General features: G+C 36.0%; 1 protein-coding gene across 1 annotated transcript; it reads left to right on the forward strand.

The window, feature by feature from the left end:
• Positions 1 to 9,877: 9,877 nt before the first annotated feature.
• On the forward strand, positions 9,878 to 59,155 carry LOC109090935 (cAMP-dependent protein kinase catalytic subunit PRKX-like). Its single transcript, XM_042716432.1, is given in 8 exon segments — positions 9,878 to 10,586; positions 34,109 to 34,279; positions 35,092 to 35,356; positions 39,198 to 39,317; positions 50,542 to 50,637; positions 54,132 to 54,189; positions 55,486 to 55,563; positions 56,246 to 59,155. Coding segments are annotated over 8 exon segments (1,077 nt in total). The 5' UTR covers positions 9,878 to 10,423; the 3' UTR covers positions 56,372 to 59,155.
• The last annotated feature ends 1,793 nt before the right edge of the window (positions 59,156 to 60,948 follow it).

The following is a 60,948-nucleotide window of genomic DNA, read 5'->3' on the forward strand; positions in this document are numbered from 1 at the left end:
CGCCAATCAAAATGAAAATTTTCCTTTTGACCAATACAACATGTTATTGTGATAAAAAGAACAGACCAATATGGATTATTAACTTAGCAAGAGAATTTTAGCAAAAGAGATTTTGTTTGGACGAAAACTGTTACAGAAATCTTATCCTTCACAGTTACAGAAAAACCCAAGGTATATTTTCTCAGTGTGACAATCTGTCTGTTTGACCAACCAAACACTTTACTTGACATTGTATTTCACCATTAGTGTCCATCACAACCCTGACTACAGTTTGTGTCTGCGAAAAAAAAAAAAAAAAAAGGTTTATGTGTGTGTACATGTGAATGGGACGGCGTAAGCTGGAGGCTCATAGGGCAAACTGCTGTGACGTTTTGAAAATTGAGTTTCTCCTGGCAGTGAGACAGTCGAACCAGGACTGAATCCAGTTGTCCCTTTCTTGTCAGTAGTGTAATGCAAGGAGCAGAGGTGCAGCCTTCCCACACACAGGCAGTATGAATTAAAGCAAACGAAGCAGGGAGGGAGAGATAGACACACGCAGTGAGAAAGGGAGGCTTTCATAGAGGTGTTCAGTGGGAGGGAAAGGAAAATGGCAGCTTTCATACAGTACAGAAAATAAAATGGTCACTGCAATCTCTGCACTATGGGAGGCACTGCTGCCTTGCACTTTACATCTATAGCGTGCTTCTAACAACGGCCTCTGTCCCTGATTGCCTCCACTCCATCAACAACAGAGTGACACAATCTGTACGCTCATAAATCCTGCTCACTATCAGTGATGAAAGGGGGGTTATTTCTAATCATGCCTGTGAGAGATGTCTTTAATTTCTCTATCTCTCTCTCTCTCTCTCTCTCTCTCTCTCTCTCTCTCTCTCTCTCAGGGTGGTGCTCCCTCTCTCTCTGGTTGGTCTCTTGGTATTCCCATCGCTGACTGACAGAGTGAGTGCCTATAAAACATGCAGAATGCCATCTGTGACTTTTCCCTTTGGGCATGACTTCTAATCAACAGCAGTCACAGAGCTTTGTTCATTTCTTTTGTTCTATTGATGCACACAGCATCACAACATCCAAGCCCTTCAGTTCAGTTCACCGCTGATAATTGGATTGCATGAACAGTTTTGTGCACGTCTATGTTTGTGCAGATTTATAAATATCTTATTCTCTGGTTCACAATATGCAGTATGCTATGTTTGTGTCAAGTGAAGTGAGTGGAGTTTTTACTAGCGTGACTGATATTTTTTTTATTTATTTTTTTCTGCAAGCTGTCTCAGTTTGGAGAGGACATTTTTAGTTAGCATCAAACACTTGTATGTTCAGATCAGAATATATATATATATATATATATATATATATATATATATATATATATATATATATATATATATATATATATATATATCTATCTTCAGTGAAGTCTAAAGTACTTGGAGAAACTACCTGCCTTTCATCACAAAAACAGTTGGTAGACTGGTGCATCTTTGCTTATGTTTTTGTTGTTGTTGTCATTTGTTTGTTTGTTTGTTTGTTTTCCTGAGCCCAAAAAATATCACTAATTACTGTGATGTCACAAGAAAATGATGTCATCTGACAATGCTGATTGGCTGTTTTTGAAAAGATAATCCTTTGAGCAATTGAGCAATTTCTTATTTATTATATGATATACTCTTGTGAAAAAAGTACACTTTAGCATACTTTAAAAAAGAGCACTTCTTACTGAAATATATTTTTTTAAAGAATATACTTAAGTGCAAACTAATTGCATGTTAATTGCAGTTAACTCAAAATCTATTATAGTTTAAATTTGTACTGGACATTATCCAGTATTATCATGAACATTTCCCTTAACCCTAAAACAGAACACAAATGAAATGCAAAATTTATTTAAAAAAAAAAAAAACTCATGTTCAAAATAAATATTTTTGTCATTTTGGTTGAAAATTGTAAGCCAAGGTGAGGCAAGGCAAGTTTATTTATATTGCACATCTCATACATGATGGTAATTCAAAGTGCTTTACATAAAAGGAAGTAAAATAATCATAAAAAAATCACAACAATAAAACAAGGAATTTAAAAACTGAAATTGAATAAAAAACTGATTTAAAACAGTTAAAAATAGGAAATTATTATATTTGAAATACAGTGTAGCACAGTGCATATTCAGCTAAACAGATACGTTTTGAGTCTAGATTTAAATGTGGCTAATGTTTTAGCATATCTGATCTCTTCTGGAAGCTGTCGGAAACCAGACTGAAAATTATCCATTTGAGTTTAAGTAGTAGTTCAGCTGATTAAAAACTACATTTTCAATAATCTTGCCTATAAAAAGAATATTTGATATTGGTTTATAGTTGTTCAATATGGTGTTATCAAGATTGCTCTTTTTCAGAAGGGGCTTAAAATCTGCAGTTTTCAGAGATTTTGAAAAAGTCCCGGAAAGAAGTGAGGCGTTCACCACTTCTGTGTACTTGAACATGTCTGTAATTATACATTTTTATTGTTCTATTTTTTGCATATTTGTCACACTTGAATGATTCAGATCATCAAACTAATTTTAATATTACACAAAGATAACCCGACTAAATACAAATAATGATTTCATTTATTGTTATTGATATTTGTCACACTTGAATGATTCAAAAAAATTTTAATGTCCACAGAAACCTGCCTGGCACCACGTGAAAAAGTAATTGCCCCCTCAATCTAAAACTGGTTGTGCCACCCTTCGAAGCAATAACTGCAATCAAGAGTTTGCAGTAACTGACAATGAGTCATTCACATCGCTGTGGAGGAATTCTGGCCCATTCTTCTTTGCAGGACTGTTTTAATTCAGCCACATCTGAGGGTTTTCGAGCATGAATGGACTGTTTAAGGTCATGCCACAGCATCTCAATCAGATTTAAGTCCAGACTCTGATTTGTCCACTCCAAAACCTTAATTTTGTTTTTCTTGAGGCATTCAGAGGTCGAGTGTTGCTGTGTTTGGGATCATTGTCCTGCTGCATAACCCAAGTGCGTTTAAGCTTGAGGTCAAAAACTGACAGCCGGACATTCTCCTTCAGGATTTTCTGATAGAGTGCAGAAGTCATGGTTCCATCAATTATGGCAAGTTGCAGACCAGCCCCAGACCATCACACTACCACCACCATATTTGACTGTTGGTATGATGTTCTTTTTATGAAATTTATTAAATGGGTTGGTTTTACACCAGATGTAACAGGACACACACTCCAAAAAGTTAAACTTTTGTCACATCAGTCCACAGAATATTTGTCCAAAAGTCTTGGGGATAATTAAGATATTTTTTGGCAAATGTGAGACGAGCCTTTGTGTTCTTTTTGGTCAGCAATGGCTTTTGCCTTGGAACTCTCCCATGGATGCCTCAGTCTCTTTCTTATTGTTGAATCATGAACACTGACCTTAACTGAGGCAAGTGAGGCCTGCAGTTCTTTAGATGTTGTTCTGGTTTCTTTTATGACCTCATGGATGAGTCCTCATTGCGCTCTTGGAGTAATTTTGGTAGGCCGGCCACTGCTGGGAAGGTTCACCACTGTTCCAAGTTTTCTCCATTTGTGGATAATGGCTCTGACCGTGGTTTGCTGGAGTCCAAAAGCCATAGAAATGGCTTTATAACCCTTTCCAGACTGATACATGTCAACTATTTTGTTTCTCATCTGTTCTTGAAATTCTTTAGATCGCGGCATGATGTGTTGCTCTTTAAGTAAGCTTCATTTTGTCAGGCAGGTTCTATTTAAGTGAGTTCTTGATAAAACAGGTCTGGAAGTAATCAGGACTGGGTGTTGGTAGTAAAATTTAACTCAGCTTTCTAAAATAATGTGGTTAATCACAGTTCTTTCATGATTTAACAGGAGGGGGGCCATTAATTTTTCACTTAGGGCCAGGTAGGTTTGGACAGCTTTTTCCCTTAATAAATGAAATCATCATTTAAAAACTGCATTTTGTATTTACTTGCATTATCTTTGTGTAATATTAAAATTTTATTGATGATCTGAATCTTTAAAGTGTGACAAATATGCAATAAATAAATAAATAAATAACAGGAAGGGGGCAAAAACCTTTCCACAGCACTGTATACATACACACAACAGTTTTCATCCTGTATGTTTATTTTTTATTTTATTTTTTTATGGTAATGTGGGATGACATGGAGCATCATCCAGTGTGACATCCAGTGTAACATCTGACATGATGATGTGAATTCACGCTTTTAAGATATAAATAAATAATTATTCAGTGATAAAACATCTACAGTAATATAATTTTATATGTTTAAATATGTTTATATTTTTAAATATATATAAAATAACATCTTCTTCATCTTCATTCTCTTCTTCTTCTTCTTCTTCTTCTTCTGCTTTTAGCCAGCATAACTGTGTAGTTATGACACCTACCAGTAAGGGCTTAGCATCTCTTTTTTTTAAGCATCCGATTTTGCACTTTTTATTTTCACTTGGCAATTTATCAATTTCTACACTTACTTATTTCCTTCTGTCATCAGATTTTCATTCTTCTCTGTTTCTCTCCCTTCACAGACTGAGGGCAAAATGGAAAACATAAACATAAAACATCTTACTGCAGTAACACAAACACAAGCTAGGGGGCAACAGTAACCACCTAACAGATGTTCAGGACAAGAGACACGTCAACACAGGGATATGTAGACACACTTCCACCCTTCTTGCAGGTCCCTAAATGAGATATTACACACTCAGTGATCTGAGTGATGAGTAACCGAAGCAGATGCCTGAAGAATCTGGGCCGTACATATAAGCTGAAGTGTTTGCATGTGGATTTAACACAGTCAATCATGATATGCAGAGGACTGTTGCACAAAATAAACTTTGTTGTTGTTGTTGTACAGTATAGTACAATTTTCCCAGTTCTAGTTGACTTTGATTCCTACAACTGTAAAATCCTCTATGAATAAATGAATCCATCAATTACTCAGTCAATGCACAGCCATCTTTTTAACATGACTCCTGATGTGCTGCCTGCCACTTCTGTTCTTGATTAATTAAGAGCAATAAACACAGAATCTGAGTGGTTACTCTATAAAAAGCAAGCAAAGTTTCTGAATCACCTGTTCCTACAGATGGGATCCAGCTGCTGAGGAGTTGGAGAAGGAAGTCTGCTGTGGATCTCTCCATTGGGATGACAGCCGTAGGATTTGTCCATATGGATGGTGATTACATACTTGTATACATCTAAAGCAAACATTTCTGTCTGAAAATAGAAATTTCTGACAGTGAATGAGAGCATACTTTAAAACGGTGCATTTAGAAATGAAGGGTAAACAAATGTAATGAAATTTTCCCAGAACTTCTGCATATAATCTCCCTCGTCCCACTGCAGTAGGAGCAGCTGGTCATCTTCAGCAAATGTTGCCATGCTATAAATGGCAACCCAGACAGCTGAATTATGGCGTAACCCACTTCTTTTTCTGCAATATAGTCTTTTTATAAGACTAGCGATCATAGCTTGGTTCACAAACAGGAAATGCATACAGGGTTTTTGTCTTGCTCTGCTTATCCATTTCACTGATTAATGTTTTGCCTCTTTATGAACTAACAATGTATTTTGCAGTACACTGTAAAATGCAGTTGATTTATTTAAAGGACTTCTCGTTTGTCTCCATAACTGAATTCAGCATTTATATGTGATTACATAAAAATGAAAAGTAGTCTTGGAATTATTTGAATGTTCTGGGTTCAGCCTTCTTATCATTTCCAATTTATTGTTGCAGAAAAGAATGCATTACATGCTAAAGATGTCAAATTTACATTCTTTAACATTTCTTCAAGGGTGAGTGAATTAATTTTTTTTTTTTTAAGATTGTTTTGTCTTATTTTCAATCATTTTATGTCCTCTTGAGGCACCCTTGGAAGTTTCTGAGTCCCTATGGTTCAGAACCACTCTACTATCTCTGGTGCATGACCGGTGCTGCTCAGCCAATGAAATGAGAGAATAATGGAATTCTGCCTCATCCACGTCACCCATTGATTATATAATTCCTCTGATACACTATGACCATGCTAAATAAGATGTTGTAGACCCTTTGTTCCAGAGCAGTTTGTTTCTATCAGACTAAAAAGGTTAGGTGATGTAGAATTGATTCATGTTCAACAAAGGCTATGCCAGTTTCTGTCAACATGAACATGTCAGATTACCAGCCATACATGTTGCAGCAGTGTTTCAGAATGCTACACAATCTAAATGTTAGAGCTGACATTGTGCGTGCACTGTAGCTGACTCCAACACTCAGAAACGCAGTGTTCCAAGGGCATTGGTGGCGGCAGCGGCTGTTACCCTGTCAGTGAATATGATATGTACTCAGACTGACAGCCTCTGAAAGGCTTAATGGAATTCTGCAAGCTAACCATGCAAGCCAACAGTCTATTTCCTCCCCCAATGACGGCTGAATGATATGACATTGCATTACTTGCTACACAGAAAAGACTCAATCATCGTTAGGTTACAAAATACATACATCAGAAAGACTGAGAAATACTCTTAGTAGCTTATGAGCCTAAGCTGAAGACGTGCTCCACTTTGATCTGGAGAGGAATGGTGTAACAGCTTTCACAGAAACCATCTATAATAAAAACACACTGAGCTGGTTGGAGCTTCTCTGCTTGAGAGAGAATAAAAGGCACTTTCCATAGGGTGATATTATATAAGTAAAATCTGTTTTATGTACTATATTTTTTTTCTTCACATACTTCAAATAAATGATGTGTTTGAACTTGTTGAATGTTAAGCTGAACACATCACAACAATTTATGTAAGATTATTTAAGTAATTATTTATTTAAGGCTCACATAATGTTATTTCTTTAGTGCCACGATTTTAAGGAATTGTATTTAAATTAAATAAAAATAATCATCTTAATTTTAAGTTTTTTTTTGTTTGTTTGTTTGTTTGTTTTTACAAGATGCTTTAACAAACCTACCTGTAGAGCTACAGTACTGTTTAAAGTTCTAGGCACTTGAGGATGCTGTCAAAAATAATGTAATAGATAAATAGATTTTTTTTAAGAATTTCCTTAAAGCAGCTTTTGGCCTAGGTGCACTTGTGCATAGTTTTTCAGGTAGGTATTTTGAAGCATCTTCATGTTGTTCCAGACAGACTGGATGATGATGGTGAGATCAGATCTCTGTTTGGGCTGTTGTCAGACTCCTTGTGCAAAATGTCACTGGATTATTACATTTAATGGCAAAATTAATGTTTGGAAATGTTTTGGATTTCCTATTGACACGCTACAGCAAAACATAGAAATAAGACTTAAAACCATTTTATCTGGTGAAAATACTAGTGATCTAATATTTTTGACCACCAATGTAAATATTATTGTTTTGGTAATTAAAACTAATTTATTTTTACTCAAATTTATTTAAAATATTTTTTTTAAGTTTTTCATTTTTGGTGTATTTTATTCTTAAGTTTAAGTTTATTCAAATGCTTTGAGTTTTGAACAGCCCATTATTACAGTTTTTCTCATTCGCTTTGATGCATTTCTCGAATCATATTTGCAAAGAAGTATGTGCCTTTCTCAAAACAATTCGTACAAACAGCATCACACAATGGATTACCTGCAAAAGCCTGTAACTTACTCAAAATCTTTAGTTCATCTCTCAAAAGTAAGTATTTATGTCAGTCAACATATCAGTGCCATCAGAATGAAAAGTCCTTGAGTCATTGTTCAGATAGTCAAAATGCTTGGTCATGTTGTCAATATTGTCTCTGTCTCTGATTCTTTGTGTTGTTCTGCATCCACAAAACCAATTCAAAGAGGTCTTTTTTACTCTATGTTGATGTATTGGAAAAAGCATCAACACCTGGCTATTCCTCCAACTGAGACTGGAATAAGCTATTTCTAAATATTTTAGTAATCTGTTACTTAAAAATGCTTCTCAGTTGTTGCAATATTTTATATAGATATATTTTTTCAATACTTTTGAGTTGCTGTTGTTGCAGACATAGAGGCTTTACACTATATTTAAAGTTTGGAACATTAGGTCTTCATTTCTGTCATGCTGTGTTTAAGCATTTGTAAAAAAAGATTAGAAAGATCTATGATTTTGGTAGGGGGTAAGCTTACTGTATGTGAAAAGAAAAATTAAGCATTTTAGAAACGTGTTAATTTACTGAATATTGTGTGAAAACAACATGAATTGTGTTAAAGGTATGGTTACAACAGACTGATGTTGTGCTAATTGTGCATAGCGTTTTGAAAATGTGACTACAGATTGGACAAACAGATGTTAGCAATTGAAAAAAACTGTAAGCAATTTCAGAGAACTGGTTTATCATTAGCTGATCTACATTCTCTTCATTAGTGAAAGTCAAGATTCACCTGCACAATTTATGACAAATTTACAAAAACTAATAGAAATGTGTAGAAAATGTGCTTGACAGTTTATGACAACTAGATCAACCATTTTGCATTTTTAATGATTTTTATACGATGAACTAATGCCTAGATGTTTTGAGGGGTAAGACTGTTGCACAGAGAACTATATAATACATTCTGAGCAACATGACATTAGCAACTGATAATGTAAGAATACGCAGACAAATAAACATGATCAATTGCATGAATGTACCAAAGCCATCGCAACTTGTTCAAAAGAATGAAAAAGTGGTTTTAGGATGTGTATAAATAACTAGACGATGTGGAAGTTCAACAAGTAGTTTTGAGAATTTCATTTCTGAAATGAGAAATGCATCAAAGTGACTGAGAAAAACTGTAAAAGCTTAAGAAGAAAATTGATAATGGCACCTGTAAACTAGTTTAGGTTTAGATCACTTCCCCATGGCTGGTCAGAGAGTACAGTGCATAAATAGACTGACACTTAAGTTTTACACATGGGTCAGTGAGTCTATAACAGTAAGTGTGTGAGCCGGTCTGGCCATGTGTGTGGGCTGCAAATTTTGTCTGTATGGGGTCTTGAGCAGCTGTCCTAAATTAGTAATTTAAAAGAGTGTGCTTCAGAAATTCAAATACAAATTCCCATTCACATTTCCTCCATTTTCAATGAAAATTGTGCCTATAACCTCCATCATATACATTCCAAATAAATAGGCCTAAACTAGTGTAGTTATACTGCAGATATACTACCCCCCGTGCAGAATCTGCAAAATCAATCAATAAATAAATAAATAATACAATTGCTTTTATTTAGCATATGAATAAGCCATAAATAAGTATTTTCACATAACAGATATTTACATATAGTCCATATGACAAAATAATAACTAAATGAACATAGCAACCCATCCTTGCCTTCTGCAAGTCTTGGGTTTTTAATAATTTATGAACTTGCCATTACTGCTTTAAACACAAAGCTCCAGTGGAGGACTGTAACTATCAGCTCTCTACTCTGTGTTGTACAATTTTGTTCAGTATTATGTTAAGTATTATTTGGACACATTGACCTAGTTGACTGAGAATTATTATATATATACCATAGTATATTAGATAGGCTATGTTTTTGATTATGGTCAAGAAAAAAAAATAGGCCTATATAATTATTTATTTATTTATTTATTTATTTATAAACAGTCTACATCTTAGTAAAATTTAATTTATAAATAGCCTACATCTTGTCTGAAATATGAAAATTCTCCTGTCAGAAAGACTCACGCTACAACGTGTCTTCCTCCCCCGAAATAGCATCCAGTACCCAAGGCGTGGTGATGTCTACGTTTTCTACATGTGCTACAAACCACAGGGAAAATACGTACACTCAAGCTGTCAGTCAGGAAAGGCTCCGCCTTTTCAGACGTTCGATTGGACATTGCAGATAGCGCGCTGCCTATGATTGGTCGACGCCGCTGTCTGTCAGTTTTCAAGAGTTTCTCTGCTTCCTTGCCGCTGAGCGATGTTTTGAAGGGGAAATGGGTTCAGATTTCTTTGATGGGGACGGAAGGGGGAAGTAAATAATCGAAAAGTCTCTAATATCGGGCAATATACATAAGCGACTATCAACCAGCGTCCATGCCGTTTCCTTGCTCCTGAAAAAATTCAACTGGATAACCTCCTGGATTCGTAAGACTTAAGTTTGAATTCTGTCCACTCCTGTCTTTGTTAACGTACGGTAACGTAAGTCGTACAGGCAACGTCTGTAATAAAGTACAGAATAAATTACAGTACCATTGGCATGAATAGCTTAACATTTTAATGACTTTATGTTTACTAGGCTTTACTGTTCTGATACATTTCTGGCTACCAGGCGATGGAAAGCAGAGGATCACAGTCTGGATTGTGCGAACAAAGGATATGTTAACTTGACCGAAACGGATCAATGAGTATATTATCAATAGCGCGTTTTCCAAAAGCGGAAATACTGGACTTGATATCTAGAAGTTGCCATTAATGTGGCTAGAGTTAGAAAATTACACGGAAGAAGATGGCAGCAACTAAAGGCAAAGCTGGACTAAATAATGAAAGCAGTTCTGGTCGGGATAGTGGCAGGACAGACGCAGGAAGTCCCACGTTATCCGCAGGGGCCGCATCCCTGACCATCAGCAGGACCTACACACTAGATGACCTGGACACCATTGCCACTGTTGGTAAGTTAGCCCTTATGCATCAAATTAAAACACGTTTTTGTCAACAAATATTTCCTAAAACGTTTTCATATTCTCAGTTGTGTACACCCATGTTTGTCCCACCAAGTGGCTTTTTAGTATCATTTCAAGGTTCAGTTTTTAATCCTAAGCTTATCATTTAGACTACCCAACTATACAAAGAGACAAGCTAGATCTGTATAGCAGCATATTAATTTGCCCTGGGAATTCCCTTGGGGATGACTCCAGTAATGAATGGTTAGAGAGTCAATGGGGGGAGTCGTGGCCTAATGGTTAGAGAGTCGGACTCCCAATCGAAGGGTTGTGAGTTCGAGTCCCGGGCCGGCAGGAATTGTGGGGTGGGGGGAGTGCTGTACAGTTCTCTCTCCACCTTCAATACCACGACTTAGGTGCCCTTGAGCAAGGCATCGAACCCCCAACTGCTCCCTGGGCGCCGCAGCATAAAATGGCTGCCCACTGCTCCGGGTGTGTGTTCACAGTGTGTGTGTGTGTTCACTGCTCTGTGTGTGTGCACTTCGGATGGGTTAAAATGCAGAGCACTAATTCTGAGTATGGGTCACAATAGGCTGTCAAGTGCACCTGCATGCTTGCTTTACCAGAGCAAGATAATGGGCTGTCAAGTGCACCTGCATGCTTGCTTTACCAGAGCAAGACCTAAATATAGTTCAAAGTTATGCATTGTTGCTTGTTACCAGTAGAATTTAGTCACACTTACAGTACGCTTATTTTATATTTAATTGAGGCCATTCATGGAAACTAACATTTCAACTGGCATTTGCTGAGCATTTGCTGAGCAAACTATTACATTTATCAGGAGTGTCTCCGATCATATGTATTTGGAAAGGGTGAATGGTGTTACTGTTAACTTTTCACAAATGAAAATAACTGTGAGGGAAGGTCTAATTTTCAGAACACCAGGAGGTTTTTTGGAAAAATGTATTTTCGCAGTTGCATCAGCTGACTGCTCAACACCCAGGTACACAACAGTACAACCTTTTGAACAGTTTTCATTTACAATGAGCATGTTTACATGCATACCAATAAGCTGTTAACTCAAAAATATCAGCTTATTAAAATAACCAGTTTTCCCCGTTTACATGCACATCAGTAACATGACAACGCAAGTAAGCTGCGTTTAAATGACTTCATTAATAAATCAGGTTATTTCCCTGTAGTGACGTCAAAATATAATCATTTGCGTATCTGACTCATTTGTCAGTTGTGATGTTAAATTAAGCTTGCAACATGTCGGGAAACGTACAGCTCGTATATTATCCTCTCATGCAGTTATAAACGCAGCATTGTGACTGAACCACTTCTACTTAAGCTGCACGAGATGAGAACACCTTTTTTTTTTTTTGATTCGATGAGAACAAATTTTTCTGAGTCATGAAAAAGTCTTTACTGGAAGATGTTTGCTTGGTGTAGATGCACTTAAATCTGCGCTAACGATGCGTTCCTGTCACATATCACACATCTGCGCTTCAATAAGCCGACAGAAAATGGGCTATTGTGTTTACATTCTGTGCGAAACTGGAGTAAGAGGCAAAAAAACCTACCTGTTGTTGCGACAGTTTTATACTTACGCCGTTTATGACCTTACTTTGACAAAAGAAAACGGGTTACCGCGTTTACATGATCAAATGCGTTTTCGGCTTATTAAAGGGGTCATATGATGTTGATAAAAAGAAAATTATTTGGTGTAATGAAATGTGTTTATGCTCTTTAAGTTTCGATAAACAAATTATTTTCCACATACTGTACATTATTGTTTCTTCTCTATGCCCCGCCTTTCTGAAACACATTGATTTTTACAAAGCTCATCAGTCTGAAAAGCGAGGTGTGCTGTGATTGGCCAGCTATCCAGTGCGTTGTGATTGGCTGAAAACTTCAAGCGGGTGACGTAAATGTTACGTCCCTTATCATACTGTGATGGAGCGACGAGACAAAACATAAAAAAAAAAAAAAAAACATTATAAACGAGGCATTTGTTGCATCCAGTGGGGACATAATTACTGATTATAATGACTTTGTCTTTATAAATACTGTCTTTATAAATACTGTCTTTATAAATACTGTCTTTCTACACGTTGTGTTGCATTGCGGGCTTGCGGCAACCACATGTGACGACCCCGGGCTGGACTCCCCTTCGTCCATGGTGAAAGCCGATCTGGCAATCCACAGCGTGAAGTTATGTATTTCCTCAGCGATTAGCACGGATCAACTCTAGGCATGACAAAATGGATATCGTCCTCTTTTGAAAGGCCAAACAAAGTAGTTTCGCTTTCACCATGAAACACAGTGTCTCCACAACATGTCGGTGGTGGCGGCAACAACAATACTACAGTGAGAATCAAAGTTATGCCTTATTTCTTTGCGGGAACATACTATGTTCATACTATCGCTCACTGACTATGTTTTGAATACAGCTCTTTTATGATGAACATGTTTTTATGATCTCTGTAATCAGATTCAAATTTATATTTTGGGGGGCATGGTCACAAATATCAGCATGATATAATTGTCATAATAAAGAAAAAAAGCCTAACTGAAGCATAAAGCAAATAAATTAATACATTTATTAGTCAAGAACGCATTGAAGTAAAAGGTTACAGTGAAGGCATTTATAATTTTACTGTTCTTTGAACTTTGTATTCATCAAAAAAATCTTGTATCTTGTTTTCCACAAAAATGTTAGTAAGCACAACTGGTTTTAACACTGATATTAATGTTTCTTGAACAGCAAATTAGCATTTTAGAATTAATGGTCGACCAATATTGTTTTTTTGACAGCCGATGCCGATATATTGAAATGCAGTGGGGGGGCGATATAAAGCCGATATAATTAAAAAAAAAAATTGTAATTAATATTTAGATTAAAAAATAAATGTGTAAAATAAACATACTTATAAACATACTTATACTTTAGATGATCTTTAGATGATAAAGTATTTTTCAAAATAAATAAATATTTAATAAAAATATAATTAAAAAGGAAGTAAACACTGTAACCAACAGGGCACTCAGTATCCTGGGAAGTTTGTGTGCATTGGGAATAATATTTTTCAAATAAAGCCAGGGTAACACTCATTTCACATACAGCACACAGAGAAAATTACATGAATATGACAGTGGGCAAATGCAAAAAGCACAGCATTATTTGAAATCACGAGTTTAAAGTTTAAAGCATTCAGTTAACATGGACCGACCGACCGTCAGGCAGAAAACACACGATCATGCTGGATAAAAATGCACACTTCATACATACTTATACTTTAGATGAAATAAGTTTGTATAAATTAAAATATGAAAAATACTGAAAACATATAAAAATATATTTAAATTATATAAATGTGTATTTGCTAAATGCTGACCGCAAACGAGAAAGTATTATAATATTTGCCTATTACTAATAATATAATAGCAATCTGTGTGCTCAGGTGCTGCCACTCCCACTGTCAAAATAAAAGTCCTGCCTCGAACACATCGGGCAAGCAGAAAAAAACTTATCGGCCGTTGCCGATATTTGCAAAATGCCAAATATTGGCCGATATATCGGTCGACCACTAATTAGAATAATTTCTGAAGAATCATCTGACACTGAGGACTGCAGTGATGGATGCTGAAAATAAATGACAAATATATCAAATTAGGAAACAATTATTTTAAATTGTAATAATATTTCACAGTATTACTATTTCTGGTGTGCCTTTGAAAGTCCACCGACTCAGCAACTGAAATCCTTTTTTAAAATCCAACTCATAATGTTTCTCTCATCTACATTTTATAGATCAGTGTGCAGAACTGCGTATGGCAAATTTACTACTTCTAATTTATGGTTGTTCTTTTCTTGTCTTTAAAATCTAAGCCAATAAGAAAACTGAATATCATGTATTTTTGTTCTTCACGTTCCTTACGCCCCTGAAGACCTCTCTATCTTAGTTCACTCACACCTCAAACACATTTTAATTAGTTTCATTACACACCTTCTCTTCTGCTTTAAATACATATGTGCCGTGCAATCAGATGGAACAAGGCCCGTCTGACAAGGAGTAAATCTCATGTGACTGAATTGTATCTGTTTATAAAATGCTCAGTTTCTAAACAAGCCCCTATATTTATATTGAACTACATGGCTACAACATGTTACCTCCTTTCTGAGCACCAAGTGATTTCAGGCAAAAGCTGACAGGATTATTATTACTCAAGCCATAGAACAAACATCATGACTAAGAGGACAACCTGCATCATTCTAGTTTGCACTAGCTCCACCATTTATGTTTAACCATAGATGACAGTCATGTCACTTACATCTTGAACACTGCTAATATTAGTCCTGCTATTCTTTTTAAGGCCTCCTGTCTAAGTTATTAATAGTTTTGGTGATATCTACATCTTGTAGCTGGACTGTAGGACAGCTCATTGTTTTAGGGCCTCAGGGTGAGGAGGAGAGCAGTTCATGTCTGGGAAAAAAAACTGGTCAGTTCAGAATGTGTACTACACAGGCATTTTGCACATGTGTCAGCATGTTTTGGTTTTGGTTTTCTGGTGTTAGTTGTTGTCTAGGGTTGGGAACCCAGAAAAAGAATCGGAACCATAAGCAATTTCTAAGTTTCGGTACCGAAAACGGTTCTGGTGCGACATGTGACCAAGCGCTGTAAGCAGCCTTGCACTGGTGTTCTGACGATTTGGTGTTTCCCGTAAAGGATGTCACAAACCAAATAACAGAAATGCCACCCTGCCTCTTTAATTACTGAGCATATTGTTTCCAGTGACGTGCATTCCACAGACACGCGGCGTCTTTAACTGCCGAACACATCGTTTCTCACGACTGTATGTGCCCCATCTCCTCTGACAGCACATCAACTCACATCGTCCGAATCAACACCCACCAACAAATCGTAGCACCTCCCACCAATAAATTACATTATATTTATCCCATATTGTCATTAATATACATACTGACTTCAACTTGGACCACTAAATAAACAGACTGCTATTGTTATGTAAGTATGAGGGTTAGATTATTTAGTGTTCAAGTCATTTCAAGAGTGATAAACAAAGTGATAGAAAATATTATTTTTCATGCATTTTAAATGTTTAAAAATGTGGAAACCACTCATTGCATCTCACCATCTCCTGACTGCATTATTATTTGTAAAATAGAGGCTTTATGGAGTGTGTGTATACATGGTTATAAGTATAACAGTTTATATTTTATTAATTTAGGGAAATGAACAAGGGACTATTTGGCCAACCAGCATATTCCTGCTTGAAAAAAAGCAAAATGTTATTGATAGTGTAAAAAAAACATCAACTTTGAAGTAGGGCTGGGCGATATATCTAACGATATAATCATGCGCATCTAGTCAGTAAAGCCGGTTCCCTGATTAGCGCTAAATCGCCATCAACTGCTTTCAAATGGAGCGGCATTTAATAGACAGAGCCGTAGATCACTGACAAGCTACGCAATATCGCGTTCATTATCGCAGATGTATCGCCTTCGATAATGAACGCGATATTGCGTAGCTTGTCAGTGATCTACGGCTCTGTCTAAATGCCGGTCCATTTGAAAGCAAGTGATGGCGATTTAGCGCTAATCAGGGAACCGGCTTTACTGACTAGATGCGCATGATTATATCGTTAGATATATCGCCCAGCCCTACTTTGAAGCACATGCTGATTGATGGACTAGCATTACTCAACATTACTTACTACCTTCCAGTAACACTACATTCAATGAAGGTAAAATGGAAAAAAACATAATAATAGTTTTTGATTGGAACCGGAATCGGAAAATTTCTAACAATACCCAACCCTACTAATGAAGATCCGTATACTATAATATATGTTGACTTTTGACATTGCCAAACTTTAAATTAAGTTGACAGTAAGTAATAAACAGTATTGAGCATTGAGAAGTTGCGTATTGTGCATTTTTCCTTACCACTATTTTTTAATAGTTATTTAATGATTTTAATGGAACCGGAACCGGAACTGTTAGGCGGAACCGGAACCAGAAAATTTCTAACGATTCCCAACCATATTGTTGTAACACTGTATTTTGATGACAGTTGGTTAAGATTCCCCTTGTTCCTTTTTTACTCCCATCAACACTCAGTTGCACAGTCACATTCAAAAAAAGGATAAGCTACAACAGTTACACATGTCAACTGTAAAGACAGCTGGAGGAACTTCGGCGTGACCAAAGCTGATGCTACAATAGCAGTATGTAAATTTGTTCAGCTGAAATATGTAGAAACATTTCAATGCATCACTCATTTTTCCTCTGAATTAAAAAAAAGTGAGCTAATTGCAACTTTGAATCTCATTGTTTCTCACAAATTTCTCGTAATTACATATTTTGTCTAGTAGTTGCAACATTGTCACACTGTCACTTTGTCATGTTTTAAACTCACACCTCACATTTACCTTTTCATTTATTTGTTTTATTCCAAAACAGAAACTGTCTTCCATACTGTACACTGTAAATAGTATGTTGAAACTCCATCCATGTAGCTCAACCTTGTAAGGTTTTAGTTTCTCGAGAATAAGCCTGTCATGCTGGATTCCTGTTGGAAGCCTATAGCAAGCCAGTGCAGGGTTAGCTGGGCTCTGTATGCCGCATTGAAGCCTTTCTTGCTTTAGTTTTACACTGTAAAAAAATCAGAAGGTGAGAGAACTCTGTGAGACAAGCAGATTCAACTTTAAGTATGCACAACGCATAAATTACTGTGGGAAGTAGGGGTACTGAGGGGGCTGCAGCACCCCCTGTCTTGTAGCCCCAAAAAAAAATGGGGGTGCTGGGGGTGCGGTGTTGACAATAAGTAAATAAAACTTTTATAACAATAAATAAATAAAATAAATTTTATTAATTTGTATATTCTTTAAAATTCATTGAAAAATGTAGCCTAAACCTATGACAGAAGCAAGAGTTAAGTTGAGCTAAGATAAATCAAATTGACTGTGAAAGTCATTTCAACTTATCAAACTGACTTAAAAAAATAATTTGTTGCCGTGACTTTGAGCATATTATTACCTGTAACATCTGTGCCGTACCCACATTAAGATTAACGACCATTTCTACAACCATTGCAAAGAGACAGCAGAGGAAGAGCGACAGCAGCAAGCAATCCCACTTTCTGAGAATGGTAGATTATTTTGGTGTTTAATGCTTTCTTATTCTTGTAACAAAATGAATGCTTAAGGTTGTAACAAAAAAAAAAAAAAAAAAAACTTTGGGGGATTTTCCTCTTAATTCAAATGAATGCTTAGTTTGTGGCTCATTAGGCTATAATTAATAAAAAAAAAAATTAACAAACAAAAACAAAACATAGACTATACAATAAAATAATAGCTACAATGACATTCTCTTATATTAAACTTTGAACTTTTATTAACCTAACAAAATGAATAAGGATAATATGTTTTACCCTGCACAGGCCTCCAATCTAGGTCCTAGCCCGGCCCTTGCACGACAGCTTATCAGAATTCTCGGCCCAAATCCGATTGGAGCCCGTGTCTTTTTTTTTTCTCTTCCACATTATACACAGCTGCTGTTGCTGCCATTAAAATAGTTCCATTTTGTTTTTAATGGCAAAATCTCATTTGTTTCTTTGTGAAGTTAATTTAGGAACTTTTTTTGTTTGTAAAGTTTAGTTTGTGTATATATATATATAATGACCAAGCGGCCAGCGGCAGACAGTGAGTTGATCATAGCCTGTTTGTTCAATTTAGCCTTCTCAAAACATCACGGCTTGAAATAAAATAAAATCTGTAGATATAAAACACTTCAAGAATATTACAATGTTAGTTTAAAAGTTTAACATAGTTAAATGTGCGCTGTAGTCGCTCATCCGGAGAGTGCAAGCTACTTGCAAGCATTTTTTTTAATGAATGGTTATTTTGTGCTTCAAAAATAATTATCCACCGTGACTGGATAACAAATAGTTATGCCATTATGAGTCCCAATACTTTGACTAAAACGCATTACTCAAGTTCAGTGTTCGAACAGCACCCTGTCAGTTGGACCATCACCACCAAATTTAATATTTAAAATTTAGATTTTTCTTTTAAATTTTAGATTGTTTAATATTCTAAACTGCTTTTACTTTTTGGCTGTAAATTGAACTTTTTTATATATTGTCTTTTCTACATTTGTTAGTTCAGTCTACCTTTACCAGTTTTTTTCTGACAAAATGGGAGTTGGATCTTTTTTAAAGTGTGCTTTATTAAACATGCTTCTGAGAAATGCAGTAAGCCTAGGGGTATAATTGCTGTATCTTCTTCGTCATCATACATACTCAGGCTACACCACACACAAAGAACAAATCCTTGATTTTCACATAATTACTGGAGCAGGCTCACAGGTTTTTTTTTTTTTTTTTGACTGGATACGTAAGTGCTGTTTCCAAGAAACAACCATCTTTGTCATATAAGTGATTTAGTGTACAAGGAAATTGCTTTGTGGTCTAAGGGAAAATGTTTCTCATAGCATTCTGAAGGGCGATCTCCTGCATAAAAATGGATTTGAAGTGTATACTATAGCATTAGGCCCAGCATACATAATCCAGTTTGTAGAGCTTTTTGTGGGATGATAAAGATTTACCTTCTATGATGAATGATTTAAGCTCCTATCCGAATGCTCTTATCGTTAAATTGTCATTAAAATAATGAAGAAATAATTGTCAAAACTCACTTTTTTTCTCTCATATTCTAATAATTGAATAATAGAAAATGAAAGAATGAATGAATGAATGGATAATACGGCACTAGTGTTCTTTTGTTAACTAAGGGCAAATGCAGCTCAAACATTTTAAGGCATTTGATATCACAGCAAGGCTGAATGCAGCTCAGTGAAGGTTATCCCTGCCCAGCAGTATAAAGTCAGATGCGATCACAAACTATTAATAAAACACGGGTTTCCTAGTAAAAAGCTGAAAATAGGCTTTACTGAGACGTTACAGCCTTTATAAAGACCAGTTTTAGAAAATAGTTTACCAAGAAGTTTGAGTTGAGTTTTATTAAACATAAAAAGAGACAGTACATCTGGATTACACTTCTTTGCCAAAGATAACACAATAAAGTAACAAGACTTATTTCCATTTTGGTCCTTTATATTAAAAGAAAACAATTTTTCATGACACCAGACATTTTTGCTATACATTTCATACTAATAATATATATATATATATATATACACGCACACACACACACACACCACAGAGATGATCTTCATAACCATAATAATACAATAATCCACATCAGTCAAATGTAACACAGCCTATCTAAAAACATTCTCTTCACTCTTTTACTAAAACCCATAATCCATCATAACCTTAATGCCCAAAGGCAGCTTGGTCCACTCCTTCGCACCAGAATGCACAAATGCCCTTGGACCATACAAAGTCTTAAATTAAGATCCATAATGCTCTGTCAAGTAAAATGACCATGTCTTAATTTAACCTGAGAAAATTTTAAATAAACTGTATCTCTGTTATAATTATTCTCTGTACCATTTTTTAATTCAGAAGTGCCAAAAAAATTTTTTTTTAATAATTAATCATCCAAGCTGCCGGAAAATGTCTATTTTCCACTAAAACATTGTTATCCTAAAACTAATCTAACTAATTTGTTTTGCGACTTTTGTAATTTGCCATCCACATACTGGGCAAATCAATCATCAAAGTGCTACACATTCAAAATGACAATGAACAAGTCTTCTAACAAGAACTCTTAAACTTATTTAAAAAACTAGTATATCTTGCCAATGTATTTGATTGAAGCGTTAAATTTCCACAGCACTTTCCAAGCAATATTTACTCCAAGCCAAGATAATTAACCAATGTTCTGTTTGCTAGGACATAACTATGAACTTTCAACAGCTAAATCCTTTGCCTTATGCAGTTTATAATTTGAACCTAATAGAATGGGTTCTGATTTACCTAAATGTAATAAAAGCTTATTTTCATTCAGCCATTCCTTCACCCTAACAAGCTCCTCACCTAATTTCTCCTGAATTTGTTCAGTCTCCATATCTGCAACTAAAAGAGCTGCATCTTTTTTTTTATCTTCTGAACTCTCCCTGTTAGATAGGAAGCTAACCAAGATTTTACTGTACATGAAAAACCCAAAGCACTATCTAATAATATTAAATGGTTAACAGTATCATAAGCTTGCTGCAGATCCACCAGAACATGTTTCCTCTATCAGTCTCTTTCCTAATAAAATCTGTCAAAATATAATATGCAAGTGTCAGTTGAATAAGACTTCTAAAACCTGACTTAAAATCCTAAATTAATTTATTTTTACTTAAATATTCATAAATATGTTAGAAACAAAACTCAATATAGAAACTGGTTGATATTTTCTTAAATAATGGAATAATTTTTGCTATCTTCATATCTGCTACTACTGTCCCTTTTTTCAATGAAAGATTGATTATGTGAAAGTAGGCGCAATACTACTAGCTCCATCCCTTAAAAACCTTTCATCCAATTTCATCCTGTTGCTTCAGACACCTTTAATTGCTCTTGAATAACCTCAATGTCTTCCACTGAAAGTACACTAAATACAAAATAATTTGACAACACAACATTTCTTTGATAAAAACCTCTAGCAAATTCAATCCCCCAGTTTCCTTTATTCACTGGTAGTTTTTCAACTAAACTTGTAGCAACAGACATGAAGAAAGTTTTCAAATTATTTTCAACTTCTATCAAATTCTATCATGCCTTCAACATCTAACCCTAAAAATATATCTTTGTTTCCTTTATCTTTTTCTGTACTAAATTTCTAAATAGTTTATTATTTTCAAAATCATCTATATCCTTTGTCCTATATTTAGAGAATGCTTTATTTCTACTTTTTATTAAATCAATTATTGTTTGATTCAACCAAGGACTGGATTTTTGTTTGATTCTCTCTCATCTCTCAAAGGGGGGCAGCTCTATATACAACTTTAAGAATTACATCCAATACTACACTTCAACTAATTCATTAATGATACCATTAATGACTCAATTAAAGTATTCGTTAATGATTCAAAATAAGGTCATGTCTCATAGTCATGGTAATTGTCTGACAGTGCTTAAGGTTAGTAATTGAAAAGTAAAGGCTATTCCCATGTCTAGATAAAGTGCCATCTCCCACCTGAAACAAAAGATTCAACTATTTATAAAACTGGAAAATTAAAATGTAATGTATATTATGGATATTTGGTCGGATACTGGTTGTTTGAACCGTGTTGAAAAAAATATCAAGCTATTAAAAATGTGAATTGAAATTCATACACTAATGCCCAGCAGTGCACAACAGTTGAATATTAAATGCTTAGCAACAGCTTAAAATAGAGAAGTCAGTACTAAAACCTGGACCTGGATATGTTAGTATTTTTGCACTTACAGTTCCATAGCCCTGAAATCAATTTGATCAAGATATTTTCACTTGTTGTATTTCAAAAAGGTTAAAGAAAGGATGCTCAAAGGTGGTGCAACCAAAAATCGAAGGTTCATCTTCTAATAGAATAAAATAAACTTTATTGGGTAAATGTAAGTAATGTTTCTGCCATATTCAGGTTTGAGGATTTCATTCTTATTCCTTGACATAAAAATACATGTTTAACACCGCACTTGTGATGTTTTGTTTTCATTAAAGGGGTCATATGATGCTGCTAAAAATAACATTATTTTGTGTATTTGGTGTAATGCAATGCGTTTATGTGGTTTAAGGTTCAAAAAACACATTATTTTCCATGTACTATACATTATTGTTGCTCCTCTATGTCCCACCTTTCTGAAACGTGTCGATTTTTACAAAGCTCATCGTTCTGAAAAGCAAGGTGTACGCTGATTGGCCAGCTATCCAGTGCGTTGTGATTGGCTGAATTCCTCAAGCGTGTGACGGAAATGTTAAACCCCTTACAGATGCTGTGTGTCCCGGCACAACAAGACAAAAACAATAAAACCCATTACAAACGAGGCATTTGTTGCATCCAGTGGGGATATAATTACTGATTATAATGACATACTGTGTTTTTACATGTTGTGTTGCGTAAAACCCGTGTCTGCATTTGTGATCGGAGAAACCAAAAACAACAAACGCTACTCCACACTGCTCAAAACTCACGTTTGAATTGTCAGTGGCAAATTCTTTAAATATGTAAACGTATCTGCAAAAGTCCTTGCAAAGTTGGAATTGCCCCTGTGACGAGTGGGGTGGGGCCGAGAGCCGTGGGAACGGAGGGAGGCCGGTGGAGTGATTGGGAAATGAGCGACACCTGCTCCACTCACCAGTCTCGAGTCCCACGAAGGAGTTTGGGAGGATACAAAAGAGGAGCGACGACAGTGAAGGACGGGAGAGGACCAGGCCTGGGCTTTATTTTGGGTTTGGTTTTTGTTTGTGTGCGGCAGTCGCCTGTGAGGGGCTGTCGCGCTGTTTTGGGTTTATTTTGTAATTAAAGTTTTATTGGAATGTTCGCCAGTTCCCGCCTCCTTCTTCCCGTCATTATGGAGTTTTTATCGTTACACTGGTGCCGAAACCCGGGAGGAAGGAGGGACGCGCTGCCGAAGATCCCTCGCCGCTGGGGTGAATCCGCAGTGCCATCGAGCAGGGCGTAGCAGTCTGGTGCCGTGGATGCTTGAGGCGGTGGGCTGGAGTGAGTTGCCGGGGACGGAGCCTGCTGCCTGAGCCAGAATGGGGAGGAGCAGGGAACGGGGGACTCCTGCCAGCTGCCCGAAAGCGGAGGAGCTGTCGCCGTCCACCGGGCAGCGGAGGAGTGTCGTGCCGTCCACCGAGGGCCATCCAGTGCTGGAGTGAGTTGCCGGGGACGGACGAACTCGCTGCCGGCCGCCCGTGATGTGGAGGGACGGCTGCCGTCTGTGAGGGAGCGGAGGAGTCGCCGCCGTTCGCCAGGTGGCCGGAGTCTGCTGCCATCCACCAGAATGGGGAGGAGCAGGGAACGGGGGGACTCCTGCCGGCTGCCCGAAACCGGAGGAGCCATCGCCGTCCACCGAGGGCCGTCCAGTGCCACCGCCAGGTGCCACGGAGGAGTTCACACAGCTGGTGGAGGGTCGAGCGGCAGCGTGTCTGGGAACCGGAACAATTTTTTTTTTTCTTTCCTCCTCTCTACCCTCTCTTGTCTCTGTTGCTCCTCATCCTTCCATCTCCTTTTCTCTCGCCTCATCTGTCTGTCCTTACCCCAGGTTCCCGCAGGTCACCGTGAGTGGTCCCCCCCACCGGAGGGAGGGTGGGGGTAGAGCGCAGTCTCGGGAGTACACCCCGGCCTGTGAGGGGCGATGGGGGTATGTGACGAGTGGGGCGGGGTGGAGAGCCATGGGAACGGAGCGAGGCCGGTGGAGTGATTGGGAAATGAGCCACACCTGCTCCACTCACCGGTCTCGAGTCCCACGGAGGAGAGTGGAATGTTTGCCGGTTACCGCCTCCTTCTTCCCGTGATTATGGAGTTTTTATATTGTTACAGCCCCACTTTATAGAAAGAGACACCGGCATTGTAGGCTACTCTTCCAGGAAACAGTCCTTGTCCTCCGTAAAATGCGCTGCGCACATCTGAATATTTAGGTTGAACTTTTCTGGAACAGTGTTGTAGATACAACTTAACCACTGATTTCTAGTTGTGTCCTCTTTTGGATGGCCAAAGAAAGTACTCACTAAAAAAAGTTGGGTTAAAAATAACCCAACAAGTAACCCAACTATGGGTTAACATAGCACCTTCCCAACTGTGGGTGGTTGTTTATTTAAGTAGAAAAACAATAAATCTGTTTTTAAAACAGGTTTTAAATGACAAATGTACTCAATATTGTTGAGCCTAGTATTTAATATAAATATGCACACCACACTTATTTGCATATATTGAATTCAAAATATAAAGATAAACGGAGGTTTTACGGGTTTGGAACGACATGAGGGTGAGTAATTAATGACAGAATTTTCCTTTTTTGGTGAACTAACCCATTAATGTGTGTTTTGGCTACTGGACCTACTGATGATCAGTAACTTTGAATACAAAGTTTTTTAGGAGGCAGCAATATGTAAAAGGAACTCCTCCAGGAATATTATACTGCATGCTGCAAGAACTCCCAAATGGGAGCAGATGGCTTTGGGTAGTTTATGTCATAGATGTAGAACATTCTGAAGCATACATCCACTGCTTGAAGTAAGGTCTCCTTTTCAACTGCCTCTCCATTGAAAATTATAAAAACTTGGGAGGAATTTTCTTTGTCTCCAAGCACCAAGACATATGGATCCTGGCTTGTCTCATTGTTGAGGTAGTGTACCATATTAGTACCAACCTTGAAAGAATAAATAAACTTTAGTCAGCATATAAGACAAACATTCCAGGGATTCAATATGTTTACAAAAGAATCACAGAAAAAAAAAAAAAAAAAAAAAGTTAAACTAGAGCAGTGTTGTAGTGAATTAAAGTAAGTTAATTCTAAAAGTGCTGAATTGACCATTAGTCATGACACATGTGGATAAAAAGCAGAATCACTGAAGGAAAGAGTTTATGTACAGAGCAGTGTAATTTAATGTGCCTATATTATCCTCTTTTGGACTTTACTTTTCCTTTAGGTAGTAATATAGCTGTTTGTGCATGTAAACTATTTTAAAAGTTACAAAGTATATGCCAAAGGTCTTTCTATCCAACTAGAATCTGCCTATGGTAGTCAATGGGGGGCGAAACCTGTTTGGTTACTGACATTCTTCCAAATATGTTCCTTTGTGTTCAGCAGAACAAAGAAATTCATACAGGTTTGGAACAACTTGAGGGGGTGTAAATGATCATACAATTTTCATTTTTGGATGAACTATCCCTTTAAGCAATTCTCAAAAGTATTAATTAAGATACAACTGGTAAAATAACTGCCTGTCAAATAGTCTGATGTGGGTTTTAACATTTCCACATTCAATTAGCTATTTAAGTTATTTAAGCAAAGATGTTGAAAAATACAGGGTATGGCTTTAAGTTCAATGAGTAAAGTCTGACTTAATATTAAATTGAAATGCCTGTCCTTACTGTGGTTAAAAATGTCTCATATTGTGGTAAAGATTTTGGAAAAATTGCCCCCTCCAAGTATTTTTATCAGAGCGCTGCTATAAAAATTCATGACTTAAAGGGTTAGTTCTGTCATTAATTACTCACCCTCATGTCATCCCAAACCTGTAAGATCTAAGTTCATCTTCGGAACACAAATAAATGTTAAATATTTAAATATTTTTTATGAAATCCGAGAGGTTTCTGAACCACGCATAGGCAGCAATGTCATTCCACCTTTTTCAAGGTCCAGAAAGGTATTAAAGACATTGATAAAATAGTCAATGTGACTATAGCGGTTCAACCATAATATTATGAAGCGACGAGATTACTTTTTGTGTGCCAAATGTTTATTTAACAGTTTGAACTGTTGACATACGCAGTTGACATAGCAAATGCAGTTCAGAGCTTCCGTGTACTTACATCTGAATACTGACTCATTATTGGCCGGCCCCTCTGTCAGCATCACACGCATGCATCGGCCAATACTGTAAATACTGAAGCTCTGCAGTGAAAATAGCATAACAGTATGACAGGGGACAGAAGAATTTCTTGAATAAAAGTGGTTATTTTTGGGCACAAAAAGTATTCTCGTCGCTTCATAACATTAAGTTTGAACCACTGTAGTCATGTTGACTATTTTATGGGTTTGGGATGACATAGGGGGTGAGCACTTAAAGACAGAAATTTCATTTTTGGGTGAACAAACTCTTTAATGCGTTGATCCTTTGATGAGCAAGTCACAGGCAACTGTGGCAAAGAACTCCTTTCTGTTGGTAGAGGGAGAATAAAGTATTAGGAGAAAGCAGGCTTCACCAGAGGAGGCAATTCATTACCAATTAATTAACAAAAATCGTAGTTGACTCTTAACTTTTATAAAGAGTATCTCTTTGGATTTGAAACTTTAGTCTCTGCAACTTTACAGATATTCTTTATGCACCAAGAGAAAGGAAAAATTGAAATCGCATCATATGACCCCTTTAAGCATTTATGTGGTTGCTAACAGGTGACTAAATGCCTACAGAGGTTTGTATCTGCTCACTTTTACAGCTTTTTTTGTATTTACACTCTTGCAAACAATTTAAATCCTGTGACTTACGAACTTTGTTACAAATCCTATCTTTCTGCCTTGTAGATAAAAAAAGAAAAGAGTTGTGTGAAGCTTAGTTATGTGGCTTTGTAATCATGCAACTGTGATGTAGTTCATTTAGCCTAACTTTAGCGTTTTACATCTTGCGATTGTATTTAGTCTTCAGAATTAATTAAAACTGTTAATTTGTGAAGATCTTGATGAACAAAGGAATTAGGGAAATATCTTACTGGCTTTTTGAGGGAACCAGACTACTTCATTTCTGCAGCAATCTATTATGAAATTATGAGCAATGAGATATATTAATTGGAAATTTTTGTGATTACCATTTCAAATGAATTTAATTTGCTTTTTACTTTGTGTTCCCTTGAACTGTGATAAAATCACCGTAACAAACAACCTCTCAAGCTGTGAATGAAGAGAATTTAAGGCTGTGCTCTAAGATTGCATTGTGTGAGATGCATATGAATTATATGCTGAGAATGTAAAATATTCACTAAGCTGTGGGGTGGGTTTACCACATTATTTAGTTACAGCAGGAAGTGTATTCTGTTAAATACTTCCACAAAGTGCATTTACTCTAAAGGCATGTGTGGTTTACTCTAAAAGAAAGGAGTTGGGTAAAAGCTCATATTTCTTGTTTTATTATTGTTTCAGAGTTGCATTATCACTGTATCAGTCCTTAAAAGACCCAAAGAGTTGAATAGCCTATAAAAACACAACAAAAGGATAGACCTTGATGGAAATTTCCAACTTCAGCTATGCGTAATCTTTTTTGCTATGTTGTATACTTATGTTTATTTTATGTTTTCTCAATACGTTATTCATATCATATCTTTTTTTTTTGGTTGATGGACATGTATGGTTGTTGTTGGCTAGTCAGGTAAACTGTTAGTCCCATGTAGTGATATGCCAGTATCAAATTTTCCTGTTGCGATTAATTGCTAATGCTTTTATCACGGTATGCATGATAAGTTTTAAAAAAGTGGTCATAATACAGTATAACGGGTTAAATAACTTTTTTTATTATAACAAAAATAACTGAACATTTAAATACAATAAAGCAATACAGAAAAATATATAAAGTTAAAAGTTTTACACAGATTAAAGTGCAAAAGAACTATAAAGACCCATAGGTATCACATTACAATAAGACATCATTACTTAACCTTAGTTAATGCATTAACATTCACAATGAGCAATAGCTACATAAGTTAATAATCTTTGTTAAAAAATAAAAGTCTTAGTTCATGTTAGCTCATTAAATAACAGTTGCAACTTTCGATTTTAACAATGTGTTATTAAATATTGGAATACCTAAGATTAATGAATGTTCAGAAGAATTTTTTCATTGGCAGTTTATGTTAACTAATGAATTAACTAATGTTAACTAATGAAGCCCTAATGTAAAGTGTGAAAATAAATAGCCTATTAAGTCTAAATATTTAAGTATTTGGCTCTGTGATAAACACCATAGCGAATACAGAAATCTGAATGGCTATTTAAAATAATTTAAATATGTTTTAGAAAGTAGCAGCTGCTTTATTTATGGAGTTTCCAGGGTAAGGGCTGCATTTTCTGCAGTTTAGCGCCACCTGCTGTCAGAGAGCGAATGTGCTTTCATTCAGTGAGTCTCTCACGCGTTCCTCCATGTGCTTCTCGTGCATGCTTGTTTACATCAGAGCGGCTCACGCGTATTTCAAGCAGCATACAGCGGTGTTGTGCATTTTGACCAGTTGATGGGAATAGTATTCTTTAAATGCATTCCAAATTCTAAACAATTTGTCATATATACAGGTGCTGGTCATATAATTAGAATATCATCAAAAAGTTGATTTATTTCACTAATTCCATTCAAAAAGTTTTTGCACTCACTATTCTAATTCTATTTAAAAAAAAGTCTAACTAACTTTCTAATCTTTTTGTATTCTATCTATTTTATTTTCATTTATTATACAATTATAAAAAAAGACCTCTAACACTAGCTTGCTCTATTCCTTTTCTATTCTATCTGTTTTCTTTTTATTTATTATATTATTTAAAAGCCCTTGCTACGTATACTGCGTTTAGGCTAACTGAGACTTGTTAAGCACTTATATATCATTGCTCTTTTGTTGTTTTTGATTGCTTCCATTGTCCTCATTTGTAAGTCGCTTTGGATAAAAGCGTCTGTTAAATGACTAAATGTAAATGTAAAAAGTAAAACTTGTATATTATATTCATTCATTACACACTGATATATTTCAAATGTTTATTTCTTTTAATTTTGATGATTATAACTGACAACTAAGGAAAATCCCAAATTCAGTATCTCAGAAAATTAGAATATTACTTAAGACCAATACAAAGAAAGAATTTTTAGAAATCATGGCCAACTGAAAAGTATGAACATGAAAAGTATGAGCATGTACAGCACTCAATACTTTGTTGGGGCTCCTTTTGCCTGAATTACTGCAGCAATGTGGTGTGGTCGATCAGTCTGTGGCACTGCTCAGGTGTTATGAGAGCCCAGGTTGCTCTGATAGTGGCCTTTAGCTTTTCTGCATTCTTGGGTCTGGCATATCACATCTTCCTCTTCACAATACCCCATAGATTTTCTATGGGGTTAAGGTCAGGCGATTTTGCTGGCCAATTAAGAACAGGGATACCATTGTCCTCAAACCAGGTACTAGTAGCTTTGGCACTGTGTGCAGGTGCCTAGTCCTGTTGGAAAATGAAATCTGCATCTCCATAAAGTTGGAAGCATGAAGTGCTCTAAAACTTTTTGGTATACGGCTGCGTTGACCTTGGACCTCAGAAAACACAGTGGACCAACACCAGCAGATGACATGGCACCCCAAACCATCACTGACTGTGGAAACTTTACACTGGAAAGCAATCCAGTCCTTTTTGAAGCAAGGCACTTCTGACACTGTCTGTTGTTCAAGAGTGGCTTGACACAAGGAATGCGACAGCTGAAACCCATGCGTAGTGGTTCTTGAAGCACTGACTCCAGCTCCCGTCCACTCTTTGTGAATCTCCCCCACATTTTTGAATGGGTTTTGTTTCACAATCCTCTCCAGGGTGCGGTTATCCCTATTTCTTGTACACTTTTTTCTACCACATCTTTTCCTTCCCTTTACCTCTCAAATAATGTGCATGGACACAGAGCTCTGTGAACAGCCAGCCTCTTTTGCAATGACCTTTTGTGTCTTGCCCTCCTTGTGCAAGGTGTCAATGGTCGTCTTTTGGACAAATGTCAAGTCAGCAGTCTTGTGTAGCCCACAGAACTAGACTGAGAGACCATTTAAAGGCCTTTGCAGGTGTTTTGAGTTAATTTGCTGATTAGAGTGTGGCACCAGGTGTCTTCAATATTGAACCTTTTCACAATATTCTAATTTTCTGAGATACTGAATTTGGGATTTTCCTTAGTTAGTCAGTTATAATCATCAAAAATAAAAGAAAAAACATTTGAAATATATCAGTCTGTGTGTAATGACTGAATATAATATACAAGTTTCACTTTTTGAATGGAATTAGTGAAATAAATCAACTTTTTGATGATATTCTAATTATATGACCAGCACCTATAATTATTCACGGTATTTAGAAGTGCCCACGACAACAATATTGTGCATGTTCATTACCGTGATATATCACATTACCGAATACCGGCACATGTCTAGTCCCATGCATATGGCATTAGGGCTGTTCAATTTTGGGAAAAAAACAATTTAATTGCAATTTTTCTGCTTAAAATTGCGATTTGAGATTTAAAATGCAGTAACTTCTTCTGTACACTTCTATAAAAAACATGGATTATCATAGGTTTACTTCAAATTTCCTAAGCGAGAAGCATTATGTTTCCTATTTATGCCCAAAATAGGACTTAGTACGCATTACTGAGCCTTAAACGCAATGTTTCATTCTTATAGATGCCAGAAAGCGACTTCACACAGAAACTCCAAACATGCATCACTGTAGTAATAGAACTCATTACGTTCTAGGAAATCCCTAATATGGGAAAATACAACCAGCTATTGCTGTGATTGAATAAAAAGAAGACAACAATACATGGTTTATATGTGTTCTTCAAGCCATCTTGGGTATTTTCATAATAATAAAGTCAATTTATAATCCAATGCTGATCGACATAGCCTTATTACAGTATAGAATATATTTTCTGCCTCATTCTGTGATAAGAAGCCACATCAGATCAGAAAAGAAAGTTATTTGAAACACTTGACTGATGGAAACACTTGACTGATGGAAACACTTCAGGAGTTTCAAAGTCATCATCTGATTGGTTGAAAAATAAAAAGTGATTGATTGCTTTACCTGTCAGTCATATGGCCATTCATTCTTGGCCATTCAAAGCGGCAATGGTTCCTGCCGTCAGTCTGAAGGTCTGGCTATGTGAAACTAGGTAAATTGTAGCTCACTCACAGTCACAAATTATTTGATCATGGCACAAATTTATATTTGTGAGATTTTTTTTAAAGTGTCTATCCATATTATATATATATTTTTTTTTTACTTGACTTTGCGTTTTAATCTGGCCTTAAATATAATTTTAAGATGTAGTACTGTACACAATAAAATACATCAATAAATCCATCTCTTTAACTTAATAAGATGGAACAAACATCTCTCCTCCACAAGCAGACTTTAGATTTGTTAAGTAAAACTGTCCAAATTTACTGTTGCTTTGGTGTTTTAAATCTTTTAAACAGTTGGGTATTAAAATATTGGTGGAACGATTAAAGAGAGAGAGAGAAAGAAAGAAAGAGACAGATTTGATAGAACAGATAGTTTTTGTTTATATGAATCCCAAAAAGCCCTAGTCACTTCATTCAGAACTGAAAAAAAAGCCAGGGTTATTATCTTTTTTTCCCAAATATTATTTATTTAATATTCAGTCTCCTCAACTGATTGGTATGTAAGACCTAAATAAACAATTTGACTTTTGTAAGAAGTAAACCATAAATAGAGATCTTATTATAAAAGGTCTGCGGTGAACATTTACATCATAGCACTGCGCATATGTAAAAAAAAAAGTATTTTTGAGAAGATCATATTCAGTCATTGTTATGTTCAAGTGTTTATATGCTTAGTTTTGTTGTTGTTGTTGTTGTTTTGTTTTGTTTTGTTTTGTTTTTGTTTTTCTATTGATTGGATTATTTCAGGTCCGCACCACTCTTTTCAATTCTACCAAAATTTCAGATCATTCAGGTCAATTGACGTTTACATGAAGCTTTCAATCTGATTGGGCCATCAGTCCAATCACTAACTGCTTACTTGGGTGCATGTAAACATAGCTATTGAATGCATCTGACCAATAAGAAAGTAGAGGAGAATAGTGAAGCATTGTGTCTGTCATTCTGTTGTATTCTATAGTGACTTTGATTTCTTCACTTATAAGTTCACAATAACAACTCCTTTGATGTTTTGCAAGCTGAATAAGATTTCCCTGTAACAGGCAGGAAACATGATCTAATAATGTGTCATCAAGTGTCTTGCTTCACATGTACCAGTCCCGTTCCCTCCCCTCTGACAGCTAGGGCGTTTGTTTTCTTCCATGCTTGTGTAACCATGTCAACTCAGTGGTCTCTGAACAAAGATTCCTTGTGTGAGGTAAACGTGTTAAATGCCAACATTCCGTGTCAGTTATTCCATCAGTGTCATAGCTCGTAACTCATCACAATGCAGCTACAAGGAAATGTAGGTCTTCTAAAACTACCCCATTACAAAAAGAGCAGAGCTTAGTTCGCTGTCATTAATCTTTTTGCTTCTAATTCTGTTTCATGATTTGTTTCTTGAAATCTAACTTATGACATTTACACTTTTATTTTTATTGTACATGGAAAAAGAACTATGAGAAAGATCAAAAAAAAGATCAAAGATCAAACAGAAAGACTTTTTTTTTTGAGACATTTAAAGGGATAGTTCACTTCAAAATGAAAAATGTATCATCGTTTACTCACCCTCATGTAGTTCCAAACCTTTCTCATGTTGAAAATAAAAGAAGATATTTTAAAGAATGCTGGGAATCAACAGTTGAAGGTCCCCATTGTCTTCCATAGTATTTCTTTTCCTGCTATGGAAGTCAATGGGGACCAATATCCCTTTGGTTCTTTAAAATATCTTCGTATTTTATATTAGAAAGAAACTCATACAAGTTTGGAGCGACATGAGAGTATATGATGACAGAATTTTGAACTATTCTTTTAATTGTATTACATGATTTTTTATTTATTTTTTAGTATTATTATTTTTTATGTCATGGATATATGCCTAGCTTTTAAAAATATAAAACTATCGTAAAAAAAAAAAAATAAAACTCCAATTGATCAATTTAATACATCTTGCTGAATAAAAGTATTATTAAGTAAGATTAATTAATAGTTTTAAAAAAATAAAGGTAAAATATCTTACTGACCCCAAACTTTTGAACGCTTGTGTCAATCAAAAACCATGATTTCTTTCTTTCTTTTTTATGATAACATCCATCAAAATGTCATGGGTATTTGTTCTGTCTCAGGTGTCTAGGTAAAAAGTCTTTCTCAAGCTAAAGCTAGGTTAAACAAATAAAACACAAGGCTCTCTGTGGCATCTCAGCTGCTTGATCTACTTTATGGCCCTTAAACCCAAACAACTGCCACTACTCCATGACTGTGGTTTTTCGTCTCTTGATCCGAGTGCTACACGCAGTGTACACCAACTCCTCACGTACACATTTCTAGGCATGCCTGTTCTTTTTTTTCCCCATGATGCTGTTAAGTTATTTGGTTTATCATCAAGGATTAGTTAAGCATTAAGTGTGAGGCTTAGGTCTAAGAGAATATAATAGGATGTGTTGTCCAAATAGCCTGTCAAGTTGTCTGCTGTAGGTATTGACCTCTCAGGCTTGAGTAGCCTGTAATTTGGGGGTTTGGTTCAAGGTGCCCTGCTCTCTCAGCTTGAGAGCTCTCTCTGTCACCATTGATCATATGTGTGCAACCTAAGATCTATTACCCACTGAAACCTGTGTCACTGTACAGTAGAAATCAAAGACTTCTTTGAGACGGGTCATCTTTGAGAGTTTTACTGAGTGCTATTCATCTGTGGACAACAAATCTCTGTGGAGAGACCAAACACAAACATGCTTCTATACTCTAAGATAATATTTAAGAAGTGAGTTAAAGTGGTCAACACAAAATAATTTATAGATTTGATGGTTTCCTTTGGATACTGGGAAGAAAAACTGAGCAAAGATGAATAAAATCACTCCCATTTTTAAGTATGGCTTAGGTGTTTATATATTTTGTGGATGAAGAAAATATTTTAACATTGATTTCTACATTGTAGCCGTTCTCTTTATGTCAATATTCCACATTGTTTCAGGTACAGGAACCTTTGGAAGGGTTTTTCTGGTGAAGGATAAAAAGACAAGAGGTTTTTTTGCTCTGAAGGCGATGAAAATCCCAGATGTAATTCGTCTGAAACAGGAGCAACACGTGCATAATGAAAAAGAGGTTCTGACGGAGGTGAACCATCCTTTCCTTGTCAGACTGTAAGTGTACACTACGCAGCCTTAACAACAGGCTACAACAGAAATTAAACAGAAGACACTGTTTATAGTTATCTCATAAAAACACAATAGGTTATGATCTGTGTAAACATTTTAGCTGTTTAACCAAAAATATTAATGTCAAATGTTGTTTGACCTTCTACAATTACTTGAGTCAATTTTAAATTTAGATTTTGTATTTATCTTTGAATTTATTTATTTTTTTTTAACTATAGATACTAATCTATACCATACCAATGGTTCTCAACTAGGGGGTGTCAAGAAATAAAGATTTTATTTTATTTATTTTATTTGTATTTTTTTTAAGAGAGATCACATCTTGAAAAACCTGGATATATGAGGTAGTCCAATTTTAAAAGTATGATTTCTAGACCTGATTTCTAAAAGACTAATACAAACTTAAAACTCCATGGACATTTTTATAATGAATGTAAATGTTTGTATAAATGCCAAGAAATAAATTTAAATAACATATAAAACAAAACCTAAAAAAAAAAAAACTTTACCAGTAATTCTCTAAAATCTACTAAAGTCATGGGGCCTTTGAATATATCTATGATGTGGGGCCTTGGAGTCAAAAGGGTTGAGAACCACTGTATTATATCATGATTATTGACATTATGACATGACCTCTGCTCGCTAGTGTTCCTACTGTAACTATTGGTAGTTTTTATGCTTTTATAATGTAAGTCTTTTAATGTGTAGCCTATTTGTCACAAGCATATAACAAGTATACATATATTTATGTATTCTGTGACCAAATCACATGTAACACGTATAATGTATATTTTCATTCACTTTACGCACCAACAATAACGATCTCTTTACATACATATTGATTAAGTAAATGAATGTCAAAAACTGTTCAGCTATTTACGCAACCGAGGACGTTTCAGCAACAGCACAGGAATGTTTTATTCAGCTGAAATCGTCTGTGCCATTGAATACCTTCACTCCAAAGAAATTGTCTACAGAGACTTGAAACCAGAGAATATACTGCTGGACAGTGAGGGGCACATTCGATTGACAGATTTCGGGTTCGCTAAAAAGCTCTCTGAAAGGTATGTTGGCAGCTGGTCTCTTATGGTCACCAAAACTGCATTTATTTAATCAAAAATGCAGTAAAACTTTTATTTTATTATTTGGTTTGTTTTCCACAGCCATTCCTCGTCTTCAGTGTCACAGGATTGTGTAACCATTTTTTTTTTGGACAATTATCCACAGTGGACAATCACCCAAACAAACATTTATTTATTTATTTTATGTATTCATGTATTTATTTATTTTTATTTTTTATTCATTCATTCATTATCTATTAGCCTAAATCTGTTTAATTAATTGCATTCATTTACTTAGGTCCAATTCTGTGGTTATGTACTCTAAATAATCCAAAACCAAAAGCCAATACAGCGGAGCATTAGAGCTGCAGACAGTTTATTAGGTTCTCATATTTGGTCTCTAAAAATGGCATTGGTGCATTCCTACCTGAAACAATCAACATGTGATGAAATTTAACTGCAGATATCACACTGTTTTTCTGTTTGATGTCTTCTCAGCTGATGTATTATTACATTGAAATTTAGTCATTTTCATTTAATACACTCCTAGATAGATCTGTTGATGTTGTGAAATCTTTTGAAGTTATTTTTAAGTACATAAACCAGGGAGAGAAAGATCGCTGAGCAGCAGTTATCTGAAGTGTGTGCCCTTGAAGATTAAAGTTGATTTTAAGATTGGATTAGGCATGCTGCAGATTTTTACCTTCATTCCATGGCATTTTAACATTCCTAGTGTTCTCATTGTCAAAATAAATGTAAGCCGTTAAAGCCGCTTTGAAATTCTGTAGGGGATCAAATTCAGTTGCGTGATTCATGGAGTTTTTCAGAATCTTAACTGTGATGTTTTATTGGAGTAACGAAGCACCACGTCACTCTTCGTCCTTCAGAATATCCAACTGAATGCCTTCATTCGCTCATACTGTGTGATTCCCTCTACAAAAGACATATACGATTGCTTCTCTGCGGGTTATTAAAGCTGTCCTAATATGAGTGTCTTTAAAAAAAAAGGCTTAGTTTGGCCCCCTAGAGCATCCATCAGCCCACCGTTATTAATTCTGAATGAGTGCAACCAATGGACCATGGACCAATTTAAGAGTAACCTTGCTGAAATTGAAAATCCCTCTGGTTGTGCCCCCTGATAGTATCATTCTAATACAATAAAAGAACAAGAGATTGTGTGTTTGTATGTGTGTGTATATCCATCTGCAGTGCAGAGTATCGCAGTGCTTTCTCAGGGCAAGCCTTGACCCCTCTGATGTATAAGCGTAGATCGTGTTTCTGTTTCTCTGTGCATGAGGAATGACACCAGAACGTCGGGGTTCTGACTCTGATGTGCAAGTGACCCACATATAGAAACTGAAAGCAGTTCCTCCGGTCCAATGAAGAAGACAACTGTCCCTGCAAGCAACAGCTTTGGCTTTTCCAGTCTGAGTAGATAGCGTCTGCACAGACTGTCATGTGGCAACAATGCCACCTGGTGGCTATATTTGCATTTGTCTTTACATTCAGAGATATTTGCTGTTAACATTTATCAATGGTCATTTGAAGCACCTTTATTGTTAAAATGAGGACAGGTTGAGGACTTTGGAAATCCAGTCCTAAATCAGGCATAGTTTTTTTTTTTTGTAGGTGTAGGTGGCATTAGGACATTTTTTCATCTTATCATCTTGTCAGAATGTCTGCTCAAGTTGAGGGCTTATTATTGTGTCAGAGTTATTGATGAATTGTAGCGCTCTTATTGTGGTCATGTTTGGGGGCGAAGGAGGGAACTTGTCAAACGCTAGTTGCACAGCTTCAAGTGGCCAATCAAAAAAATAAATAAATAAAGAGGAATTCAGAGAAAAGTCACCTTCATCACGACAGCTTTGATGTCCTAAAAGTCCTTTTTGAAAATTCAACTGTGAATTTTTAGATGTTTACATGCTTGTTCCAGCAATGGCATAAACTAGTCAGCCGTTACAGCAAACAGTAACGGTGAAATACAACACAGGCAGGCCTACATTTTCTAGTCAGGCATGCAAATACAGCCATGCAGACAAACATATTGTTAAGTGAGTCATCAGTTGTGCTTATATTAATAACATAATCTGATCTTGATAACCGGATCAGTTTCTTTGCTGCTCCTATTGGTATGCAGTCTGATATAATTAGAGTAAACACAAATCATTAGAGCCAGTCGAAAATCACACCAAACCTCTCTCATAGTTTATTGGAATGCTGTCGTGAGCTGACACTGAGAGGCTTCAGTTAACACAAGGGAGACTAATCCTCTCTATTACAGAGAGAAGAACTAAAACCAGACAGCTGAGCACAGAAAGATAAAGAAAGAGACCGAAATAGAGAGCAAGAAAATAAGTTATATATATATATATATTATATACTGTGAGAGACATGCACACAAGCTATTCCAGGCCCCCTTTCGTGTAAGTTTTCTGTCACCATGACAGTATTATAATAGTATCAGCAGTAATATGGCCCAGTGAGGTTATATTGAGAATAGAAGAGGGCCAAGCACTGAACCCTGAGGTACCTCGGTTATGTGATGTGATTTAGACACCCCTTGGAAAATAAAATACATATTATGTTAATGTTGAATAAAATATTCAATAAAATTAATCAATGTTGTTGCTCCCATATTCAAAATATTTTAACTAAAATGTAAATATAATGTACAAGTGACAAGTTCATAACTCTGGACTTTGCATTAATTTAGAAAATCAATATTGTTTCAGTATTTTATTATTGGCCCAGTTAAAAAGTGATATACCCTCATACTTATATAATGTACTTTGTCCTAAAAAAGGTTGAAGACACAGGAGCTAGAATAATCAGAAGTAAAGATCTGCTAAAACCACAAAATGTTTCTGTGAGAAGTCTCCAGTATAGCTTTTATGTTACTCATCATTTCCTTATATTGAGATACTGGTATTGACAGGAAATCAGATCAGCAGCTCAAAAAAAAAAAAAAATCTCCTTTACATATTTCTTCTCCTTTCCTTATTGACATTCTGGTATCAACAGATACAATCTTATAATTCTGTTACAAAACCATATCCAGACAGAGAAGCAAAGGGCAGCCATTTGCTGAAGGACAGGTCAACAGACTCATTTATCGACCGGCCCCATGGCCCCAAACAAACACAGATTTGTCATTTCACCCCATGGAGCTGCAGTTACTCCGTGTAATCAGAAACCATCTACTACAGTGTTGTGGGCTTTCACCCTATCTTCTAGCTCAATATACAGTTACGCTTATATTATTTCCTTGGCTTGAAGTGGATATGTCTCTACCTTACACCAGCCAATACAGCCGTCACAAGGTGTACTGTAATTACACCCCTCTGTGTGCTATCTAAACAGTCACTGTAGTAGATGGGCTATGTTACACTGGTTATTTATCTATTTTTACTGTGTTAAATATATAGCCAACACAATCTTTCATGTCAATTTATTTATTTATGTATGTTTATTGTGTTTGGCTTCCAACAATTTTCAAGCTATATTTTCATTTGTATTCTGCAGATAAACAAAAGACATACAGGTTTGAAACAACATGAATGTGTGTGTATGATGACCATTTTAATTTATGGTTGAACTATCACTTTCAGTCTTAACTTGGAAAGCTTCAAAAATTGGATTCATTTACTGGCTGAGAAAAAGTACAGAATCATACATGTTTGTTCTTTATTTATGTCATCATAGCATTTATTTTCATTGTCTTAAAACATTCCATTTATTTCCAGTTATAAATCAGATTTTGATCCCAGTGGTCTAAGAATTTGGGACCCTGTGGGATTTCCCTCTATTTCTATCCATCACTATTTTATTCTCTCTTTCTTTTCAGGACATGGACTCTATGTGGTACTCCTGAGTATTTGGCTCCAGAAGTGATCCAAAGTAAAGGTCACGGGCGAGCCGTGGACTGGTGGGCTTTGGGTGTTCTCATCTTTGAAATGCTTGCAGGGTAAGACAGCACTATGATCACCTTCTAAACATTTTACACCAGGGATTTCAAACAGGAATCTATGTAGTCCTGGTAGTTTGTAATTTACTTCAGGGACTGCACAGAGATTTATAAAGCCGACCTGAATGAGATTTTATGACGTATTTTAATAATGATATAATGGAAAATTTGCTAATGACCTGATAAGCATTGTATATTGTAATAATGTTATTACAAAGTTTTACCAATAATATCTATATTTGATTACACTTTATTTCAAGGTGTCCGTGTCACAGTGTAATTATTCATTTAAAGGGTTCGTTTACTCAAAAATGAAAATTCTGTCATTAATTACTCACCCAAATCTGTAAGACCTGCGTTCATCTTCAGAACATAAATTAAGATATTTTTGATGGAATCTGAGAGCTCTCTGACCCTCCACAGACAGCAATGATATTACCACGATTACCAATGCACATAGCAAGGACATCGGTAAAACAGTCCATGTGACATCAGGGGTTCAACTGTAATTTTCCAAAGCTACGAGAATACTTTTTGTGCGCAAAGAAAACAAAAATAACATAATTTATTCAGCAGTTCTTCTCCCCGAGTGACCGTCTTCCGCCATTTTGAAGAGTTCCCCAGAACGTAATCAATGTAATGAGCGTTGTTTACGTTCAGCATATGCGCACTTGTTTACATTCAGCATGCGCGCGCTGTCTACTGAACATAAATAACGCCCATTACATTGGGTACTTTCCAAAATGGCGGAAGACGGTAACTCAGGGAGAAGAACTGCTGAATAAATTATGTTATAATTGTTTTCTTTGCGCACAAAAGGTATTCTCGTAGCTTTGGAAAATTACGGTTGAACCCCTGATTTGACATGGACTGTTTTACCAATGTCCTTGCTATGTTTCTGTGCGTTGATCGTGGTAATATCATTGCTCTCTATGGAGGGTCAGAGAGCTCTCAGATTCCATCAAAAATATCCCTGTTGGTGTTCCAAAGATGAACGAAGGTCTTACGGGTTTGGAATGACATGAGGGTGAGTAATTAATGACAGAATTTTCATTTTTGGGTGAACTATCCCTTTAAGTACTGAGTAATATTACTTTACATGTACTTACTATATAGTTAGGGTTAGTATTAGGGTTTGGTTTAGGGTTACATGCATGCAGTTATGCATAATTTATTGTTATTAAAACAGTAAGCACATGTAACATGTAACAAGAACACCTTAAAATAAAGTGTCACCCTATATTTTTATTATTGGAAGTTACTGGGTTTATTAAAAGTTGAAAAACCCCTGACTAACAGCAAAACAACTCAGTAAATCATCCTTTAAAAAGTAATCACGTGTGTGACTTTCACGTGTTTGTGAGGAAAAAAAAGTAACTTCAAATCCTATTTTGTGACAATTATTTTCCATGTATAATTGAACTGCCCTTAAGCTAATGGCTACTTGACGAAAACCAGTCATGAATAAATTCATGATGAAAAATAACACTTGCTATTTCATCCTGTATGGCTCATACTGTATTTGTACTGGCTTGTGGTCAGGAAAAAAATCAGCTATTGTCAAAGATGCACCACTAGAGAGCAGCAGTGGAATATTAGACACTGAGTTCTGCCAAAGGCACAAACCTCTATGTGCATGTCTCAAAGCAGATGGCCTCTTTCAGTGCTGCCTTGATATTTATCCTTATTATGATATTTATCCTTATTTGCCTAGACGTTTATCCCTGCAGCCTACATTTAGTGTCCACAAACTGGCATATTTAATATGCACAAAGATAATCTGCTCATATTTACAGTATCTCTGGGGGCGGATGCATTTCTTGGAATATATCTTGTTTACAAAAAGATTACATCCAGATTAAATTCTTATTACCAACACGTGGGCATAAATGTGTGGTAGAACAGCATGCATAAATTTTGGACAAATATACATGATATTTTTATTTCTTCTGGCAAAATATCTGTCTTGCAAAAGTAAATGTGTTCATTTTGTCACATGGACTCCAAAGCCGGTGTGAAACTAAGCTTCTTGCCTCCTGGTATAACTTTGGATGCTGTAGTGTATATCCCGTCCAAACTGCTCTGTTCTCCCACATCTAAATCTGCCCTAGAGCTTTCACAGGCTCTTGTGTGGAGGAAAAAGTGACCCACCCTCTTCATTCATCCCAGACTTCTTGTGAAGTGTTGGCACCTGCATGTGAGTGAGAGAAAATGACCTGGTCCCTTATTTTTTCAAGAGACAGGCACATGGACAGGCACAGCTTGCCCAGACATAAAAAAGCTCCCTTCTGTCATCTCTGAAACTGTGAGTGTGCTTGTCAGTGTATATCAAAGGTCGTTTGAGACTCCTCCATGGAAAATGTAGCAAGAGTTGAAATGCCTGCTTTTGGATTGAGCCATTAAAAGGGTCACAACCTCAACGCAGTGACCACATATGTGGATGTGAGCAAATGTCTAGTTGGTGCTATTCTATTTCAGACCTTACAACATGTAGGTGCAAAATTTGTGAAAATGTCAAAAACTTAAGTTACAAATGCATTCAAAAAATGGTTCACAAACAAAGTATTTTAGATCGATACAGGGTTAGAAGCTTCAGATGTCTGGAGAGTGAGAAAGATACAGAGGTTGCATTTATGCATATGTGAGAGAAACTCACACTCAAATCATGGGGGGGGGTCCATAGGAAATGACATGTACTGCTTCCGGAAACTCTAGTCTCCCTCTGGGCTCTCTAGAGAGATCACCTCCTTGATTAGCTTCAGAGTTCATGTAAATTTGACGTACATTTTCGTCCATTTGTTTTTTTTTTTTTTTTTTTTTTTTATTTTTTTTTAATTTTTTTTTTTATTGTCAGTTCAATGATCAGAAGTACACAGATACAGTGTCAGACATACAAAATAAGAACAAAGCAAAATACAATGGAAAGGCAGAAGGGGAAAAAAAAACAAGTACAGGGAATCACAAATTAGAGAGTCAAGGAAGGTTCTTTATATAATGCCAAAGAGGTGACCATATCTGCCAAAAGTCATCAGATTTTCGGTGCACGTCATATGTAAGTTTCTCAAGCGGGAGTAATATAGATATTTTAGACATCCACATTTTGAAAGAAGGAACCTGAGGGAGATGACCATAATAGTAGTATGCATTTCTTTGCCAGATACACCAAAATTAAGAACATATGTTTCACATGAGAATCAAACACTGTCTCAACTCCAACAGATAACATGTACAATTCCAAGGAGAAACAAAACTGTAACCCAAAGAGTTCTTGTAAAAAGTTATGTATTTTGTTCCAAAAAGGGATGATTCTGCTACAGTACCAAAAACAGTGAAGAAATGTTCCCTTATGTTTTTTGCAATTAAAACATAGGCCAGTCGAATTTCTATATATTTTCTTTAAACGTAATGGTGTGAGATAAATTCTATTGATGAATTTGTAGTTAAGTTCGTGAACTCCCAATGAATTACATTTAAAGTATAAGTTGTTAATTAGGGCGATCCAATCTTCATTGTTAATTTCATGACCTAAGTCCTTTTCCCAAACGTTCTTCAAACTATCTAATGAGGAAGTACATGTATCAGAAAGGGCATCATATATCACTGAGATTATTCCCTTGGAAAAATTGTTTGTCACAATTTGTTCAATGGCAGTAAGTTTGAGTCTTAGTTTACAATTATCTGATAAAGGTTTTATAAAGTGACGCAACTGGAGATATTTGAAAAAGTTTGCTTGTGGTATATTATATTGACATGAAAGTTGTTGGAAAGATTTTAATGTATTCTCTAAAAAAAGACAAGATATAGTTGAGATCCCTAATTTAAAACCAGTCTGAAAGACCTATATTATGTAATGAAATAGGAAAATCTGGATTATAGGCAATAGGGGAAAGCAAAGAAAGGTTGGCTGGAATTTTAAGATATGTTCTGACATCTCTCCATACCAAAAGAGTGTTTAGAATAATAGGGTTTGTTGAAATGTTTTTGATTTTTCTAAAATTTTTAATGAAAGGCAGAAATTTTATTGGAAAGGGGGCACAGACCGTTGCTTCTATATTAACCCACATGGACTCAGTCCGTTCATTATACCAACTGACCATATGTTTCACTTGTGCTGACCAATAATAAAATTGTAAATTTGGTAAAGCGATGCCTCCCTTCTCTTTTGGTTTTGTCAACTTATTAAAATTAATACGAGGCATTTTATTGTTCCAAATGAATTTAGATAAGTGTTTGTTAATGTCTTTGAAAAAAAGGATTAGCTAAGTAACAGGGGAGGGACTTAAATAAATATTAAAAACTTTGGGAGAATATTCATTCTAATTACATTTATTCTGCCTAAGAAGGATATAGGGAGAGAATGCCAAGTAATAAGATCTTTTTTAATTCTGCCAACAAGAGGCGTATAGTTTATATTAAATAAATCATCCAATTTTGGCGAAATGAAAATACCTAGGTATTTAAAACCAGATGTTGTTATTTTGAAAGGTGAAAGAGGCAAAAGGTCAGAGATATTAGAAATATTAATAGGGAGCGCCACGGATTTGGTAAGATTAATCTTGTATCCAGATAACATGCTGTAATCTGAAATACATTTTAATAATGCAGGGATTGATTTTACAGGTTCTGAAGAATACAGCAATACATCGTCTGCATACAGGGATATGCGATGTTCATCATTTCCCACTTTTATTCCAAAAAAGTTTTGGCACTGTCTAACAAATTCAGCAAGAGGTTCAATTATGAGGGCAAAGAGCAGGGGTGAAAGGGGACAGCCCTGCCTCGTACCTCTTTGAATATCAAAAGGTTTTGAAATCAAACCATTTGTAGTCACTGTAGCTTGGGGATTAGAGTAAAGTAATTTTATTAATTTGATCAATTTTGAGCCCAAATTGAATTTCTTAAGGGTGGCAAATAGAAATTTCCATTCCACCCTGTCAAACGCTTTTTTCTGCGTCCAGGGAAATAATAAGGGCGGGGAGTTTATGTTCTTGAGTTACATTTATCAAATTTAGGAGCCGACGTATGTTATCTGTACCAAAGCGTGCTTTTATGAATCCCGTCTGGTCTGGTTTAATAATATGTGGTAAAAACAGTTTCAAGTCTACGAGCAAGAATTTTAGCAAGAATTTTGTAATCTGTATTCAGAAGACTTATTGGCCGATAGGAAGCACACTCCTGGGGATCTTTGTCTTTTTTGGGTATTAAACAAATTGATGCTGTTCTCCATGATTCAGGGGCTACTCCATTATCTAATAAATTTTGAAGGGCAGGCATTAGAATATGAGAAATTTCTGGCCAAAATGACTTATAAAACTCGCAGGGAAAACCGTCCGGACCTGGAGATTTGTTAGAAGGCATGGATTGAATAGCATTAAAGACTTCTTCTGGTGACAAAGGCGAATCTAAAAATATCTTGTCTTCTTCAGAGATGGCTGTAAGTGGAAGTTTATCTAAAAATTCAATGATATCCGATTGTTCAGCAGTGATTTGAGATTTATATAGTTCTTTATAAAAAATTTTAAAAAGGTTATTAATCAAATCAAGATTATACGTGACCGAGCCATCTGGAGTTTTTAATGATGATTTAATTGTTCTCTCATTTAATTTTTTTTTTATCTGATGTGCCAATAATTTATCTGATTTGTTTGCATATTCATAGTATTTTTGTTTGGAGAAAAAGAGTAGTTTTTTAATGTGATTTGTGTGATCCAAATTAAGTTCAGCTCTAGCTTGACATAATTGGGCCCAATTTGTTTGGTTAGGGGCTTTACTATGTAAACATTCCAATCTTTTTACTTCTCGTTCTAATTCTTGCCTTTTGTTTGACCAAGCCTTTTTGCGTGCTGAGGAGTATGATATAATATGTCCCCGAATTGTGGCTTTAGCAGCGTCCCAAATAGTTGCTGAAGAGACTGGTGAATTTCTATTATCTGACCAATAATTCTTAAAACCCTTCTCGGACTAAGTCACAAAATGCTGAATCATTTAGCATGGAAGAGTTGAATCTCCAGATCCTGGTGGCCCTACGGTTGTTTATAATCATGTCTAACTGAACTGGGGCATGATCAGACAGAACAATTGAACCAATTTCACTGGAGGATATAGTATGGAGGCAATGAGCTGGGGTAAAGATATAATCTATTCTAGAATAAGAGCAATGAGGATTAGAATAAAATGTATACTCCTTGCTACCCTTATTAAATTCCCTCCAAGCATCAACGATACCGGCCTCGTTACAGAGTTTTTTTAAGAACAAGAGAGGATCTAGGATTAGTAAATGTATCAGAAGGGGATTTGTCCATATTTTGGTCCATGACACAGTTAAAATCTCCGGCACAGACCCCCATACCTTTACAGTATTGACTAAACAGAAGAATTACTTTAGATATAAATTTAGGGGAGTCTTCGTTTGGAGCGTATATATTAATTATGGTAAAAGGTTCCCCATAAACTGTACCAGTAATTAAGATATATCTTCCATCCGGGTCACTAATTTGATCCTCTAAAACAAAAGGAAAGTGTTTATGAATTAAAATAACAGTACCTCTTTTCCTTGTGTTTGCTTTACAAGTTGAGAAAAATAATTGCCCTACCCAATCTCGCTTTAGTTTCAAGTGCTCAGAGTCAGACAGGTGTGTCTCTTGAAGCATAGCTATGTTAGCTCTCTGTTTTTTAAGGTGAGTTAGGATTTTTTTTTCCTTTTGATCACATTGCCTAACCCTTTAACGTTCCATGTAATAAGCCTAACCGAATTGTCCATTGTCATCAGTTACAGAAAAATGGAAACGAAAGAGAATTCGATTTAAGACTGAGGCATGTCTGACAAAGTAGCAAAACTGACACAAATATTTTTTGCATTTTAACAACGAAAACATGATATAATGAAAAAAACAACCCTCCCACCCCCCCTCCCTCAGTCTCGTCCCCAAACGACGAGCCAACCCTAGAGAGAAACTCAGGTTACTGTACCCGATTGGTATTACCCCTAAAGTCAAGACAACCCATACCAAATGGTAGTACAGAATTATACCCATAGGGAGGCACACCTTTGTAACCAGCCAGTCCCCCTTTTTGGTCAAACATCCGAGGTTGATACACTACCGTAGCCACAACAAAATAATCAGTAAAAATGATGCTAATATATTAACTTAAAATAGCCGGCCATATATCTAACAAAAGTAAAATAAATAAATTGGAAGTAGATTTACCTCTATAATATGGCCACAACAGGATAATCCGTAGTAAGGATATTATAATATAAAAATAATTTACGTGTAAGAAAAAGACAACCTAAGATAACCGGCCATGTATTTGAAAGTAAATTTACCTCAGAATTTTCTGTAAAGTTAACAGTGTAAGGCCCTCAAAGTTTTAAGAATAACTTGTGATGCACTCATGTCCCTTATGTCCTTTATAGTTACTTATCTTTCAGAGTCTTTAAAAACTCTGTGGCAGCCGCTGGGGTGGAAAAGACGTGCATCTCCGTTTCGTGAAGGCATCTGATTTTTGCAGGGTAAACGAAGCCTCTAAACATGTTACGGCCAGAAAGTATTTTCCTGACATCATCGAACTCTCGGCGTTTCTTCAGCACCTCAGCGGACACGTCCTGGAAGAAGCGCAGTTGACTCCCGTCGTGACTGATGCTGCGTTTTCTCCGCGCTGCCTGCAGGATGAATTCCTTATCCGTGTATCGTAGAAAACGGACCAGGACGCTTCGCGGGGGGCGGTTTGCTCCCGGGACCGGGCCGAGAGATCTGTGAGCTCTCTCGATCTCGAAACGTGAATCGGGTGCAAGGTCCAGCCACTCCGGGAGCCTCTTCGAAAGGAACTGTGCCATGGGTTCAGAGCTTTCAGTTTTCTCAGGGAGACCGACGATTCTCAGGTTTTTACGTCTGCTTCGATTCTCCAGGTCATCTACTTTAGCTCTTAGTGATGTCAGTTCTTTGTCCAGAGATGCAATTTTACTATCACGAGCCGGCATGCTATCTTCGACATCGGAGATTCTGCGCTCAGCCTCAGTTAAACGCGTTTCGTTCGAGTCCACTCTACCAGACAAATTGGAAATCGTTTCTTGAATTGAAGTAACCGAGGTAGAAATATTGTCCAAACGGTTATCGATCGCACTTAGTCTACCTTCGATATTGGCCAAACTGGATCCCAACGAGCGAATTTCCGTCAGCATAATGTCGCCCTGATCAGACGAGGTCTCCTGCTCCGCCTCAGCGTGCTTTTTCTTTGTATTTCTGGATGAACGGGAATTAAATAGTGGAAACTCCCGTGTTTCTTTACTCTCGGACATTGTTTAATGTTTTTAGGACTAGATACGTCGAATATTGACCAAATGAAACATAGAAAACTTTAAAAAGAAAGGGAACTGGCACGGAGCTAACAAACTAAGCCGCCATCTTACTCGAGGCCGCTCCCTCCCCCCCGTCCATTTGTTTTAATGTAACTGGCAACTCAGTAAACCAAGTTTTGCATTATTTGCTTAAGATTTGCTTTTCTGGCCATGCACCATATTGATTCACCTTAAAATCAACACTTTTTTCATTAAAGGAAATCAGATTTTATGGGAGAGGGGTGGGATATCACATTGAATTGATCAAAACTGACAAAAAAAAAGTCAGTTGTCTATTCATAAAAAAGCATTAATCCAAAAACTGCATGAGTATAAGATACTTTCAAAAAATATTACAAAATCTCTTACCAACCTCAAACTTATGAACAGTAGAGTGGAGTGGATATATTGTAAAAGGTTGAAACACCCCTGTTAAAACAGCAGGTTTTTATAATTAAACTCCTCCAGTTATTTAAATGATGCTGATTAATCCTGACAAAAAAAAAAGCCATTGCCTGCAAAGATCTTACAAATGATGTGTGGAATCTTGTTAAGAGGAAGTATGTACAAATCAGGAGAGGGGTACAAAGTATTTCCAAAACAATAAATTGGCCATGGAAAACCTTGATGGCCATCAGTAATAAGTGGAGATACTAAGGAACCATAACTGCAATCAAGGTGTGTGTGTCTGTGCCTTTGTCTGTGTGTGTGTGTGTGTGTGTGTGTGTGTGTGTTTATTTTTCCATTTTTTTATATATATATATATATATATATATATGTGTATATATATATATATGTGTATATATATATATATGTCCTGCATGTACATCTACTATATATCATCTTCTGACCCATATACAAACTTCTTAATAAGGATTTTGATTACATTTTTAGGAACTTTACAGGCAACAAGCACATTTACTAAAAGCAGAGTGCCCTTGAGTTCAAAAACAGTGTAACAGAATGCAAGGGTCTCAAGTCAAAACACATTTTTCAGAGTGTCTTAAAAATACTAGAGTCATGGCATGAGGTACTGAAAAAGAGCAAGACACAATGCATAAATAAATGTTATTCTGCATGTGTACATAGATTTGAAAATATCATATCTGGAATTCAATAATGTATCCTGTGTGAAACTGACAGATTAACTGTTCAGGCCAGTAGTAGGCCTATTCGATGATAAAGAAATAAAACAAACAACATATTGATTCTACACACAACTTGTCTGCAACAATAATGTCTTTCTTAGCAAATACCAATAAATTGATGGATAATTGATTGACTAGTATAAATTAATTTGATTAATTAATCAGCGATCTTTTAATCAGTTTACAGTCTTGGTTATAATACAACACTTACTTCAAGAGTTAAAGAGCACACTTTTTTATCTTTTTCTCAGTGGAATATTGGCGACACCTGTGCTGTTATGTAAAAGTTTCAGTTTCATAATCCCCCCTTTTTTACCCTGTCACCGGCCACTGCTTACAGTAACACTATAGAGACTAATATGTCTCTTCTGCTCACTTTCTCCTTCTCTCCATCTCTTTTTTCCATCACCCACAAGAAGGAATAGCTGCTCTCCTGGCCTCTCTCTCTGTTTATGGTTTCCACACTCAGTCAGTACTGTCAGTCCTGGTCAATCCATTATGTGGAACCACCTTTTTTACTTCTTTCAGAAGGCTGCAGCCTTAATGTCATTCCAAACCTTTCTTTTTTCAGTCAAACACAAAAGTAGTTGTTTATAATGTTCTTTTCCATTCAGTGAAAGTTTATGCTGACAAGACACTCTCAGGCTCCATAAAAAAAAAATCAATCAGTCATAACAGTATATGTATATGACTGAAATATGTGTATGGCTTTTATTTGTCAAGAGTTAATGATTCATGGTAATGGTCTAGAATTAAATTAAGTATTAAATCTAAAAGGAATAGCTTACCCAAAAATGAAAATTTGCAGAAAATGTACTCACCAACAGGCCATCCAAAGAGTAGATGAACTTGTTTACTGTGGTCATTATGGATAATACTCTTTTAAGCCGTCTCACATTTGTCCTCCCTGTTGTGCAACTCTGTGGTAATGGCCTGCTCAGTCAATCACTGCACTCTATATTTTGCTGCTGATGTACGTCTCGTCATCTCATCCTCACTGTTGACACTTGAGTTCCGTCATTGTCAGTGATCTTTTTCCCCTTTATGAGACTTCAGGTGGTCGCCTAGTAACAGGCTCATTAGCATGTCTCACCTCATCTATCGCTCATATTCAGCGGCTCTTTTCAGTGCCGGCTGGATGCAGGCATTAAACACAAGCTCATTGAGACTGCAATGATGTTTGATGGCATTTTGGTCGCGGCTGGAAGTCTGTAATGGAGGAGTAATGGATTACACCGTATGAACTGGAGAATCACTCTACCAGACATTAGAGAACATGCATCACATGGACAAAAAGCATTATACTGAGACACAGTAAATAGTTGTCCTTTAGAGGCCTAAATGGCACCTTCATCCCTTGCTGTCCTCCTCCAGTGGCGCAGACCAGAGATGCATCTGTGAAATGTACACCTGAAAGTGATGATAAGTACAAAAGAATGATCTGTTGTTATTGAATTATTATGAGTCCGTATTAAATTTGTATTTACGTATATTGAGTCAAATATTGATATATGTATAATTGCAGAGGTTTTTATTGGACTAAACTAACAGGACTAAAGACTAAGCCAAAAATAAATTCTGTGCTTTAGTTTTTGGCATTTCAGCAGAACTTTATTGAATTCAGATAAAGACAGAGGACACACTAGTAAAAGTCTTTAAGGATTTTCCTGCTTAGTGTCATTCTGACACATTAATTGGTCTTTTTTTTATTTAATTTTTTATTTATTTTTTTTCTTAGGCATCCACCATTTTTTGATGATAATCCCTTTGGCATCTACCAGAAGATCCTGTCCGGAAAGCTGGAGTTTCCACGGCATCTGGATTTCTATGTAAAGTGAGTTTGATAAAGAAAACACAACCGAATAACACATGCCATATTTATAGCATACATAAAACACAATGTCTAGTGAAATCATGTCAGCATCAACATGAAATATTGTTTGATCTCAAACCTGTGTGTGTGGGGGGAAAAGCACAAGTCTGTTTATTGCTAGCTAAAAGTAATAAAAGTAATTGTTTTTTAATTGAAATTTAATTGGTGGGAAAAACAAGACATTTAAAGTTTTGTTTTTAGATTTTAAAAATATTAGGTGAAAAACTATATGACTAAAACTTGAAAAGTGTAAATGAAAATTAGAAATGTTACTTGAAATACTGAAATAATATGTTGAAGTGCTAAAATTGCTCAAATTGAAATAATAATAAACTAAATTGAAATATTTAAGAAGATTTAATAAAAATGACAAAAGCATATAACACTTACTTTAACTGAAAATATAACATAAAATAAAAGATCATTCAAATTATTAATAAATAGTATTATATTATGTAAATAATTCTAACATTACACTGTTAAAAACAAAATACAGTAAATTTAGGCTACTTTTTATCATTTTTATCATCCCTCCTACAAAAATACATTAAACATATAGAAATATATGTCCATGAACATCAGTAATGACTATTTTAATGCCTCCGCAACTTATGATAAGCATCTTATCATCAACACAGTAAAAACATTTGTTAATTTGGTACTCCACACGTTATATAGACAAAATTTTACAGACATTTTTATTTTCAGTAATAACAGGGTAAATAACTTGCTGCATCTCTATAATCAGAAAGGGGTCTTTGACATGAAAAAAGTTGAAAACCCCAGTTTTAGAGAGTTTATAGTTAGAAGACAGATGCTCTCATAGTTATACCTGCATTTACATGTGCACGCATTTACAAACTAACTCATGTCCTTTAATGAACTCCTCTTAACATGTTAGCTAAGCACATCTATTTACTCTACACTATTACTCATGGTCCTTTTGAACCAAAGAAGCTCAGGATTCAGCAAACGACCCACTGTCCCCTCTTGATGTTCAAAAAGTAATCCTGTAGTTTATCCCTCTTAATAAAACACAACAATATCCTCTCTTAGTTTTAACATCTAAAAAGCCATTCCAGCTGTACAGACACATACACAAAATGACATCACAGCTGCATTTCCTAATATGGCTTTTGTCCACTAGGGGCTAAACTGGTGTTCGCTGCTTCAAACGGTCTGAACTCCAGAGACTAAGAAAGTTATCGGAAATAGAGACAGACAGTCACCTCAGGCAAAGTGAATCTGTGTTTCCTTTCGACTGGCATGTTTACTCTAGTTACAATTATGAAAGCAGCCAAATCTACGACTTATGTCAGTAGGGATTTAACAAGCTTGATAAGATAATGGTATCCTGAAGTCAAACAGACATGATCATTGGAGAATGAATAACATCTGCAAGGGAGGCTAGAGTGAATGGTAAGGTCATCTGTAGCACGATCGCTCCAGGCGTCTCTCGTGTTAGGTTGAGTGAGAACATCAACGGCACAGCAGTAAACATGCTAATGCGCACGTGTTCGCAGCTTGAATCTGTTGGGTAACGTATACAGATTGATTTTAAAACCTAATACATAAGGGTTATGTGAAAAGCATAATGCAGGTAGATTTTTATGTGTGTAGAAATAGTTTTTATGTTAATAAGCTGCACTATGTATAATCGGTTACACTTTATTTTAGTGTTGTCAAATGATTAATCGTGATTAACATTTACTAATACATTATTAAAATCAGAAATTGTATCTATTAGTATTATTTAATGGACACAACCTAACATGAACTAAAAAAAAAACAGTTGTAGCAGTTGAATGGTTATTAAAGTGGTCATATGAAGCAATTTCAAGTTTTCCTTTCTCTTTGGAGTGTTACAAGCTGTTTGTGAATAGATAAGATCCCTAAAGTTGCAAAGACTAAAGTATCAAACCCAAAGAGAGATTCTTTATAAAAGTTAAGACTCGTCCACGCCCTCCTAAAACGCCTCATTTAAACACGCCCCCACATGTCTACATCACGATGTGGAAAGATTTGCATAACGGCGAATAAATGTTCACGCAAAGAAAGAAGGCATAACTTTTATTCTCGCTGTTGCTGCCGGCGCCATGTTGTGGAGACGCTGTTTTGTTGTGAATGCGAAAATACTTTGTTTGGCTTTCCAAAAGAGGACACAACTAGAAATCAGTGGTTAAGTTGTATTTACAACACTGTTCCAGAACAGTTCAACCCAAATATTCAGATGTGTGCAACACATTTTATGGAGGACTGTTTCCTGACCCTGAGAGAGAAGACTACAATGCCGGCTGTTCTTACTCACAGTCTGTAAGTACATTTACATATGTAAAGGATTTGCCACTGATGAGTGAAGAGTACTCGGTGTAGAGTAGGGCTTGTTGTTTGTCGTTTCTCCGATCACAAATGCAGACATGGTTTTATGTTTACGTGGCGCGATGCAATGCAACGCGTAAAAACTCCCCACTGGATGCAGCAAATGTCTCATTTGTAATGGGTTTTATTGTTTTTGTCTTTTCGCACTGGTGTTCTGACCGGGACACGCATCACAGTATAGCAAATGTCTCGTTTGTAATGGGTTTTATTGTTTTTGTCTTTTCGCACTGGTGTTCTGACCGGGACACGCATCACAGTATAGTGAGGGGCATAACATTTCCGTCACACGCTTGAAACATTCGGCCAATCACAAAGCACTGGATATCTGGCCAATCAGAGCACAGCTCGCTTTTCAGTCCGATGAGCTTTGTAAAAAATGACGCGTTTCAGAAAGGCGGGACATAGAGGAGCGGGACATAAAGATGTGTTTTTTGAACCTTAAACCACATAAACACGTTTCATTACACCAAATAAACAAAATAATGTTCTTTTTAGCAACATCACATGACCCCTTTAACAATTATTATTATTTATATCAACCATATTATCTAAGATTAATAAATACTGTAACTGTAAAGGTTTTCTTTTTCTCCCTTTTTTGTGTTAATATCATCATCTATCACAAAATTATGGATAGCCATGCATTATAGTGAAGATTTAACCTTTTTATTATTTATTTATTAGCTGTGTTAACTATTTTACTTTTTCAGGACTTGTTTTAACGTATTTGTGTTCTTATTTTAAAGAGCAGATTTCAGATATTGTACATTTAAAATGCTGTGATGCCCAAATTCAATTGCAGCATACAAACAAAAATATTTGTGTAATTTTATTTTATTTTAACGAAGCCATAGAGATTTTTAGTATCAGCCATTTATTGGTTATTAACCATAACATTAAAATAATTATTGATTTATTTTAATCAACCAGAATTTCAATATTGGTGCATCCCTATTCTTAATGCCTGGCTTCATGAAATTGAGTTTCTTAATTTTCATGTTTTTATTAAACTGATTTAATGTCTAAATCAGGTGCGTTTCAGCATAGTGATTCTCATCGTGCCTTTGTTTATCTAGGGACCTAATCAAGAAGTTTCTGGTGATTGATCGGGCAAGAAGACTTGGAAACATGAAGGTAAGCAAGATGCTGGTGACAGATATTTTACATGGTTCTTCTTCTATGGTTGAGCAGGAATCAGCATCTGGGATATTTCCTCTGAGAACGCTATATGGCTTTTTTATAATGGTATCAAATTCAAGGCCATCTATAAATCATCTAACAGAATAAACTCTGTTTCTAGTCCAGCTTTGCATCTTAATAAAGCTGCACGTGGCAAGACCTTGATTGAGTCTTGAAAAATCTTTCCCCCAAAGGCCACAGTTTGCCACATATGTTTCCAATTACGATAAGAAGGCTTCCCATCTGCCTAGAGGGGTTGAGATGAGGCTCTGGAGAAACTCCCTGGACTTTCAGAGAGTGATTCTGACACAAGGCAACTCTCCCACTATACCTCCTTCCAACCTCCATGAGACGAGGTGGATACTGGGGAAAGAACTACAGACAGAGTTCTATAGTAATTCAAACAGTTGTGGTTTAATGGTATTTACCTTTCTAAATTGTCCTTTCAGAGGAAATAATTCAGTAACTGGCGCCAGATGAAGTGGCAGCAGTGCGCTAGGCCTGTCATGCTTAATGTGATGCATATTGTGACGGTGATGTCATGGGAAGTTTGTGAATGGTTGCGTCATTTTCCCATTAGCTCCAGTTAATGCCATTATTATAATCCTCCACACTTGAGGAATGAGCTCTGCTGAAATATGTATCTCGCTGTTCTGTTTGTTTGGGGTTTATTCCTTTTTGTCATCAAATCAAATTCAGAGTAAGAGACAAAGATAGAAAAGCTTTTTCAAAAGAAATGTCACTTTGGGTGGACTTCCCAGGCTAGATGCCTCTGTTGCTAATTTAGCACTTTCTTTCTTTTGCTTTTTCTCCTCTGACTACATGCAATGAGAGTTTAAGACCCGGCAGCCTAGTCACAGCTGTGTTTGCACTGTTTCCACAGCAAGGCCAGGTCCTGCTGGCAGCGCTCATTCACAAGTGCTGATATCTGTTATTCCACTTTAGTGAATGTGTATCTGTCATGGTCCCACAGTGCAATGCATGGCCCAAATTCTGAGGTTTCTAGAAGACCTCAGTAGGTTAGCATAGTTGTCCCAATTTTGTTTCCCCTCTCTAAGAAACTAAAAAGACAGTACACTGGCTGAAAAGACTGTTTGGGGTCAAATGAGAAGGGTCATGTACAAGGTTTAAATCTAAAAGCGCTGATAGATATTTTAGGTTTTTATGGTTTGTCTCCAAATATGAGACATCATTCTACTTTAATGTTCAGTTAGTATCATAATCTTGTTTATTATTTTTGTCGTCTTCCAGAATGGAGCTGATGATGTGAAGAAGCACAGATGGTTTAAGTCAGTAGACTGGGATTCTGTGCCCTGTAAAAAACTCAAGGTAAGCATCATATAGCGCTTTAGAATATGTCCTGTTATTAAATATTCATTTTGTGCCACTATTCATTTTCGTATGATTTTTTGTAAATCATTACTGGCCACATAGCTGTGAAAACACCTTATTAAAAAGTGATCATCTTTTACTTTATTTACTGGCAGAATTATATAGCCAGAATATTTCCCCTGGTTTACTGGACGTATTGCAGTTTCCCAGAAATACTTGGTAGCAGATAGTGGAAAGTAAGGATACATGCCCATTCAGTTTGGGGTCAGTCGATTGAAAACACAGTAAAAACCCCTAGAGTAACAATTCAGTATAAGGACCAATTCTCACTATTATCTAGTTGCTTTTTAGCATGCCTATTATTAACATATTGGCTGTTTATTAGTACTTATAAAGCACATATTCTGCATGAACATATTTTCGGCAGCCATTTCTCCAGTCTTTAGTTTTACATGATTCTTCAGAAATGATTCTAATTTGCTCATTTCTTATTATTATAAATGTTGAGGAGGAAAAACAATATGGAAAAGTAATACATTTAGAAACTGTGATACATTTTTTAAAGATTTTTTTGATGAATATGGTCATGTTTGATGAATTTAATGATTGATTTCTTTACTGACTGCACACTTTTGAATGATAAAGTCTCTTTAATGAGTTTTTCTCATTGCTGTGACAGCCACCCATAGTTCCAAAGGTATCTCACGAAGGTGACACGTCTAACTTTGACACCTATCCAGAGGATGAGTGGAAGAAGGACACACCAGTACCAGCTAAGGATCTGGAAATTTTCAAGAACTTCTGAAAAAAATATTCTTTTTAATGAATAAAAAGACAGGACTGGTAGAAGATAATTATTTAGAGCTGAAGTTTTAACTTAACTGTTCAGGGGATATTAAAAGGTCATAGCTACATTATTATAGGCATGTCTTGCCTGCTTGTCCCTGAGTCCTGCACACTTGAGAAACAGAGACAGACTTCTTCTGATCATCATTATTGTCAACATAATCATGGTCAAACATTTACAGAGGAAACAGTTCATCACTTCAGCATCATCTATTAAGTGTTGAGGAACTTGATTCAACACCCTCTAAATCTCTTATATTATGCAAAATGTATGTTTTTAAAGAGTTTAAATAAGCAATATCAAGGTTCTTTTTGCTGGTCAAAACAATGTCTTCACTTATGCTTAAATATGTATGGTCATGGTTGTGTTATGGCTTTATATCTTAAAAAGCTTGCTGAATTAGAGCTTTAAGCCTGACCAATTTAGTTTTCTGGTTATCTGAACTTGCTGTGTTGATCCTTTCCTCCCACATGGTATTACTGTATAAATTTCATAACAGTTTCACACTGCACTCTCGAGCAGGCGTGTAAACAAAGCAAAAGCGTATATGCGACATTATGCTTTTATACTTGCAGCTTTTTTCCGGCATAACAACATAGCCAGTCTATACAAAAAAATGCATTGACGATGTAAATGAAACCAATGCATTTTAAAATGGTAATTTTTTGAAATAATTAAGACTACAAAATGTGTAGTCTGAAATGTAATTTACATGTAGGCCATGTTTCAATCCAAAATGTCATTAATCTACAGAACCCAAATTTCAAACTATAGCGATGACTTCGATTCAGTCATATTTACTAAATAGAAAGGGCTGCTGTGTGTGTGTGTGTGTGTGTGTGTGTGTGTGTGTGTGTGTGTGTGTGTGTGTGTGTGTGTGTGATAATTCACTCCTGTTTTTTATTTGTACACTGTAACCTTTTGATGTTGTATGTAAACCCATCAGAAGAAAAAAAAGGCTTTGGCAAATTATAAAAGTTATAATTATGAGGGGGAAAGGGTGAAATTATGAGTTAAAAAGCTAGAATTATGAGATAAGTTGTTAAATTTTGTTTCTCATTGTGACTTTATATCTCAGTTTTGACTTTGATGACATAAATTATAACAAAAGTCATGATGGAATTCTGAAATAATTTGTCTTAATTGATTTTTTTTTTTATAAAGTCCCCCCCCCCCCCCCCAATAGTCGCAATTATAATTTTGAAATAAAAAAAGTTGTGATTAAAGTTGTGTAAAGTAAGTGATTATAATTGGAAATTGAGATTAAAAAGTCATGACTGTGTTTCAACTTGTGTCATGACATTTGATCTCATAATATGAGATTTTCGACTTTTGTCATTATTTAAAACTTGTTGTCATTTGTATTTTTATTACTACTTTTATCTCATAATTATATCTCGTTACAGTTTCTTTGTCATAATTTCAACCTTTTATTTCATAATTATGACTTGCTCAAGTAATAATGTAGACACTTTGTCATGATTTTTTTTACCAAAGCTTTCATACATATGAGTCCCAAAATAAATGCACAGGAGTCATCTACAGTGTGAAACTACTGTGCTGCTTTTTAATTATTTTTCTAAGTATACATACATTAGACGGATGTGTTTGACCATTGCGCTGTGTCTAGCTTATTTTTACTTTTGCATCAGCGCTACATTAAAGCAAGTTAAAAAAAAAAACTTGCTTTCCATTCAGCTTGCCTTACTGTCCATTCATCAGTGTTCATCAGTGTTGCGGCCCTGCAGTTAGATACTATTGTGCAGCATCTTAAGTTGACCACAGAAGTGCAGTTTGTGTGAACGGCCCCACATTCCTGCCAGGATGTCAGACTAAGAATAGCAGGTGAAGTAGAGGCAGTAGCACTTGTCTAACCTCACAAACCTGTAGGTAACTAATAAATTAACATTATGAGATGCCTGTTCACATACTTTGGCTGTTGTGCTTGATGTTCTGTATGTGTTTACTAATTGGTTAAGTGCATAAACAATTTAATACCCAGGTGTTTTCTAAAGTTGCCTTTCATAGTTATGGGGGTGAATTTAGCAAACACAGTTTACATTGTCTCGTAATGCTACTTAATATATGTTTGGCATTTAAAAGCCTTGCATAATGGGAAGAGAATTGACTATGGTGTGAAATGCTTTAGAAATGTAGCTACTGTGTGTATGTTCATCAAAACAATTCTTCCTGTTTCTGGACTTCCATAGTTTTTCTTAACTGCTTTTGTCTGAAGCAGTAATATATCATTGTAAAGTGTACTGAATATCATTTCTTGAATTGACTGTTCTTTTTAAATTGCAAATGCAGTTTTATACTAAGGAAACCAACTTGCAGATTTCATATGGACTTGACAGCTGTTACCATCTTGTGGATTATTATTACTTTTTTTATGTTTGTTTGTCATTGTTTCCTGTGTGAATAATTTTGCTGTATTCTATTTTCTTTTTTTACACTTGTTTGAGGGGGAAAAATTGTAATTTATATTGTTTGCAACAGCAAAAGCTAAAATGAAGTTCTATGAACTTAAAAATTGACACAAACCAAGCATAGGATTTTATACTGGTTTTTAATCACACTTTTTTTTTTAGTTTATCGGTACATTCATTTTATTGCCTTCTGAACATTATTGTGTATTTAAGATGGTACAAGTGCAATATTACCTGCAACCGAGCTGTTATAAAAACTTGAGAAATTCTGCAAATTCTATATCCATGAAAATAAACTGAACTTTTCATGTGGTCAAAACTATTTGACTAATAGACCTGCAGTCTGTTATAACTTTTCAGTGTACTCTGACCAAACTTGTTGAAGTCTTATTGAGATGGGTTGGACTCTCAGTTTGATGGCACCAAGCCATACGCTCATTCACACCAGCCTCAGGAACCTTTTAAACTACAAGCTTAGTGGAAATTATTAGACCATTTACTGTAAGAGTCTTAATATAGTCTCATTTTCCTATATACCCACGATTAAGTGCTTGCCGCAGTTTCATATGCTAGTATTTCCCTCAGTTGGTCCCTTTATAGTTTATTTTCCATAAGTATTCATGTTAAATGTATATAAGTAGTTAACAGGACAAATTAGCATCACTCCTTTCCTGCAAAAGCAGATGAATGATCTCATCCATTAAGGTGCCATGATACTGTTGCATTTTTAAGGAGTTATTTCACTCTCTAACCCCTGTGGTTAGACTTCACCCGTAGAGAAATGTTCAAACATAACTTTCTTTCTTCGCTCTGCTCCTTGTAAAATCTGACTACAGTTTAAATATTTTAAAGGTGTTTAGTCCTGTCAGACACCCTGCTGGGACAGACTAATTTTGCTTAATAGCTCCCTTACGGTCTTCAAAATGCCTGTACGATGGATCTGTACGATGCCCCCAACCTGATAGGAAATGGTTTTAATGTATGGTATATGTACCGACCGCACTTTGGCAGCTCTGTGTAATATATTTCTACTTGTGACAGGAAAGCAGAAAAACACATTTCCATTCAACAACAAGATTATGGTGTATTCATCTGTTTGGGTTTGGGTTGCTCAAATCCAACAAATTTGTGATGCATCGCCAATGTTCTCTGAAGCTGTGATGTGAAAAGTTGCAGCTGCTGTTTTAATTCTTGGTACTGTCAACGCAGCTCTTACCTGATGACACTTTTTGGCTGAGTCAGTGGCACTGAATGATGTTCTTTAATCTCTTTTTGTCCTGTAGAAGACCGATTTTGTTCGTTTATTGCATCAGAGTTACTTTATTTATTAGCGATAGAAATTACAGTGTCAGTGCTGCTGTGTTGGAAATAAACCTGATGTGAATTTGCAGCTTGGAGCAAGGAGCCTTAAAGTTGCTGAGTGTGGTGGAGTCTGCTTCTATAAACCCAACAAACCTACCATTACTCCATCGTTCACCTACATGGCTCTCACTTAACCCCTCACCTCCTGGAGCAAACGGGACAAAACGCCCCAAAAAACCTCCATTTAGAAACAAAACCATGGGACGACACCTTGTAATGACTGGTAATCACGGTGATCAGTGCTATTAAATGGCTTTAGGTTCTGATCTCATCAAAGAGTCCTGTCATCAGACCACCACCACACCTGCAATGAGAGGAAACTCCACCCATCGTTTTGACAACATTGTCATCTGTACGCAAAACTTTTTAAAAATGCAAAAGAAAAACGTTTCTGTTATTAGTACATTGTTGTTGTGCAAACATACCGTAAGACTGCTTATTCGCTTTTCTCACATCTTTCTATTGCTATTATAGTCATGTACAGTATATTTTATTTTTATTTTACCGAGACTTCTACCGCTGTCAATGTATACAGTAGCCTGAGTTATGTTTATATGGTTGGCAACAAATGGGACACTACATTGGATCTGTTGAAATCTATATTCAGTTTATTGTAGTAAAAATGTTTGATAATTTTATAAAATTAATTTTAAAGACCACCGTTCTTTATAGTTACAGTAGATATGTTGCACATTGTGCAATCATCAGAAAGCTGTTAGTGGGCTACACCAAGCAATGTCCTTC

The sequence above is a fragment of the Cyprinus carpio genome, chromosome B1 (genome assembly GCF_018340385.1).
Source record: "Cyprinus carpio isolate SPL01 chromosome B1, ASM1834038v1, whole genome shotgun sequence".
Lineage (NCBI taxonomy): Eukaryota > Metazoa > Chordata > Actinopteri > Cypriniformes > Cyprinidae > Cyprinus > Cyprinus carpio.